Source organism: Pygocentrus nattereri, chromosome 23 (assembly GCF_015220715.1).
Source record: "Pygocentrus nattereri isolate fPygNat1 chromosome 23, fPygNat1.pri, whole genome shotgun sequence".
Classification (NCBI taxonomy): Eukaryota; Metazoa; Chordata; class Actinopteri; order Characiformes; family Serrasalmidae; genus Pygocentrus; species Pygocentrus nattereri.
The window spans coordinates 29,535,134-29,607,222 of record NC_051233.1 but is presented as its reverse complement, the minus strand read 5'-3'; the positions used below and the strand labels follow the sequence as shown (position 1 = coordinate 29,607,222).

The following is a 72,089-nucleotide window of genomic DNA, read 5'->3' as shown; positions in this document are numbered from 1 at the left end:
GTGTGTGTTTGGTGAGGCTGAACAACATCATGACTCAGAAGCCATGTTATCATTTTGCAGTCAGTGTTTATAAGGACATCTTCGCTTCTCTAAGAGGAAAATAAATACGGTTTTGGTGATGAAAATCACAGCTGTTGGGGGCTTGATGTCTGATGTCATTCTTCTTGCACGTACATTTCTCCTCTAAATATCACTGGATCTTCTGAATTATGAGGCCTTTAAGGAGTTCAATTCTTGCTTGATGCTTGTTAAACTGTTTGACATTGAACTGGTAATCTTCCCAAAGTACCTGAAACCTACAAGCAGTTTCAGTTGTGGTAGTTAAGTAGCTTTGGCAGTTTTAGGTAACAGTTTTAGCGGCTGGTGTTTTCAGAAATGGAGTTGAAGTTTGATAAAATACATTTACATGCGGTGTCATATGAGTGTACAGGAGTCTTAGTTTGCTTGCAGTGTGAATGAATCATTATTTGCATTGAAATAAACAACCCAACATAAATCTGAGGATCCAGTGACGTTTGAGGGAAAATTGTACAGAGTAATACATTTTAATTCACCACATGGTGTCACAGCAGCTGTATTCAAAAAGACCCCATGCGTGTTGGAGGGAACTGGGTTAGAGGGGATGGGGGGTGAGTCAGTGCTTGAACATAAACAGAGGTGCTTGTGCTTTATGATGTCTGAGATGTTGATGATCTGCTGCAGGTAATCAGACTTGTGCTGGTAGAAACCAGAGGTTGAACATTAATAGAGAATCAGTGCTTGTGACTCGATGATCTCATTGAAGAAGAACTTGTGCTGGTAGGAGCTTCTGGCAGGAAGAAGAGTCTGAAAAGTTCTCCTGTTGAAAGCAGAGCAGAACATTTTTATGTGTTAGAACAATAAGGCAGCATAGGCTGGAGGAGAGAAAACAGACCTGTGAGAGAATTCGCCAGGACCCAGCACAGGAGTGTCTCAGTAGAATCTGCATTGCTGGAGGGCCGATCGCAGAAACTGTAAGAGAACAAAACAAACACACACGCCTTCAACCATCCAGTGGCTCCAGTGTTGTGATGCAACCTTACTGTCCTTTTGCTCCACTTGGCAGCAAAAGCACAAAATGCTTCTAGTCCAGAAACGATGAAGATTCTTCAGTGAAAATCCAGAACAGATATTTACCTGGAAAGTGCTTGAAATTAAACATCTGTAATTAAAACATAAAAGTTTAAAGCAGTCAAAATATCCAAAGTACTTCCTTTCTGAGAGAAATCACCCAATAACAGACTCAACATCTTACATTTAAGAAGAATATTTGTTGTTTATTTAAAAAGTGCTTGGTTAACAGTGAAGTACTGTTTTCTCTGCCGAAGCGCTCAGCAATTGCCTTGCACAATGAAGCTCTTCAAATTCGTCCAGCGTCGTTTATTTGTATGCCTCTTTTTTGCCGACCAATCACAGGTTTTGTCACAGACTGTGCCACAGCATTCGTCCGTCTGACATGTGCGGGACTCGGCAAGCGAAGCCTCAGTGGGATGTTCACAATTGTTTTCTCACCAATTTCTTCATATCGTTCAGGGAAAGCCGATGAATGTCGTCTCCACAACACTACAATACTTTCAGCAGTGAGTGTCGCACGATAGATGACAGTGGGGTATGAAGACGAGTATGACCCCTTAAGCAGTGCATCCAGGCAGCCCACTAGCTGCTGTATAATGTAGATGAAGCAGCCATCATGAGAAGCCTCTGAATGGCTGGGATGAAGAGGTCATATACACAGAAACCACATGAAACAAAACATTAAGGAAACTGGTGTAAAGTAACAGCTGTATTGACCAATGCATTTACACCACAACACATCACCACCACCACACCCGCTTCCTGTCAGTGGACTTCACCTCTACAACATTCCAAATGCTTTTCCAAAATAGTACACAGCAGTGATGAGCTTCCAAGTACGCATAGCACGGTTCAAGGCCGGCTGTAGTGTCTTCAGCCAATTATAGGCTTCCCTCAGCCTCTGCAGCATTGAGGCAGGATACCTTGTCCATGCGTTGTACCCAGCTTCATCCTCAGGCATTGGTATATTCACTGTGATCAGTGTTTCAGTCCGTGACATTGTAGTGAGACGCAGAGAGCCGATGAAATGAGACGTGAGGCAGGCGGGACGGGAATTTATAGAGAGTAACAGCCAATCAGGATTCTTTACATAAGATGGGCTGATATGCTGGAGGCAGTCCTTGTGTTTTTTCACTGGAGTGAGTATCAGGATTCTTTCCTGACAAGATTGTTCTAGAAGCTTACTTTTCTTCCTGGAAAAGTTAGAATCCCTTTTAGTATTCCCAAAACATGAGAAATACATAAATATGAAATAAAATGAAATTAAATTTAAAATACCTTCATAATGATAATAAAGAAAAACATCTGTAAACTTCCCAGTCAGTTCCTGCAGTTCTGTGCTCGGAAAATATTACAAAGTACACAAGTTGAGAAAACAGACCATTTCGGGAACGTGGTGATTTTTTTGAGCCAAGTGTTTGGCGAATAAAAATCAACTGGATCTTCTTGTTGTTGGTCAAATATGAGTTATGAAGATTTGCCTGTTTGTTTTTTCATCAGTTAATAAATTACTGGATTTGCTTTTGATTATTGTTTGTTTTCTGTTTTTTGTTCATTTTAATTGTGATTTTGAATGTTTTTTCTCTGTGTATGTACGTCTCTATCTTACCATTTTAATATCAAGATAACTCTGAATGCTTTTTGATAACAGATCAATTTACTTTTCATTAATTATAGATCATCATTCAGCACCAATGTAGCATCTAAACATGTCTTAGAAGAAGGGTCCTCACTGTGGACACAGCATTTGAGTCAAATTACAGTGGTTTAAACTGATGACACAGATCATGAGTGTGTCCTCAAGCATGCAATCAGACCCTCCTCATAAAGTTTTAGTACCCCCATCCATAAATCTCTAGTTTTTCTCTTACTGAGAGTCACGACTGAAGCCATTTAGACATGTTGTGCCCAAATGTTGTGCCGGTTGTTGGTCTGTTAGGGACTTACCCGAGATCCTGTACAACCGGTTATTATGCAAATATTCCCTTCAGGGTTACTGTATGAGCACAAGACCACACTGTCAGGTAAAGTTTAGTAATGATCCAGCTGTCCGTCAAACAATGGAGTGAAAGCAGAAAAAGTCTTTAGAATTGTTTACTTTTTAAAAGATTCACACAGATGGAGAAAAACAACATAAAAGCCAATATCAGCTGATTATTCTTTATTTCAGTTTCACTGTACCTGAATATGTGCTATGAGCTAGCTGAATGTAGCAGTGCTAAGAGAGAAACGTGGACGTTTGAAGGACATTAAAGGCTGTTTTTCTGAGCTGTGCTGATGAGTTATGGTTAGTGTTATGGTAACACATGAGGAACAAAGATATTATTCTGTCATAATAAAACTGAACGTGTACTGTAGCAGCTTATTACCAAAGATGTGTTAATGAAAGTTCTCTGACCCATATTAACAAGTGGTGTTGGACAACTGACCCTGCTGACCATGACAAAGTGATTGGCAGGTAAACACAATGGTTGTCTTGTGGCTGTGGAGTAGTGTGTGACAGCTAACTACACTGGTTGTCTTGTGCCCATGGTGTGGAGCATTGGACAATACATACACCAGTTTTCTTATGCCCCTGGTGTACATACGCAAGTTGTCTTCCGATGGTGTATCAGTGGACAATACATGCCAGCTTTTTAGTGCCATTGGTGTAGCGCTGGATAAGTACATGGACCAGTTGTCTTGTGCCGATGGGGTAGCCTTGGACAAGTATATACACTAGTTGCCTTGTGCCCGTGCTCTAGCTTTGGACAAGTACAAACAAGACAAGATATTTATTGGGTGTCTCTGCAAGAGATTCTGTGCGTAAATACAACTATCAGCACTGCTGTGTCTGATCCCCTCAGACCAGCGCAAAACACACTAACACACCACCACCACGCAGTCATTCTTACTGCAGTGCTGAGAATGATCCACCACCCAAATAGTACCTGCCCTGTGAGGGTCCATGGGGGTCCTGACCACTAAAGAACAGGATAAAAGTGGGATGGGATTATCTGCAGGATCTGTTTGCCAGGGTTGGGTCTGATGCTGTATTTCTTTATGGAAATTCTTTTTAGGGTCAGCATGTACAGCAAAGGCAACACTCAAATAAAATGGAAATGAGGGGTGCTGAATGTAGGAGGTGCTTAGTGACAGCAGTGTGTGTTTGGTGAGGCTGAACAACATCATGACTCAGAAGCCATGTTATCATTTTGCAGTCAGTGTTATAAGGACATCTTCGCTTCTCTAAGAGGAAAATAAATACGGTTTTGGTGATGAAAATCACAGCTGTTGGGGGCTCTGATGTCATGTCTTCTTGCACGTACATTTCTCCTCTAAATATCACTGGATCTTCTGAATTATGAGGCCTTTAAGGAGTTCAATTCTTGCTTGATGCTTGTTAAACTGTTTGACATTGAACTGGTAATCTTCCCAAAGTACCTGAAACCTACAAGCAGTTTCAGTTGTGGTAGTTAAGTAGCTTTGGCAGTTTTAGGTAACAGTTTTAGCGGCTGGTGTTTTCAGAAATGGAGTTGAAGCTTGATAAACTACATTTACATGCGGTGTCATATGAGTGTACAGGAGTCTTAGTTTGCTTGCAGTGTGAATGAATCATTATTTGCATTGAAATAAACAACCCAACATAAATCTGAGGATCCAGTGACGTTTGAGGGAAAATTGTACAGAGTAATACATTTTAATTCACCACATGGTGTCACAGCAGCTGTATTCAAAAAGACCCCATGCGTGTTGGAGGGAACTGGGTTAGAGGGGATGGGGGGTGAGTCAGTGCTTGAACATAAACAGAGGTGCTTGTGCTTTATGATGTCTGAGATGTTGATGATCTGCTGCAGGTAATCAGACTTGTGCTGGTAGAAACCAGAGCTTGAACATTAATAGAGAATCAGTGCTTGTGACTCGATGATCTCATTGAAGAAGAACTTGTGCTGGTAGGAGCTTCTGGCAGGAAAGAGTCTGAAAAGTTCTCCTGTTGAAAGCAGAGCAGAACATTTTTATGTGTTAGAACAATAAGGCAGCATAGGCTGGAGGAGAGAAACAGACCTGTGAGAGAATTCGCCAGGACCCAGCACAGGATGTGTCTCAGTAGAATCTGCATTGCTGGAGGGCCGATCGCAGAAACTGTAAGCAAAACAAACACACACGCCTTCAACCATCCAGTGGCTCCAGTGTTGTGATGCAACCTTACTGTCCTTTTGCTCCACTTGGCAGCAAAAGCACAAAATGCTTCTAGTCCAGAAACGATGAAGATTCTTCAGTGAAAATCCAGAACAGGCATTTTACCTGGAAAGTGCTTGAAATTAAACATCTGTAATTAAAACATAAAAGTTTAACAGCAGTCAAAATATCCAAAGTACTTCCTTTCTGAGAGAAATCACCCAATAACAGACTCAACGTCTTACATTTAGAAGAATATTTGTTGTTTATTTAAAAAGTGCTTGGTTAACAGTGAAGTACTGTTTTCTCTGCCGAAGTGCTCAGCAATTGCCTTGCACAATGAAGCACTTCAAATCTCGTCCAGCGTCGTTTATTTGTATGCCTCTTTTTTTGCCGATCAATCACAGGTTTTGTCACAGACTGTGCCACAGCATTCGTCCGTCTGACATGTGCGGGACTCGGCAAGCGAAGCCTCAGTGGGATGTTCACAGTTGTTTTCTCACCAATTTCTTCATATCGTTCAGGGAAAGCCGATGAATGTCGTCTCCACAACACTACAATACTTTCAGCAGTGAGTGTCGCACGATAGATGACAGTGGGGTATGAAGACGAGTATGACCCCTTAAGCAGTGCATCCAGGCAGCCCACTAGCTGCTGTATAGTGTAGATGAAGCAGCCATTATGAGAAGCCTCTGAATGGCTGGGATGAAGAGGTCATATACACAGAAACCACATGAAACAAAACATTAAGGAAACTGGTGTAAAGTAACAGCTGTATTGACCAATGCATTACACCACAACACATCACCACCACCACACCGCTTCCTGTCAGTGGACTTCACCTCTACAACATTCCAAATGCTTTTCCAAATAGTACACAGCAGTGATGAGCTTCCAAGTACGCATAGCACGGTTCAAGGCCGGCTGTAGTGTCTTCAGCCAATTATAGGCTTCCCTCAGCCTCTGCAGCATTGAGGCAGGATACCTTGTCCATGCGTTGTACCCAGCTTCATCCTCAGGCATTGGTATATTCACTGTGATCAGTGTTCAGTCCGTGACATTGTAGTGAGACGCAGAGAGCCGATGAAATGAGACGTGAGGCAGGCGGGACGGGAATTTATAGAGAGTAACAGCCAATCAGGATTCTTTACATAAGATGGGCTGATATGCTGGAGGCAGTCCTTGTGTTTTTTCACTGGAGTGAGTATCAGGATTCTTTCCTGACAAGATTGTTCTAGAAGCTTACTTTCTTCCTGGAAAAGTTAGAATCCCTTTAGTATTCCCAAAACATGAGAAATACATAAATATGAAATAAAATGAAATTAAATTTAAAATACCTTCATAATGATAATAACGAAAAACATCTGTAAACTTCCCAGTCAGTTCCTGCAGTTCTGTGCTCGGAAAATATTACAAAGTACACAAGTTGAGAAAACAGACCATTTCGGGAACGTGGTGATTTTTTGAGCCAAGTGTTTGGCGAATAAAATCAACTGGATCTTCTTGTTGTTGGTCAAATATGAGTTATGAAGATTTGCCTGTTTGTTTTTTCATCAGTTTAATAAATTACTGGATTTGCTTTTGATTATGTTGTTTTCTGTTTTTGTTCATTTTAATTGTGATTTTGAATGTTTTTTCTCTGTGTATGTACGTCTCTATCTTACCATTTTAATATCAAGATAACTCTGAATGCTTTTTGATAACAGATCATTTACTTTTCATTAATTATAGATCATCATTCAGCACCAATGTAGCATCTAAACATGTCTTAGAAGAAGGGTCCTCACTGTGGACACAGCATTGAGGTCAAATTACAGTGGTTTTTAAACTGATGACACAGATCATGAGTGTGTCCTCAAGCATGCACTCAGACCCTCCTCATAAAGTTTTAGTACCCCCATCCATAAATCTCTAGTTTTTCTCTTACTGAGAGTCACGACTGAAGCCATTTAGACATGTTGTGCCCAAATGTTGTGCCGGTTGTTGGTCTGTTAGGGACTTACCCGAGATCCTGTACAACCGGTTATTATGCAAATATTCCTTCAGGGTTACTGTATGAGCACAAGACCACACTGTCAGGTAAAGTTTAGTAATGATCCAGCTGTCCGTCAAACAATGGAGTGAAAGCAGAAAAAGTCTTTAGAATTGTTTACTTTTTAAAAGACTCACACAGATGGAGAAAAACAACGTAAAAGCCAATATCAGCTGATTATCCTTTTTTCAGTTTCACTGTACCTGAATATGTGCTATGAGCTAGCTGAATGTAGCAGTGCTAAGAGAGAAACGTGGACGTTTGAAGGACATTAAAGGCTGTTTTTCTGAGCTGTGCTGATGAGTTATGGTTAGTGTTATGGTAACACATGAGGAACAAAGATATTATTCTGTCATAATAAAAACTGAACGTGTACTGTAGCAGCTTATTACCAAAGATGTGTTAATGAAAGTTCTCTGACCCATATTAACAAGTGGTGTTGGATAACTGACCCTGCTGACCATGACAAAGTGATTGACAGGTACACACAATGGTTGTCTTGTGCCCATGGAGTACATAAGGCAGTTGTCTTGTGCGATGTTGTAGCATTGGACAATACATGGGCCAGTTTTTAGTGCCGTTGGTGTAGCGCTGGATAAGTACATGGGCCAGTTGTCTTTTTTCCGATGGCGTAGCGTTGGACAATACATGCGGCAGTTCTCTTGTGCCCTTGGTCTAACGTTGGACAAGTTCTTGGGCCACTTGTCTTGTGCTGATGGGGTAGCCTTGGACAAGTATATACACTAGTTGTCTTGTGCCCGTGCTCTAGCTTTGGACAAGTACAAACAAGACAAGATATTTATTGGGTGTCTCTGCAAGAGATTCTGTGCGTAAATACAACTATCAGCACTGCTTTGTCTGATCCCCCTCAGACCAGCGCAAAACACACTAACACACCACCACCACGTCATTCTTACTGCAGTGCTGATAATGATCCATCACCCAAATAGTACCTGCCCTGTGAGGGTCCATGGGAGCCCTGTCCACTAAAGAACAGGATAAAAGTGGGATGGGGTTATCTGCAGGATCTGTTTGCCAGGGTTGGGTCTGATGCTGTATTTCTTTGGAAATTCTTTTTAGGGTCAGCATGTACAGCAAAGGCAACACTCAAATAAAATGGAAATGAGGGGTGCTGAATGTAGGAGGTGCTTAGTGACAGCAGTGTGTGTTTGGTGAGGCTGAACAACATCATGACTCAGAAGCCATGTTATCATTTTGCAGTCAGTGTTATAAGGACATCTTCGCTTCTCTAAGAGGAAAATAAATACGGTTTTGGTGATGAAAATCACAGCTGTTGGGGGCTCTGATGTCATGTCTTCTTGCACGTACATTTCTCCTCTAAATATCACTGGATCTTCTGAATTATGAGGCCTTTAAGGAGTTCAATTCTTGCTTGATGCTTGTTAAACTGTTTGACATTGAACTGGTAATCTTCCCAAAGTACCTGAAACCTACAAGCAGTTTCAGTTGTGGTAGTTAAGTAGCTTTGGCAGTTTTAGGTAACAGTTTTAGCGGCTGGTGTTTTCAGAAATGGAGTTGAAGCTTGATAAACTACATTTACATGCGGTGTCATATGAGTGTACAGGAGTCTTAGTTGCTTGCAGTGTGAATGAATCATTATTTGCATTGAAATAAACAACCCAACATAAATCTGAGGATCCAGTGACGTTTGAGGGAAAATTGTACAGAGTAATACATTTTAATTCACCACATGGTGTCACAGCAGCTGTATTCAAAAAGACCCCATGCGTGTTGGAGGGAACTGGGTTAGAGGGGATGGGGGGTGAGTCAGTGCTTGAACATAAACAGAGGTGCTTGTGCTTTATGATGTCTGAGATGTTGATGATCTGCTGCAGGTAATCAGACTTGTGCTGGTAGAAACCAGAGCTTGAACATTAATAGAGAATCAGTGCTTGTGACTCGATGATCTCATTGAAGAAGAACTTGTGCTGGTAGGAGCTTCTGGCAGGAAGAAGAGTCTGAAAAGTTCTCCTGTTGAAAGCAGAGCAGAACATTTTTATGTGTTAGAACAATAAGGCAGCATAGGCTGGAGGAGAGAAACAGACCTGTGAGAGAATTCGCCAGGACCCAGCACAGGATGTGTCTCAGTAGAATCTGCATTGCTGGAGGGCCGATCGCAGAAACTGTAAGAGAACAAAACAAACACACACGCCTTCAACCATCCAGTGGCTCCAGTGTTGTGATGCAACCTTACTGTCCTTTTGCTCCACTTGGCAGCAAAAGCACAAAATGCTTCTAGTCCAGAAACGATGAAGATTCTTCAGTGAAAATCCAGAACAGATATTTTACCTGGAAGTGCTTGAAATTAAACATCTGTAATTAAAACATAAAAGTTTAACAGCAGTCAAAATATCCAAAGTACTTCCTTTCTGAGAGAAATCACCCAAATAACAGACTCAACATCTTACATTAAGGAAGAATATTGTTGTTTATTTAAAAAGTGCTTGGTTAACAGTGAAGTACTGTTTTCTCTGCCGAAGCGCTCAGCAATTGCCTTGCACAATGAAGCTCTTCAAATTCGTCCAGCGTCGTTTATTTGTATGCCTCTTTTTGCCGACCAATCACAGGTTTTGTCACAGACTGTGCCACAGCATTCGTCCGTCTGACATGTGCGGGACTCGGCAAGCGAAGCCTCAGTGGGATGTTCACAATTGTTTTCTCACCAATTTCTTCATATCGTTCAGGGAAAGCCGATGAATGTCGTCTCCACAACACTACAATACTTTCAGCAGTGAGTGTCGCACGATAGATGACAGTGGGGTATGAAGACGAGTATGACCCCTTAAGCAGTGCATCCAGGCAGCCCACTAGCTGCTGTATAATGTAGATGAAGCAGCCATCATGAGAAGCCTCTGAATGGCTGGGATGAAGAGGTCATATACACAGAAACCACATGAAACAAAACATTAAGGAAACTGGTGTAAAGTAACAGCTGTATTGACCAATGCATTTACACCACAACACATCACCACCACCACACCGCTTCCTGTCAGTGGACTTCACCTCTACAACATTCCAAATGCTTTTCCAAAATAGTACACAGCAGTGATGAGCTTCCAAGTACGCATAGCACGGTTCAAGGCCGGCTGTAGTGTCTTCAGCCAATTATAGGCTTCCCTCAGCCTCTGCAGCATTGAGGCAGGATACCTTGTCCATGCGTTGTACCCAGCTTCATCCTCAGGCATTGGTATATTCACTGTGATCAGTGTTTCAGTCCGTGACATTGTAGTGAGACGCAGAGAGCCGATGAAATGAGACGTGAGGCAGGCGGGACGGAATTTATAGAGAGTAACAGCCAATCAGGATTCTTTACATAAGATGGGCTGATATGCTGGAGGCAGTCCTTGTGTTTTTTCACTGGAGTGAGTATCAGGATTCTTTCCTGACAAGATTGTTCTAGAAGCTTACTTTTCTTCCTGGAAAAGTTAGAATCCCTTTTAGTATTCCCAAAACATGAGAAATACATAAATATGAAATAAAATGAAATTAAATTTAAAATACCTTCATAATGATAATAAAGAAAAACATCTGTAAACTTCCCAGTCAGTTCCTGCAGTTCTGTGCTCGGAAAATATTACAAAGTACACAAGTTGAGAAAACAGACCATTTCGGGAACGTGGTGATTTTTTTGAGCCAAGTGTTTGGCGAATAAAAATCAACTGGATCTTCTTGTTGTTGGTCAAATATGAGTTATGAAGATTTGCCTGTTTGTTTTTTCATCAGTTAATAAATTACTGGATTTGCTTTTGATTATTGTTTGTTTTCTGTTTTTTGTTCATTTTAATTGTGATTTTGAATGTTTTTTCTCTGTGTATGTACGTCTCTATCTTACCATTTTAATATCAAGATAACTCTGAATGCTTTTGATAACAGATCAATTTACTTTTCATTAATTATAGATCATCATTCAGCACCAATGTAGCATCTAAACATGTCTTAGAAGAAGGGTCCTCACTGTGGACACAGCATTTGAGTCAAATTACAGTGGTTTAAACTGATGACACAGATCATGAGTGTGTCCTCAAGCATGCACTCAGACCCTCCTCATAAAGTTTTAGTACCCCCATCCATAAATCTCTAGTTTTTCTCTTACTGAGAGTCACGACTGAAGCCATTTAGACATGTTGTGCCCAAATGTTGTGCCGGTTGTTGGTCTGTTAGGGACTTACCCGAGATCCTGTACAACCGGTTATTATGCAAATATTCCCTCAGGGTTACTGTATGAGCACAAGACCACACTGTCAGGTAAAGTTTAGTAATGATCCAGCTGTCCGTCAAACAATGGAGTGAAAGCAGAAAAAGTCTTAGAATTGTTTACTTTTTAAAAGACTCACACAGATGGAGAAAAACAACGTAAAAGCCAATATCAGCTGATTATTCTTTATTTCAGTTTCACTGTACCTGAATATGTGCTATGAGCTAGCTGAATGTAGCAGTGCTAAGAGAGAAATGTGGACGTTTGAAGGACATTAAAGGCTGTTTTTCTGAGCTGTGCTGATGAGTTATGGTTAGTGTTATGGTAACACATGAGGAACAAAGATATTATTCTGTCATAATAAAAACTGAACGTGTACTGTAGCAGCTTATTACCAAAGATGTGTTAATGAAAGTTCTCTGACCCATATTAACAAGTGGTGTTGGATAACTGACCCTGCTGACCATGACAAAGTGATTGACAGGTACACACAATGGTTGTCTTGTGCCCATGGAGTACATAAGGCAGTTGTCTTGTGCCGATGTTGTAGCATTGGACAATACATGGGCCAGTTTTTAGTGCCGTTGGTGTAGCGCTGGATAAGTACATGGGCCAGTTGTCTTTTTTCCGATGGCGTAGCGTTGGACAATACATGCGGCAGTTCTCTTGTGCCCTTGGTCTAACGTTGGACAAGTTCTTGGGCCACTTGTCTTGTGCTGATGGGGTAGCCTTGGACAAGTATATACACTAGTTGTCTTGTGCCCGTGCTCTAGCTTTGGACAAGTACAAACAAGACAAGATATTTATTGGGTGTCTCTGCAAGAGATTCTGTGCGTAAATACAACTATCAGCACTGCTTTGTCTGATCCCCTCAGACCAGCGCAAAACACACTAACACACCACCACCACGTCATTCTTACTGCAGTGCTGATAATGATCCATCACCCAAATAGTACCTGCCCTGTGAGGGTCCATGGGAGCCCTGTCCACTAAAGAACAGGATAAAAGTGGGATGGGGTTATCTGCAGGATCTGTTTGCCAGGGTTGGGTCTGATGCTGTATTTCTTTGGAAATTCTTTTTAGGGTCAGCATGTACAGCAAAGGCAACACTCAAATAAAATGGAAATGAGGGGTGCTGAATGTAGGAGGTGCTTAGTGACAGCAGTGTGTGTTTGGTGAGGCTGAACAACATCATGACTCAGAAGCCATGTTATCATTTTGCAGTCAGTGTTATAAGGACATCTTCGCTTCTCTAAGAGGAAAATAAATACGGTTTTGGTGATGAAAATCACAGCTGTTGGGGGCTCTGATGTCATGTCTTCTTGCACGTACATTTCTCCTCTAAATATCACTGGATCTTCTGAATTATGAGGCCTTTAAGGAGTTCAATTCTTGCTTGATGCTTGTTAAACTGTTTGACATTGAACTGGTAATCTTCCCAAAGTACCTGAAACCTACAAGCAGTTTCAGTTGTGGTAGTTAAGTAGCTTTGGCAGTTTTAGGTAACAGTTTTAGCGGCTGGTGTTTTCAGAAATGGAGTTGAAGTTTGATAAAATACATTTACATGCGGTGTCATATGAGTGTACAGGAGTCTTAGTTTGCTTGCAGTGTGAATGAATCATTATTTGCATTGAAATAAACAACCCAACATAAATCTGAGGATCCAGTGACGTTTGAGGGAAAATTGTACAGAGTAATACATTTTAATTCACCACATGGTGTCACAGCAGCTGTATTCAAAAGACCCCATGCGTGTTGGAGGGAACTGGGTTAGAGGGGATGGGGGGTGAGTCAGTGCTTGAACATAAACAGAGGTGCTTGTGCTTTATGATGTCTGAGATGTTGATGATCTGCTGCAGGTAATCAGACTTGTGCTGGTAGAAACCAGAGGTTGAACATTAATAGAGAATCAGTGCTTGTGACTCGATGATCTCATTGAAGAAGAACTTGTGCTGGTAGGAGCTTCTGGCAGGAAGAAGAGTCTGAAAAGTTCTCCTGTTGAAAGCAGAGCAGAACATTTTTATGTGTTAGAACAATAAGGCAGCATAGGCTGGAGGAGAGAAACAGACCTGTGAGAGAATTCGCCAGGACCCAGCACAGGATGTGTCTCAGTAGAATCTGCATTGCTGGAGGGCCGATCGCAGAAACTGTAAGAGAACAAAACAAACACACACGCCTTCAACCATCCAGTGGCTCCAGTGTTGTGATGCAACCTTACTGTCCTTTTGCTCCACTTGGCAGCAAAAGCACAAAATGCTTCTAGTCCAGAAACGATGAAGATTCTTCAGTGAAAATCCAGAACAGATATTTTACCTGGAAAGTGCTTGAAATTAAACATCTGTAATTAAAACATAAAAGTTTAACAGCAGTCAAAATATCCAAAGTACTTCCTTTCTGAGAGAAATCACCCAATAACAGACTCAACATCTTACATTTAAGAAGAATATTTGTTGTTTATTTAAAAAGTGCTTGGTTAACAGTGAAGTACTGTTTTCTCTGCCGAAGCGCTCAGCAATTGCCTTGCACAATGAAGCTCTTCAAATTCGTCCAGCGTCGTTTATTTGTATGCCTCTTTTTTGCCGACCAATCACAGGTTTTGTCACAGACTGTGCCACAGCATTCGTCCGTCTGACATGTGCGGGACTCGGCAAGCGAAGCCTCAGTGGGATGTTCACAATTGTTTTCTCACCAATTTCTTCATATCGTTCAGGGAAAGCCGATGAATGTCGTCTCCACAACACTACAATACTTTCAGCAGTGAGTGTCGCACGATAGATGACAGTGGGGTATGAAGACGAGTATGACCCCTTAAGCAGTGCATCCAGGCAGCCCACTAGCTGCTGTATAATGTAGATGAAGCAGCCATCATGAGAAGCCTCTGAATGGCTGGGATGAAGAGGTCATATACACAGAAACCACATGAAACAAAACATTAAGGAAACTGGTGTAAAGTAACAGCTGTATTGACCAATGCATTTACACCACAACACATCACCACCACCACACCGCTTCCTGTCAGTGGACTTCACCTCTACAACATTCCAAATGCTTTTCCAAAATAGTACACAGCAGTGATGAGCTTCCAAGTACGCATAGCACGGTTCAAGGCCGGCTGTAGTGTCTTCAGCCAATTATAGGCTTCCCTCAGCCTCTGCAGCATTGAGGCAGGATACCTTGTCCATGCGTTGTACCCAGCTTCATCCTCAGGCATTGGTATATTCACTGTGATCAGTGTTTCAGTCCGTGACATTGTAGTGAGACGCAGAGAGCCGATGAAATGAGACGTGAGGCAGGCGGGACGGGAATTTATAGAGAGTAACAGCCAATCAGGATTCTTTACATAAGATGGGCTGATATGCTGGAGGCAGTCCTTGTGTTTTTTCACTGGAGTGAGTATCAGGATTCTTTCCTGACAAGATTGTTCTAGAAGCTTACTTTTCTTCCTGGAAAAGTTAGAATCCCTTTTAGTATTCCCAAAACATGAGAAATACATAAATATGAAATAAAATGAAATTAAATTTAAAATACCTTCATAATGATAATAAAGAAAAACATCTGTAAACTTCCCAGTCAGTTCCTGCAGTTCTGTGCTCGGAAAATATTACAAAGTACACAAGTTGAGAAAACAGACCATTTCGGGAACGTGGTGATTTTTTTGAGCCAAGTGTTTGGCGAATAAAAATCAACTGGATCTTCTTGTTGTTGGTCAAATATGAGTTATGAAGATTTGCCTGTTTGTTTTTTCATCAGTTAATAAATTACTGGATTTGCTTTTGATTATTGTTTGTTTTCTGTTTTTGTTCATTTTAATTGTGATTTTGAATGTTTTTTCTCTGTGTATGTACGTCTCTATCTTACCATTTTAATATCAAGATAACTCTGAATGCTTTTTGATAACAGATCAATTTACTTTTCATTAATTATAGATCATCATTCAGCACCAATGTAGCATCTAAACATGTCTTAGAAGAAGGGTCCTCACTGTGGACACAGCATTTGAGTCAAATTACAGTGGTTTAAACTGATGACACAGATCATGAGTGTGTCCTCAAGCATGCAATCAGACCCTCCTCATAAAGTTTTAGTACCCCCATCCATAAATCTCTAGTTTTTCTCTTACTGAGAGTCACGACTGAAGCCATTTAGACATGTTGTGCCCAAATGTTGTGCCGGTTGTTGGTCTGTTAGGGACTTACCCGAGATCCTGTACAACCGGTTATTATGCAAATATTCCCTTCAGGGTTACTGTATGAGCACAAGACCACACTGTCAGGTAAAGTTTAGTAATGATCCAGCTGTCCGTCAAACAATGGAGTGAAAGCAGAAAAAGTCTTTAGAATTGTTTACTTTTTAAAAGATTCACACAGATGGAGAAAAACAACATAAAAGCCAATATCAGCTGATTATTCTTTATTTCAGTTTCACTGTACCTGAATATGTGCTATGAGCTAGCTGAATGTAGCAGTGCTAAGAGAGAAACGTGGACGTTTGAAGGACATTAAAGGCTGTTTTTCTGAGCTGTGCTGATGAGTTATGGTTAGTGTTATGGTAACACATGAGGAACAAAGATATTATTCTGTCATAATAAAAACTGAACGTGTACTGTAGCAGCTTATTACCAAAGATGTGTTAATGAAAGTTCTCTGACCCATATTAACAAGTGGTGTTGGACAACTGACCCTGCTGACCATGACAAAGTGATTGGCAGGTAAACACAATGGTTGTCTTGTGGCTGTGGAGTAGTGTGTGACAGCTAACTACACTGGTTGTCTTGTGCCCATGGTGGTGGAGCATTGGACAAATACATACACCAGTTTTCTTATGCCCCTGGTGTACATACGCAAGTTGTCTTGAGCCGATGGTGTATCAGTGGACAATACATGGGCCAGCTTTTTAGTGCCATTGGTGTAGCGCTGGATAAGTACATGGACCAGTTGTCTTGTGCCGATGGGGTAGCCTTGGACAAGTATATACACTAGTTGCCTTGTGCCCGTGCTCTAGCTTTGGACAAGTACAAACAAGACAAGATATTTATTGGGTGTCTCTGCAAGAGATTCTGTGCGTAAATACAACTATCAGCACTGCTGTGTCTGATCCCCTCAGACCAGCGCAAAACACACTAACACACCACCACCACGTCAGTCTTACTGCAGTGCTGAGAATGATCCACCACCCAAATAGTACCTGCCCTGTGAGGGTCCATGGGGGTCCTGACCACTAAAGAACAGGATAAAAGTGGGATGGGATTATCTGCAGGATCTGTTTGCCAGGGTTGGGTCTGATGCTGTATTTCTTTATGGAAATTCTTTTTAGGGTCAGCATGTACAGCAAAGGCAACACTCAAATAAAATGGAAATGAGGGGTGCTGAATGTAGGAGGTGCTTAGTGACAGCAGTGTGTGTTTGGTGAGGCTGAACAACATCATGACTCAGAAGCCATGTTATCATTTTGCAGTCAGTGTTATAAGGACATCTTCGCTTCTCTAAGAGGAAAATAAATACGGTTTTGGTGATGAAAATCACAGCTGTTGGGGGCTCTGATGTCATGTCTTCTTGCACGTACATTTCTCCTCTAAATATCACTGGATCTTCTGAATTATGAGGCCTTTAAGGAGTTCAATTCTTGCTTGATGCTTGTTAAACTGTTTGACATTGAACTGGTAATCTTCCCAAAGTACCTGAAACCTACAAGCAGTTTCAGTTGTGGTAGTTAAGTAGCTTTGGCAGTTTTAGGTAACAGTTTTAGCGGCTGGTGTTTTCAGAAATGGAGTTGAAGCTTGATAAACTACATTTACATGCGGTGTCATATGAGTGTACAGGAGTCTTAGTTTGCTTGCAGTGTGAATGAATCATTATTTGCATTGAAATAAACAACCCAACATAAATCTGAGGATCCAGTGACGTTTGAGGGAAAATTGTACAGAGTAATACATTTTAATTCACCACATGGTGTCACAGCAGCTGTATTCAAAAAGACCCCATGCGTGTTGGAGGGAACTGGGTTAGAGGGGATGGGGGGTGAGTCAGTGCTTGAACATAAACAGAGGTGCTTGTGCTTTATGATGTCTGAGATGTTGATGATCTGCTGCAGGTAATCAGACTTGTGCTGGTAGAAACCAGAGCTTGAACATTAATAGAGAATCAGTGCTTGTGACTCGATGATCTCATTGAAGAAGAACTTGTGCTGGTAGGAGCTTCTGGCAGGAAGAAGAGTCTGAAAAGTTCTCCTGTTGAAAGCAGAGCAGAACATTTTTATGTGTTAGAACAATAAGGCAGCATAGGCTGGAGGAGAGAAACAGACCTGTGAGAGAATTCGCCAGGACCCAGCACAGGATGTGTCTCAGTAGAATCTGCATTGCTGGAGGGCCGATCGCAGAAACTGTAAGAGAACAAAACAAACACACACGCCTTCAACCATCCAGTGGCTCCAGTGTTGTGATGCAACCTTACTGTCCTTTTGCTCCACTTGGCAGCAAAAGCACAAAATGCTTCTAGTCCAGAAACGATGAAGATTCTTCAGTGAAAATCCAGAACAGATATTTTACCTGGAAAGTACTTGAAATTAAACATCTGTAATTAAAACATAAAAGTTTAACAGCAGTCAAAATATCCAAAGTACTTCCTTTCTGAGAGAAATCACCCAATAACAGACTCAACATCTTACATTTAGGAAGAATATTTGTTGTTTATTTAAAAAGTGCTTGGTTAACAGTGAAGTACTGTTTTCTCTGCCGAAGCGCTCAGCAATTGCCTTGCACAATGAAGCTCTTCAAATTCGTCCAGCGTCGTTTATTTGTATGCCTCTTTTTTGCCGACCAATCACAGGTTTTGTCACAGACTGTGCCACAGCATTCGTCCGTCTGACATGTGCGGGACTCGGCAAGCGAAGCCTCAGTGGGATGTTCACAATTGTTTTCTCACCAATTTCTTCATATCGTTCAGGGAAAGCCGATGAATGTCGTCTCCACAACACTACAATACTTTCAGCAGTGAGTGTCGCACGATAGATGACAGTGGGGTATGAAGACGAGTATGACCCCTTAAGCAGTGCATCCAGGCAGCCCACTAGCTGCTGTATAATGTAGATGAAGCAGCCATCATGAGAAGCCTCTGAATGGCTGGGATGAAGAGGTCATATACACAGAAACCACATGAAACAAAACATTAAGGAAACTGGTGTAAAGTAACAGCTGTATTGACCAATGCATTTACACCACAACACATCACCACCACCACACCGCTTCCTGTCAGTGGACTTCACCTCTACAACATTCCAAATGCTTTTCCAAAATAGTACACAGCAGTGATGAGCTTCCAAGTACGCATAGCACGGTTCAAGGCCGGCTGTAGTGTCTTCAGCCAATTATAGGCTTCCCTCAGCCTCTGCAGCATTGAGGCAGGATACCTTGTCCATGCGTTGTACCCAGCTTCATCCTCAGGCATTGGTATATTCACTGTGATCAGTGTTTCAGTCCGTGACATTGTAGTGAGACGCAGAGAGCCGATGAAATGAGACGTGAGGCAGGCGGGACGGGAATTTATAGAGAGTAACAGCCAATCAGGATTCTTTACATAAGATGGGCTGATATGCTGGAGGCAGTCCTTGTGTTTTTTCACTGGAGTGAGTATCAGGATTCTTTCCTGACAAGATTGTTCTAGAAGCTTACTTTTCTTCCTGGAAAAGTTAGAATCCCTTTTAGTATTCCCAAAACATGAGAAATACATAAATATGAAATAAAATGAAATTAAATTTAAAATACCTTCATAATGATAATAAAGAAAAACATCTGTAAACTTCCCAGTCAGTTCCTGCAGTTCTGTGCTCGGAAAATATTACAAAGTACACAAGTTGAGAAAACAGACCATTTCGGGAACGTGGTGATTTTTTTGAGCCAAGTGTTTGGCGAATAAAAATCAACTGGATCTTCTTGTTGTTGGTCAAATATGAGTTATGAAGATTTGCCTGTTTGTTTTTTCATCAGTTAATAAATTACTGGATTTGCTTTTGATTATTGTTTGTTTTCTGTTTTTTGTTCATTTTAATTGTGATTTTGAATGTTTTTTCTCTGTGTATGTACGTCTCTATCTTACCATTTTAATATCAAGATAACTCTGAATGCTTTTTGATAACAGATCAATTTACTTTTCATTAATTATAGATCATCATTCAGCACCAATGTAGCATCTAAACATGTCTTAGAAGAAGGGTCCTCACTGTGGACACAGCATTTGAGTCAAATTACAGTGGTTTAAACTGATGACACAGATCATGAGTGTGTCCTCAAGCATGCACTCAGACCCTCCTCATAAAGTTTTAGTACCCCCATCCATAAATCTCTAGTTTTTCTCTTACTGAGAGTCACGACTGAAGCCATTTAGACATGTTGTGCCCAAATGTTGTGCCGGTTGTTGGTCTGTTAGGGACTTACCCGAGATCCTGTACAACCGGTTATTATGCAAATATTCCCTTCAGGGTTACTGTATGAGCACAAGACCACACTGTCAGGTAAAGTTTAGTAATGATCCAGCTGTCCGTCAAACAATGGAGTGAAAGCAGAAAAAGTCTTTAGAATTGTTTACTTTTTAAAAGACTCACACAGACGGAGAAAAACAACGTAAAAGCCAATATCAGCTGATTATTCTTTATTTCAGTTTCACTGTACCTGAATATGTGCTATGAGCTAGCTGAATGTAGCAGTGCTAAGAGAGAAACGTGGACGTTTGAAGGACATTAAAGGCTGTTTTTCTGAGCTGTGCTGATGAGTTATGGTTAGTGTTATGGTAACACATGAGGAACAAAGATATTATTCTGTCATAATAAAAACTGAACGTGTACTGTAGCAGCTTATTACCAAAGATGTGTTAATGAAAGTTCTCTGACCCATATTAACAAGTGGTGTTGGATAACTGACCCTGCTGACCATGACAAAGTGATTGACAGGTACACACAATGGTTGTCTTGTGCCCATGGAGTACATAAGGCAGTTGTCTTGTGCCGATGTTGTAGCATTGGACAATACATGGGCCAGTTTTTAGTGCCGTTGGTGTAGCGCTGGATAAGTACATGGGCCAGTTGTCTTTTTTCCGATGGCGTAGCGTTGGACAATACATGCGGCAGTTCTCTTGTGCCCTTGGTCTAACGTTGGACAAGTTCTTGGGCCACTTGTCTTGTGCTGATGGGGTAGCCTTGGACAAGTATATACACTAGTTGTCTTGTGCCCGTGCTCTAGCTTTGGACAAGTACAAACAAGACAAGATATTTATTGGGTGTCTCTGCAAGAGATTCTGTGCGTAAATACAACTATCAGCACTGCTTTGTCTGATCCCCTCAGACCAGCGCAAAACACACTAACACACCACCACCACGTCAGTCTTACTGCAGTGCTGATAATGATCCACCACCCAAATAGTACCTGCCCTGTGAGGGTCCATGGAGGTCCTGACCACTAAAGAACAGGATAAAAGTGGGATGGGATTATCTGCAGGATCTGTTTGTCAGGGTTGGGTCTGATGCTGTATTTCTTTATGGAAATTCTTTTTAGGGTCAGCATGTACAGCAAAGGCAACACTCAAATAAAATGGAAATGAGGGGTGCTGAATGTAGGAGGTGCTTAGTGACAGCAGTGTGTGTTTGGTGAGGCTGAACAACATCATGACTCAGAAGCCATGTTATCATTTTGCAGTCAGTGTTATAAGGACATCTTCGCTTCTCTAAGAGGAAAATAAATACGGTTTTGGTGATGAAAATCACAGCTGTTGGGGGCTCTGATGTCATGTCTTCTTGCACGTACATTTCTCCTCTAAATATCACTGGATCTTCTGAATTATGAGGCCTTTAAGGAGTTCAATTCTTGCTTGATGCTTGTTAAACTGTTTGACATTGAACTGGTAATCTTCCCAAAGTACCTGAAACCTACAAGCAGTTTCAGTTGTGGTAGTTAAGTAGCTTTGGCAGTTTTAGGTAACAGTTTTAGCGGCTGGTGTTTTCAGAAATGGAGTTGAAGCTTGATAAACTACATTTACATGCGGTGTCATATGAGTGTACAGGAGTCTTAGTTTGCTTGCAGTGTGAATGAATCATTATTTGCATTGAAATAAACAACCCAACATAAATCTGAGGATCCAGTGACGTTTGAGGGAAAATTGTACAGAGTAATACATTTTAATTCACCACATGGTGTCACAGCAGCTGTATTCAAAAAGACCCCATGCGTGTTGGAGGGAACTGGGTTAGAGGGGATGGGGGGTGAGTCAGTGCTTGAACATAAACAGAGGTGCTTGTGCTTTATGATGTCTGAGATGTTGATGATCTGCTGCAGGTAATCAGACTTGTGCTGGTAGAAACCAGAGCTTGAACATTAATAGAGAATCAGTGCTTGTGACTCGATGATCTCATTGAAGAAGAACTTGTGCTGGTAGGAGCTTCTGGCAGGAAGAAGAGTCTGAAAAGTTCTCCTGTTGAAAGCAGAGCAGAACATTTTTATGTGTTAGAACAATAAGGCAGCATAGGCTGGAGGAGAGAAACAGACCTGTGAGAGAATTCGCCAGGACCCAGCACAGGATGTGTCTCAGTAGAATCTGCATTGCTGGAGGGCCGATCGCAGAAACTGTAAGAGAACAAAACAAACACACACGCCTTCAACCATCCAGTGGCTCCAGTGTTGTGATGCAACCTTACTGTCCTTTTGCTCCACTTGGCAGCAAAAGCACAAAATGCTTCTAGTCCAGAAACGATGAAGATTCTTCAGTGAAAATCCAGAACAGATATTTTACCTGGAAAGTGCTTGAAATTAAACATCTGTAATTAAAACATAAAAGTTTAACAGCAGTCAAAATATCCAAAGTACTTCCTTTCTGAGAGAAATCACCCAATAACAGACTCAACATCTTACATTAAGGAAGAATATTTGTTGTTTATTTAAAAAGTGCTTGGTTAACAGTGAAGTACTGTTTTCTCTGCCGAAGCGCTCAGCAATTGCCTTGCACAATGAAGCTCTTCAAATTCGTCCAGCGTCGTTTATTTGTATGCCTCTTTTTTGCCGACCAATCACAGGTTTTGTCACAGACTGTGCCACAGCATTCGTCCGTCTGACATGTGCGGGACTCGGCAAGCGAAGCCTCAGTGGGATGTTCACAATTGTTTTCTCACCAATTTCTTCATATCGTTCAGGGAAAGCCGATGAATGTCGTCTCCACAACACTACAATACTTTCAGCAGTGAGTGTCGCACGATAGATGACAGTGGGGTATGAAGACGAGTATGACCCCTTAAGCAGTGCATCCAGGCAGCCCACTAGCTGCTGTATAATGTAGATGAAGCAGCCATCATGAGAAGCCTCTGAATGGCTGGGATGAAGAGGTCATATACACAGAAACCACATGAAACAAAACATTAAGGAAACTGGTGTAAAGTAACAGCTGTATTGACCAATGCATTTACACCACAACACATCACCACCACCACACCGCTTCCTGTCAGTGGACTTCACCTCTACAACATTCCAAATGCTTTTCCAAAATAGTACACAGCAGTGATGAGCTTCCAAGTACGCATAGCACGGTTCAAGGCCGGCTGTAGTGTCTTCAGCCAATTATAGGCTTCCCTCAGCCTCTGCAGCATTGAGGCAGGATACCTTGTCCATGCGTTGTACCCAGCTTCATCCTCAGGCATTGGTATATTCACTGTGATCAGTGTTTCAGTCCGTGACATTGTAGTGAGACGCAGAGAGCCGATGAAATGAGACGTGAGGCAGGCGGGACGGGAATTTATAGAGAGTAACAGCCAATCAGGATTCTTTACATAAGATGGGCTGATATGCTGGAGGCAGTCCTTGTGTTTTTTCACTGGAGTGAGTATCAGGATTCTTTCCTGACAAGATTGTTCTAGAAGCTTACTTTTCTTCCTGGAAAAGTTAGAATCCATTTTAGTATTCCCAAAACATGAGAAATACATAAATATGAAATAAAATGAAATTAAATTTAAAATACCTTCATAATGATAATAAAGAAAAACATCTGTAAACTTCCCAGTCAGTTCCTGCAGTTCTGTGCTCGGAAAATATTACAAAGTACACAAGTTGAGAAAACAGACCATTTCGGGAACGTGGTGATTTTTTTGAGCCAAGTGTTTGGCGAATAAAAATCAACTGGATCTTCTTGTTGTTGGTCAAATATGAGTTATGAAGATTTGCCTGTTTGTTTTTTCATCAGTTAATAAATTACTGGATTTGCTTTTGATTATTGTTTGTTTTCTGTTTTTTGTTCATTTTAATTGTGATTTTGAATGTTTTTTCTCTGTGTATGTACGTCTCTATCTTACCATTTTAATATCAAGATAACTCTGAATGCTTTTTGATAACAGATCAATTTACTTTTCATTAATTATAGATCATCATTCAGCACCAATGTAGCATCTAAACATGTCTTAGAAGAAGGGTCCTCACTGTGGACACAGCATTTGAGTCAAATTACAGTGGTTTAAACTGATGACACAGATCATGAGTGTGTCCTCAAGCATGCACTCAGACCCTCCTCATAAAGTTTTAGTACCCCCATCCATAAATCTCTAGTTTTTCTCTTACTGAGAGTCACGACTGAAGCCATTTAGACATGTTGTGCCCAAATGTTGTGCCGGTTGTTGGTCTGTTAGGGACTTACCCGAGATCCTGTACAACCGGTTATTATGCAAATATTCCCTTCAGGGTTACTGTATGAGCACAAGACCACACTGTCAGGTAAAGTTTAGTAATGATCCAGCTGTCCGTCAAACAATGGAGTGAAAGCAGAAAAAGTCTTTAGAATTGTTTACTTTTTAAAAGACTCACACAGATGGAGAAAAACAACGTAAAAGCCAATATCAGCTGATTATTCTTTATTTCAGTTTCACTGTACCTGAATATGTGCTATGAGCTAGCTGAATGTAGCAGTGCTAAGAGAGAAACGTGGACGTTTGAAGGACATTAAAGGCTGTTTTTCTGAGCTGTGCTGATGAGTTATGGTTAGTGTTATGGTAACACATGAGGAACAAAGATATTATTCTGTCATAATAAAAACTGAACGTGTACTGTAGCAGCTTATTACCAAAGATGTGTTAATGAAAGTTCTCTGACCCATATTAACAAGTGGTGTTGGATAACTGACCCTGCTGACCATGACAAAGTGATTGACAGGTACACACAATGGTTGTCTTGTGCCCATGGAGTACATAAGGCAGTTGTCTTGTGCCGATGTTGTAGCATTGGACAATACATGGGCCAGTTTTTAGTGCCGTTGGTGTAGCGCTGGATAAGTACATGGGCCAGTTGTCTTTTTTCCGATGGCGTAGCGTTGGACAATACATGCGGCAGTTCTCTTGTGCCCTTGGTCTAACGTTGGACAAGTTCTTGGGCCACTTGTCTTGTGCTGATGGGGTAGCCTTGGACAAGTATATACACTAGTTGTCTTGTGCCCGTGCTCTAGCTTTGGACAAGTACAAACAAGACAAGATATTTATTGGGTGTCTCTGCAAGAGATTCTGTGCGTAAATACAACTATCAGCACTGCTTTGTCTGATCCCCTCAGACCAGCGCAAAACACACTAACACACCACCACCACGTCATTCTTACTGCAGTGCTGATAATGATCCATCACCCAAATAGTACCTGCCCTGTGAGGGTCCATGGGAGCCCTGTCCACTAAAGAACAGGATAAAAGTGGGATGGGGTTATCTGCAGGATCTGTTTGCCAGGGTTGGGTCTGATGCTGTATTTCTTTGGAAATTCTTTTTAGGGTCAGCATGTACAGCAAAGGCAACACTCAAATAAAATGGAAATGAGGGGTGCTGAATGTAGGAGGTGCTTAGTTACAGCAGTGTGTGTTTGGTGAGGCTGAACAACATCATGACTCAGAAGCCATGTTATCATTTTGTAGTCAGTGTTATAAGGACATCTTCGCATCTCTAAGAGGAAAATAAATACGGTTTTGGTGATGAAAATCACAGCTGTTGGGGGCTCTGATGTCATGTCTTCTTGCACGTACATTTCTCCTCTAAATATCACTGGATCTTCTGAATTATGAGGCCTTTAAGGAGTTCAATTCTTGCTTGATGCTTGTTAAACTGTTTGACATTGAACTGGTAATCTTCCCAAAGTACCTGAAACCTACAAGCAGTTTCAGTTGTGGTAGTTAAGTAGCTTTGGCAGTTTTAGGTAACAGTTTTAGCGGCTGGTGTTTTCAGAAATGGAGTTGAAGCTTGATAAACTACATTTACATGCGGTGTCATATGAGTGTACAGGAGTCTTAGTTTGCTTGCAGTGTGAATGAATCATTATTTGCATTGAAATAAACAACCCAACATAAATCTGAGGATCCAGTGACGTTTGAGGGAAAATTGTACAGAGTAATACATTTTAATTCACCACATGGTGTCACAGCAGCTGTATTCAAAAAGACCCCATGCGTGTTGGAGGGAACTGGGTTAGAGGGGATGGGGGTGAGTCAGTGCTTGAACATAAACAGAGGTGCTTGTGCTTTATGATGTCTGAGATGTTGATGATCTGCTGCAGGTAATCAGACTTGTGCTGGTAGAAACCAGAGCTTGAACATTAATAGAGAATCAGTGCTTGTGACTCGATGATCTCATTGAAGAAGAACTTGTGCTGGTAGGAGCTTCTGGCAGGAAGAAGAGTCTGAAAAGTTCTCCTGTTGAAAGCAGAGCAGAACATTTTTATGTGTTAGAACAATAAGGCAGCATAGGCTGGAGGAGAGAAACAGACCTGTGAGAGAATTCGCCAGGACCCAGCACAGGATGTGTCTCAGTAGAATCTGCATTGCTGGAGGGCCGATCGCAGAAACTGTAAGAGAACAAAACAAACACACACGCCTTCAACCATCCAGTGGCTCCAGTGTTGTGATGCAACCTTACTGTCCTTTTGCTCCACTTGGCAGCAAAAGCACAAAATGCTTCTAGTCCAGAAACGATGAAGATTCTTCAGTGAAAATCCAGAACAGATATTTTACCTGGAAAGTGCTTGAAATTAAACATCTGTAATTAAAACATAAAAGTTTAACAGCAGTCAAAATATCCAAAGTACTTCCTTTCTGAGAGAAATCACCCAATAACAGACTCAACATCTTACATTTAGGAAGAATATTTGTTGTTTATTTAAAAAGTGCTTGGTTAACAGTGAAGTACTGTTTTCTCTGCCGAAGCGCTCAGCAATTGCCTTGCACAATGAAGCTCTTCAAATTCGTCCAGCGTCGTTTATTTGTATGCCTCTTTTTTGCCGACCAATCACAGGTTTTGTCACAGACTGTGCCACAGCATTCGTCCGTCTGACATGTGCGGGACTCGGCAAGCGAAGCCTCAGTGGGATGTTCACAATTGTTTTCTCACCAATTTCTTCATATCGTTCAGGGAAAGCCGATGAATGTCGTCTCCACAACACTACAATACTTTCAGCAGTGAGTGTCGCACGATAGATGACAGTGGGGTATGAAGACGAGTATGACCCCTTAAGCAGTGCATCCAGGCAGCCCACTAGCTGCTGTATAATGTAGATGAAGCAGCCATCATGAGAAGCCTCTGAATGGCTGGGATGAAGAGGTCATATACACAGAAACCACATGAAACAAAACATTAAGGAAACTGGTGTAAAGTAACAGCTGTATTGACCAATGCATTTACACCACAACACATCACCACCACCACACCGCTTCCTGTCAGTGGACTTCACCTCTACAACATTCCAAATGCTTTTCCAAAATAGTACACAGCAGTGATGAGCTTCCAAGTACGCATAGCACGGTTCAAGGCCGGCTGTAGTGTCTTCAGCCAATTATAGGCTTCCCTCAGCCTCTGCAGCATTGAGGCAGGATACCTTGTCCATGCGTTGTACCCAGCTTCATCCTCAGGCATTGGTATATTCACTGTGATCAGTGTTTCAGTCCGTGACATTGTAGTGAGACGCAGAGAGCCGATGAAATGAGACGTGAGGCAGGCGGGACGGGAATTTATAGAGAGTAACAGCCAATCAGGATTCTTTACATAAGATGGGCTGATATGCTGGAGGCAGTCCTTGTGTTTTTTCACTGGAGTGAGTATCAGGATTCTTTCCTGACAAGATTGTTCTAGAAGCTTACTTTTCTTCCTGGAAAAGTTAGAATCCCTTTTAGTATTCCCAAAACATGAGAAATACATAAATATGAAATAAAATGAAATTAAATTTAAAATACCTTCATAATGATAATAAAGAAAAACATCTGTAAACTTCCCAGTCAGTTCCTGCAGTTCTGTGCTCGGAAAATATTACAAAGTACACAAGTTGAGAAAACAGACCATTTCGGGAACGTGGTGATTTTTTTGAGCCAAGTGTTTGGCGAATAAAAATCAACTGGATCTTCTTGTTGTTGGTCAAATATGAGTTATGAAGATTTGCCTGTTTGTTTTTTCATCAGTTAATAAATTACTGGATTTGCTTTTGATTATTGTTTGTTTTCTGTTTTTTGTTCATTTTAATTGTGATTTTGAATGTTTTTTCTCTGTGTATGTACGTCTCTATCTTACCATTTTAATATCAAGATAACTCTGAATGCTTTTTGATAACAGATCAATTTACTTTTCATTAATTATAGATCATCATTCAGCACCAATGTAGCATCTAAACATGTCTTAGAAGAAGGGTCCTCACTGTGGACACAGCATTTGAGTCAAATTACAGTGGTTTAAACTGATGACACAGATCATGAGTGTGTCCTCAAGCATGCACTCAGACCCTCCTCATAAAGTTTTAGTACCCCCATCCATAAATCTCTAGTTTTTCTCTTACTGAGAGTCACGACTGAAGCCATTTAGACATGTTGTGCCCAAATGTTGTGCCGGTTGTTGGTCTGTTAGGGACTTACCCGAGATCCTGTACAACCGGTTATTATGCAAATATTCCCTTCAGGGTTACTGTATGAGCACAAGACCACACTGTCAGGTAAAGTTTAGTAATGATCCAGCTGTCCGTCAAACAATGGAGTGAAAGCAGAAAAAGTCTTTAGAATTGTTTACTTTTTAAAAGACTCACACAGATGGAGAAAAACAACGTAAAAGCCAATATCAGCTGATTATCCTTTTTTCAGTTTCACTGTACCTGAATATGTGCTATGAGCTAGCTGAATGTAGCAGTGCTAAGAGAGAAACGTGGACGTTTGAAGGACATTAAAGGCTGTTTTTCTGAGCTGTGCTGATGAGTTATGGTTAGTGTTATGGTAACACATGAGGAACAAAGATATTATTCTGTCATAATAAAAACTGAACGTGTACTGTAGCAGCTTATTACCAAAGATGTGTTAATGAAAGTTCTCTGACCCATATTAACAAGTGGTGTTGGATAACTGACCCTGCTGACCATGACAAAGTGATTGACAGGTACACACAATGGTTGTCTTGTGCCCATGGAGTACATAAGGCAGTTGTCTTGTGCCGATGTTGTACCATTGGACAATACATGGGCCAGTTTTTAGTGCCGTTGGTGTAGCGCTGGATAAGTACATGGGCCAGTTGTCTTTTTTCCGATGGCGTAGCGTTGGACAATACATGCGGCAGTTCTCTTGTGCCCTTGGTCTAACGTTGGACAAGTTCTTGGGCCACTTGTCTTGTGCTGATGGGGTAGCCTTGGACAAGTATATACACTAGTTGTCTTGTGCCTGTGCTCTAGCTTTGGACAAGTACAAACAAGACAAGATATTTATTGGGTGTCTCTGCAAGAGATTCTGTGCGTAAATACAACTATCAGCACTGCTTTGTCTGATCCCCTCAGACCAGCGCAAAACACACTAACACACCACCACCACGTCATTCTTACTGCAGTGCTGATAATGATCCATCACCCAAATAGTACCTGCCCTGTGAGGGTCCATGGGAGCCCTGTCCACTAAAGAACAGGATAAAAGTGGGATGGGGTTATCTGCAGGATCTGTTTGCCAGGGTTGGGTCTGATGCTGTATTTCTTTGGAAATTCTTTTTAGGGTCAGCATGTACAGCAAAGGCAACACTCAAATAAAATGGAAATGAGGGGTGCTGAATGTAGGAGGTGCTTAGTTACAGCAGTGTGTGTTTGGTGAGGTTGAACAACACGACTCAGAAGCCATGTTATCATTTTGCAGTCAGTGTTATAAGGACATCTTTACTTCTCTAAGAGAAAAATAAATACGGTTTTGGTGTTGAAAATCACAGCTGTTGGGGGCTCTGATGTCATGTCTTCTTGCACGTACATTTCTCCTCTAAATATCACTGGATCTTCTGAATTATGAGGCCTTTAAGGAGTTCAATTCTTGCTTGATGCTCATTAAAGTGTTTGACATTGAACTGGTAATCTTCCCAAAATACCTGAAACCTACAAGCAGTTTCAGTTGTGGTAGTTAAGTAGCTTTGGCAGTTTTAGGCAACAGTTTTAGCGGCTGGTGTTTTCAGAAATAGAGTTGAAGTTTGATAAAATACATTTACATGCAGTGTCATATGAGTGTACAGGAGTCTTAGTTTACTTGCAGTGTGAATGAATCATTATTTGCATTAAAATAAACAACCCAACATAAATCTGAGGATCCAGTGACATTTGAGGGAAAATTGTACAGAGTAATACATTTTAATTCACCACATGGTGTCACAGCAGCTGTATTCAAAAAGACCCCATGCGTGTTGGAGGGAACTGGGTTAGAGGGGATGGGGGTGAGTCAGTGCTTGAACATAAACAGAGGTGCTTGTGCTCTATGATGTCTGAGATGTTGATGATCTGCTGCAGGTAATCAGACTTGTGCTGGTAGAAACCAGAGCTTGAACATTAATAGAGAATCAGTGCTTGTGACTCGATGATCTCATTGAAGAAGAACTTGTGCTGGTAGGAGCTTCTGGCAGGAAGAAGAGTCTGAAAAGTTCTCCTGTTGAAAGCAGAGCAGAACATTTTTATGTGTTAGAACAATAAGGCAGCATAGGCTGGAGGAGAGAAACAGACCTGTGAGAGAATTCGCCAGGACCCAGCACAGGATGTGTCTCAGTAGAATCTGCATTGCTGGAGGGCCGATCGCAGAAACTGTAAGAGAACAAAACAAACACACACGCCTTCAACCATCCAGTGGCTCCAGTGTTGTGATGCAACCTTACTGTCCTTTTTCTCCACTTGGCAGCAAAAGCACAAAATGCTTCTAGTCCAGAAACGATGAAGATTCTTCAGTGAAAATCCAGAACAGGCATTTTACCTGGAAAGTGCTTGAAATTAAACATCTGTAATTAAAACATAAAAGTTTAACAGCAGTCAAAATATCCAAAGTACTTCCTTTCTGAGAGAAATCACCCAATAACAGACTCAACATCTTACATTTAAGAAGAATATTTGTTGTTTATTTAAAAAGTGCTTGGTTAACAGTGAAGTACTGTTTTCTCTGCCGAAGTGCTCAGCAATTGCCTTGCACAATGAAGCTCTTCAAATTCGTCCAGCGTCGTTTATTTGTATGCCTCTTTTTTGCCGACCAATCACAGGTTTTGTCACAGACTGTGCCACAGCATTCGTCCGTCTGACATGTGCGGGACTCGGCAAGCGAAGCCTCAGTGGGATGTTCACAATTGTTTTCTCACCAATTTCTTCATATCGTTCAGGGAAAGCCGATGAATGTCGTCTCCACAACACTACAATACTTTCAGCAGTGAGTGTCACACGATAGATGACAGTGGGGTATGAAGACGAGTATGACCCCTTAAGCAGTGCATCCAGGCAGCCCACTAGCTGCTGTATAATGTAGATGAAGCAGCCATCATGAGAAGCCTCTGAATGGCTGGGATGAAGAGGTCATATACACAGAAACCACATGAAACAAAACATTAAGGAAACTGGTGTAAAGTAACAGCTGTATTGACCAATGCATTTACACCACAACACATCACCACCACCACACCGCTTCCTGTCAGTGGACTTCACCTCTACAACATTCCAAATGCTTTTCCAAAATAGTACACAGCAGTGATGAGCTTCCAAGTACGCATAGCACGGTTCAAGGCCGGCTGTAGTGTCTTCAGCCAATTATAGGCTTCCCTCAGCCTCTGCAGCATTGAGGCAGGATACCTTGTCCATGCGTTGTACCCAGCTTCATCCTCAGGCATTGGTATATTCACTGTGATCAGTGTTTCAGTCCGTGACATTTTAGTGAGACGCAGAGAGCCGATGAAATGAGACGTGAGGCAGGCGGGACGGGAATTTATAGAGAGTAACAGCCAATCAGGATTCTTTACATAAGATGGGCTGATATGCTGGAGGCAGTCCTTGTGTTTTTTCACTGGAGTGAGTATCAGGATTCTTTCCTGACAAGATTGTTCTAGAAGCTTACTTTTCTTCCTGGAAAAGTTAGAATCCCTTTTAGTATTCCCAAAACATGAGAAATACATAAATATGAAATAAAATGAAATTAAATTTAAAATACCTTCATAATGATAATAAAGAAAAACATCTGTAAACTTCCCAGTCAGTTCCTGCAGTTCTGTGCTCGGAAAATATTACAAAGTACACAAGTTGAGAAAACAGACCATTTCGGGAACGTGGTGATTTTTTTGAGCCAAGTGTTTGGTGAATAAAAATCAAGTGGATCTTCTTGTTGTTGGTCAAATATGAGTTATGAAGATTTGCCTGTTTGTTTTTTCATCAGTTAATAAATTACTGGATTTGCTTTTGATTATTGTTTGTTTTCTGTTTTTTGTTCATTTTAATTGTGATTTTGAATGTTTTTTCTCTGTGTATGTACGTCTCTATCTTACCATTTTAATATCAAGATAACTCTGAATGCTTTTTGATAACAGATCAATTTACTTTTCATTAATTATAGATCATCATTCAGCACCAATGTAGCATCTAAACATGTCTTAGAAGAAGGGTCCTCACTGTGGACACAGCATTTGAGTCAAATTACAGTGGTTTAAACTGATGACACAGATCATGAGTGTGTCCTCAAGCATGCACTCAGACCCTCCTCATAAAGTTTTAGTACCCCCATCCATAAATCTCTAGTTTTTCTCTTACTGAGAGTCACGACTGAAGCCATTTAGACATGTTGTGCCCAAATGTTGTGCCGGTTGTTGGTCTGTTAGGGACTTACCCGAGATCCTGTACAACCGGTTATTATGCAAATATTCCCTTCAGGGTTACTGTATGAGCACAAGACCACACTGTCAGGTAAAGTTTAGTAATGATCCAGCTGTCCGTCAAACAATGGAGTGAAAGCAGAAAAAGTCTTTAGAATTGTTTACTTTTTAAAAGATTCACACAGATGGAGAAAAACAACGTAAAAGCCAATATCAGCTGATTATTCTTTATTTCAGTTTCACTGTACCTGAATATGTGCTATGAGCTAGCTGAATGTAGCAGTGCTAAGAGAGAAACGTGGACGTTTGAAGGACATTAAAGGCTGTTTTTCTGAGCTGTGCTGATGAGTTATGGTTAGTGTTATGGTAACACATGAGGAACAAAGATATTATTCTGTCATAATAAAAACTGAACGTGTACTGTAGCAGCTTATTACCAAAGATGTGTTAATGAAAGTTCTCTGACCCATATTAACAAGTGGTGTTGGACAACTGACCCTGCTGACCATGACAAAGTGATTGGCAGGTAAACACAATGGTTGTCTTGTGGCTGTGGAGTAGTGTGTGACAGCTAACTACACTGGTTGTCTTGTGCCCATGGTGGTGGAGCATTGGACAAATACATACACCAGTTTTCTTATGCCCCTGGTGTACATACGCAAGTTGTCTTGAGCCGATGGTGTATCAGTGGACAATACATGGGCCAGCTTTTTAGTGCCATTGGTGTAGCGCTGGATAAGTACATGGACCAGTTGTCTTGTGCCGATGGGGTAGCCTTGGACAAGTATATACACTAGTTGCCTTGTGCCCGTGCTCTAGCTTTGGACAAGTACAAACAAGACAAGATATTTATTGGGTGTCTCTGCAAGAGATTCTGTGCGTAAATACAACTATCAGCACTGCTGTGTCTGATCCCCTCAGACCAGCGCAAAACACACTAACACACCACCACCACGTCAGTCTTACTGCAGTGCTGAGAATGATCCACCACCCAAATAGTACCTGCCCTGTGAGGGTCCATGGGGGTCCTGACCACTAAAGAACAGGATAAAAGTGGGATGGGATTATCTGCAGGATCTCTTGTCAGGGTTGGGTCTGATGCTGTATTTCTTTATGGAAATTCTTTTTAGGGTCAGCATGTACAGCAAAGGCAACACTCAAATAAAATGGAAATGAGGGGTGCTGAATGTAGGAGGTGCTTAGTGACAGCAGTGTGTGTTTGGTGAGGCTGAACAACATCATGACTCAGAAGCCATGTTATCATTTTGCAGTCAGTGTTATAAGGACATCTTCGCTTCTCTAAGAGGAAAATAAATACGGTTTTGGTGATGAAAATCACAGCTGTTGGGGGCTCTGATGTCATGTCTTCTTGCATGTACATTTCTCCTCTAAATATCACTGGATCTTCTGAATTATGAGGCCTTTAAGGAGTTCAGTTCTTGCTTGTTAAACTGTTTGACATTGAACTGGTAATCTTCCCAAAGTACCTGAAACCTACTAGCAGTTTCAGTTGTGGTAGTTAAGTAGCTTTGGCAGTTTTAGGCAACAGTTTTAGCGGCTGGTGTTTTCAGAAATAGAGTTGAAGTTTGATAAACTACATTTACATGCAGTGTCATATGAGTGTACAGGAGTCTTAGTTTGCTTGCAGTGTGAATGAATCATTATTTGCATTAAAATAAACAACCCAACATAAATCTGGGGATCCAGTGACATTTGAGGGAAAATTGTACAGAGTAATACATTTTAATTCCAGGCTCGTCCCAATTTGTACACAGCGATGGCAACGTCGTACACACATTTCATGAGGTTAAACACCGGCTGTTGTGCCCTCAGCCACATAAACGCTTCCCTCAGAAAACAATCAGCATACCTTCTCCATGGACTGTACCCATCGTGATCCTCAGGCACTGTTATGCTCACTGTGTCAGGTGTTGGTTGCGTGCCGGAGTAATGAGACGCAGAGAACTGATGAACTCAGAGGTGAAGTATGCGGGACATGGAATTTATACAGAGGAAATAGCCAATCACAACGTTCACAAGTAGCTTCACTTATACGACACGTCCCGAGTGACACGTTGCTGGAACGTGGCTGTCCTTATACGACACGTCCAGAGTGACACGTTGCTGGAACGTGGCTGTCCTTATACGACACGTCCAGAGTGACACGTTGCTGGGACGTCCATTCTGCACAGCATGCCAACATTTTTGGAAACGGGGTTGTATGTTGTAGCATCTGGCCATAAGTGCACAGAGCACCACAGGTATTGTCACAGCAGCAGTGAAAGTGGCTGGGACTGATAGCTTACATTTTCTAAAGCGCTTATCCTTCTGGGTCATGGTATGGATGTATATCCATTACATGAATTAAAATCAAAATTAAGATGAAAACGTATTATGGAAAATGGTAATGGAATCCCAAGTTTGATTTTCTACATTTGAACGGAATTTTTTTTCTTTAAATTTAAATTTTCCACGCAAGCTTGGACCCAAAATGAAAATACAAATTCCATCATTCCATTTATATTTGCCATTTGGTACACTAGTACTGGCATTTACACAGAGATTAAGATGCTTTGAGTAGCTTTATTTAAAGTTCAGAACAGCATATTTATGCATTATGTAACTATGCAATAATGGTGTTAAAGTGATGATTAAAATATAACTTAACTCATTTAACATACATTTGCAAACTGGAAATAATAAAAAATTGCTTCATCAAAGTGAACACTTATAAATCTAAATAAATATAAATGGGAAACAGCAGCTCTTTGCTCTTCTGTGGCAAAATGCCAGAAAAGAATTAGAATTTTTAATTTTTTTTATTTTAAATATCAGAAATGAAAAGAAATAAACAAAAAAAAATAAAAACCTTAAAACATTTCACATAATGTGAAGGTCCCATAGCAAATAATGACCAAGGCTATGATGTCAGGTATATGCTTTGGATGATCCTGTGACTTCCACCACTAGAGGGAGCTGTCAAACCACTAAATAATAATAGATTTTGTCCGATGATTAAATCTTACATCTCCCTGAGGGTCTGTCTGAATCTGCTGTGGATTTCTGTGGTCTCTATATGTGTTTCTCTTGATAAAGATTCATACCGTGATGCAGAAAAGTGGAATGCATGGAATGTCCATTATGGATGGACTTTATTTAATATTATTCAATTTAATTTAATGTTATTAAACCAAACCAGGTACAGAATGAGACTCACTAATACTGGGTTTTCTCAAGGAGCTGTATTGAAATTATTAAGTGAAATATTAAGTGACATATAAATACATCACTACTTATTTTATTAGGACTTATATTTGTTCCAATATTAGTGATTTTCTGATCAAACAAATGCAAAACAGAACAAAATAAACAACATTATAATGTTCTCAGTTGCCTGTGGACAGTGTTGTGTATGTTAAGTCATGTACTTTTTTTTTTATGTACTTTAATTGTGCTTTATATGTAAATAGTATTTGCTTTTCATGCACATACATCTTTATCTCCATATTTCAACTGAGTAGGACTTTCTAACAGTACTTCTATATACAGTTCTATCCAGGTTGATCCAGGTTTACCATCAACACCAGATGTGAGGAACTGAGGGTAAGAGTCCAGCGTAGCTTGCTGATTTCTCTACTCTAGCCCACTGACCAAGCCTAGGAAATAACTAAAGACTTAAGCAGAAAAATCACTGAGCTGTGCAGGAATCTGGCCTTCCTGGACTGGAGATTCCCACCCCTGATCTGAATCTCTTTCCAGAGCTTGAACATTAATAGAGAATCAGTGCTTGTGACTCGATGATCTCATTGAAGAAGAACTTGTGCTGGTAGGAGCTTCTGGCAGGAAGAAGAGTCTGAAAAGTTCTCCTGTTGAAAGCAGAGCAGAACATTTTTATGTGTTAGAACAATAAGGCAGCACAGGCTGGAGGAGAGAGACAGACCTGTGAGAGAATTCACCAGGACCCAGCACAGGATGTGTCTCAGTAGAATCTGCATTGCAGGAGGGCCGATCGCAGAAACTGTAAGAGAACAAAACAAACACACACGCCTTCAAACATGTCTCAACTGTTTAGGCCTGAAAACCTGTCAGACTGAAGATCCAGTTTCTCAACCTCTAATAAAAATCCCTCCCACCCCATAAGAACATCAACAGACTGGTCTGTTATACTGAAATCGAGCTTACGTGCAGTTATATGATGCAACCTTACTGTCCTTTTGCACCACTCAGGCGCAAGAGCACAAACGGCTTCTAGTTCAGAACAAATGAAGATTCTTCAGTGAAAATCCAGGTTTCCAAGGTTTTACCAGAAAAGTGGTTCAAATTAAACTTCTGTAATTAAAAACAGTCGAGAGATATAATCCCTCCAACGTGTCCTGGGTCTTCCCCGGGATCTCTTCCCTATCGGATATTTCTGGAACACCTCCCTAGGGAGTCATCCAGAAGCCATCCTTACCAGATGGCCAAATCACCTCAACTGGCTTCTCTCAACGTGGAGGAGCAGCGGCTCCACTCTGAGCCGCTCACCCTACCCCTAAGGGGGAGCCCGGCGACCCTGTGGAGGAGCTCATTTCGGCCGCTTGTATCCGCGATCTCGTTTTTTTGGTCACTACTCAAAGCTGGTGACCAGAGGTGAGAGTCGGAACGCAGACTGACTGGTAAATTGACAGCTTCACCTTCTGGCTCAGCTCTCTTCACCACGATGGACCGGTAGAGGGTCCGCATCACTGCAGACGCCGATATAGATATTTAAACTCCTCCACTTGGGGCAAGAATTCCCTGACGACCTGAACAGAGCATTCCACCCTTTTCCGACTGAGGACCATGGTCTCGGATTTAGAGGTGCTGATTTTCATCCCAGCCACTTCACACTTGGCTGCAAAGAGGTCCCATGTGCATTCCATTATGCCTTAAAAGTTCATGAAGTCACTGCAAAAAGGGAAAATCATGTGATCATCTGTGGCATTGTTGGGCAAAGCTAGCAAACAAATATATGTGCACATGTAACCCCTTTTTAGCCCACTAATGAACTACAGCAGCAACAACCTCACCTCCAGAAGCACAGCTGGTTACCCTGAGACCCAAAACTGCAGATTAGTTGGATTATTAACGTTTAGGATTTCTGGTTACTTTGGTATGAAGCTTAACCTGAATTATTTCTCTAATTTAGTTTGCTATGGTTTAGTTTGCTATGGTTTAGAGAAACCCTTCACCCTAATAACTTAAATAACTCAGTCAACAAAAAAAAAAAGAAATGTAATTAAATAACAAACATCCATCCATTTTCAAAGCCGCTTCTCCCTCAGGGTCAGGGTGGGGGCCGGTGCTGGAGTCTATCCCAGCAGTCATCAGGCGGAAGGCAGGATACAACCTGGACAGGTTGCCAGTCCATCGCAGGGCAGACAGACACTCGCACCCAGGGGCAATTTAGCACGTCCAATTGGCAACAACTCGCTGGGTGGGATAAAGCCGAACTCTCTGGTTGAATTGGTTGCTACTGGCACACTGGCATCAAATGTGGATTACATAATATAACCTGGTTCTCTTGGTGGGTTCCTTACACTGACGCCCAGCGCTGTTTGGTGATTGATCTGCTGTAGCACTGCAATCAAACCTGCTAACTAACTGAGGAGGTGGATCAGGTGAGCTGGAGCAGGAAAATCACCAAACTGTGCCGGAATCCGGGCCTCCTGGACTAAATCCTGCTGTAGAGGGCCGGGGGGCTTTACTTCAGTGCTTAATGAGGCATTAAAACAGTTTATTACCGTTACGCTGCCAGATTAGCTCAGCTAACTACAGGCTACTGAATTAGCATGTGTGCTAACAGGTTCAGACCATTAATAACATCTTATTTTCATTCTTTCTAGAGCCGTAATTAAGATTTTCACACATAACTCTGGATTTATTTTAAAAGTCACTTCAACAGTAAATTCAGACGAGTTTTTATACACAAGTGAGTTTTTACAGCGAATCTGTTCGGCTGAGGGTAAATTATTAGCATTGAATAGTCCTAGAAATATCAACCAATAACTGTTTAATAATTCATTAATATAATGATGAAAAGCGTCCGGCTGTTGTTTGGTACTGAATAAGATGTTATATGATATGAAACCCAAAAGCATTCAAGCTAAACTGACTGTAGGTTTTCAGACGCTGATCAGCTCCTGATCCCGATCAGCTTCAGAGCGCTGTAAACATCTCCACCATTAGAGGGAGCTGTCAAGCCACTAACCAGCATATATGAGACTTTTCCAGGGAAGGTCTGTCTGCAGAGCCGCAGGACTGCACTCCCTGACCTGGACATGATGTCACACAGAGGTTGTAGGTTCTAGATATGCTTTCTGAGACAGTATGGTTCCACAAAAAGCCCATTAGTGACAATGGAAGACTGAGCTGAGGTTCATTAGATCATACAAATTCAGCGTTTCTCTAAACGTTTTACTCCTTTTTGGACTTCTCTGGAGTTGTTGACCCTGTTGAGCAAAAGTCTCTCCAATATTTATTATTATTATTATTATTATTATTATTATATTTTATGTTTATTTTTAGTTATAGGCTGGTTTATTTACATTATTGGCAGGTTTTGTGTGGGAATCAATACTTGTGTGATTGTTAATTGTAGAACTTTTCACTGATTGTCATAAATTGAGGAGTCAGACAAGGTCGACCATTTTCACCCTTATTATTTATTTCAGTTACTGTCATTAATTATAACACATGAAAATATTCTGGAAGGAATTTCAGTTTTTGATCTGCTTTTTTTATCTTTGACCTGATCATCATTCAGACCATGGTGTTTTTACAGTGTGCGGTCACTTAATCCACACACACACACACACACACATTTGCTAAGCCACTCATCCCTCTGGGTCATGGGAGGAGCTGGAGCCTCTCCCAGCGGTCAATGGAAGCGGAAGGCAGGAAACACCTGCCAACTAATTTCATTTGATCTGAACACGGATATAAACAAAACATTCTGTCTATCAATGTGTTACTAAAAAACATGATTTATTAATAAAACAGTCTGAGAAATGTTCTAAATCTATAAGGCATCAATAATTCAGATAAATCATTATTTATCACATAATCTCACAGATGATACAACACCATAAACGCAGAACCCGGCGTAGAGCGGCTGAGTGAACGTGGTGTGGACTGTGTGTAGGAGGGTCATTGTGTCAGAGACGCTGTAGAAGGACAGAGTTCCTGCACTGTGATCCACATACACTCCTATTCTGGAGGATGATGCTCCTGAGATCTTAGTCTGAATGTTGTGCCAGAAAGTGAGAGAGGAAGAAACCAGCAGACTCCAGGACTGACTGTTGTGTCCAAACCCACAATCATTACCCTGTCCTTTCCTGCTGATCCCTTTATATGAGACTGATATGTACACAAACCCTCCACTGCTCCTCTCAACCTCCCAGTAACAGCGTCCACTCACGCTCTCCTTACACAACACCTGAGAGTAGCAGTCAAATCTCTCTGGATGGTCAGAGTATGACTGGACTTTTTTCCTGCACGTCACCACTCTGTTCTTCTCAGACAGAATGAGGTGAGGATTTGCTGTGTTAGGATCCAGAGTCAGCTGACAGAAATCTAAAAAGAGAAAATTAGATTTTATTTAAATGATTTATTTGATAAAAATTCTGTGTCAGTGTTTTTCATCTTTAAACATTTCCATGTAAATAATTTAGACTCATAATTAAGTAATAATAATAACGAGTAATGAGAAATAATTAGACTCATGAATAAAGTTCACCAAAAACAACAGATCAATCACATTTAAAAAGGACAGACATACCAACTATATCTGTGTGTGTGTGGGTGAGTGTGTGGGTGAGTGTGTGTGTGTGTGTGCGCGTGTGTATGTGTGAGGGTGTGCGTGGGTGTGTTTGTTATTCTTACACTGCAGAAAATCTTCTCTGGTTTTTGGTTCTGAGGATAAAATCTGAACTACTGCAGCTGTGGAGACACAACAGACCAACACAGTCAATAGAATAGAATAGAATAGAATAGAATAGAATAGAATAGAATAGAATAGAATAGAGGGACTGAGTGAGACGTCATGCAGATGAAAATAAACAAATGATCATGTTAAAACTGGAAAGTGTCATTTTGTGTGTCGTCTTTTAGTAGAACACAAAAAATAAACTGGATTTTATTCCCAAACAATTATTCCAGGATAAAATCTATTTCTCTCCTGTTTATTCAGATCTTTCCCATTTCAGTAGTGAATATTAAAGGGTGTCTAATGTCGACTGTCACTGTAAAACTGAACAGGTTGTTGAGTCACTGTGTTTCTGTAAAAACGCCACATTTATGTTTAAACATGCTGACAAAACAAAAAGCACTTAATATTCATCACAGTATTATTTCATGTTTATAACAGATACATAAACATGAGAGTTCTTAGTTGATGAACACAGATCAGTCACTATTACATTCCCTCTTTCCTTCTTCCTTTTTTCTTTCTCTCCATCTAATGAGAGGAATAAAAGCAGATTAGATCATTTCTACTGTGTTTGGGAAACTTCCTCTTTACTCTCTGTTCAAGTACAGATTTCCATCCTTATGCTCCACAGCAGGACAGCTCCTCTTACCATGAGGAGGGATTTTACTGAACTCCTCTCTGCAGAGCTCCTCTAGTCGCTCCTTCAGCTCAGAGAGAGATCTCCTCACTCCATCAAATGAGAGGTGCTGATGGACAGTGATGCTGGGTGAGTCCTCAGATCCAGAAGAGACACAGAGAGACTGGAAACTCTACAGAGAGAACAAACGCAGTGGAGGAAGATAAAGGAGTACAGGAGAAATGAAGGAGTTCCAGTTAGACTAAAGACAGACTTGTGATCACAGACAGGTAGATTTACTGCTGCCTTAATGAACTTTAGCTGAGAGGAGCTTTAGAAGCTGGATGAGGAGCAGGTTCCTCTGCAGATCAGTGATTGTTACCTGGAGGAAATGGATGTGATCCTCTGTGTGTGAAAGCTGCTCCAGCTCAGTGCGTCTCCTCTGTAGATCAGCGATCTCCTGCTCCAGTTTCTCCAGGAGTTCTTCAGCTCCACTCAGTTCAGCCTCCTCCTGAGCTCTGATCAGCTTTGTTACCTCAGAGCGCTTTTTCTCAATGGAGCGGATCAGTTCAGTAAAGATCCTCTCACTGTCCTCCACTGCTGACTGAGCACAGCGCTGTGAGGACAAGAACACACCAGATCTCTGTAAGATTATTACAGTTGGATAAGAGCGTCTGTCAAAATGCTGCTGGATAAAACAGCACAGCCCAGCAGGCCTGGACAGCAGCAGAACTGGCATACGTTCTGTTTTGGACGCTTGTATGCTGGTCAGCCAGGATGACCATGCTGAGTGACCAGCTAAGGTAGGAAACTATAACTCAGCCCAGTCTGATAAGGTTTCAGAAATGAACAATATGCTGCAGTGATATGTGGCTCCTGCTAAACGAGATCCCTGATATCCAAGAGTTTAGAGGGGGATACAGTTTTTACCCATTTCCTAAACTAAAGACACTAGAAGAGCTGTAGGATCTGGATTAAACAGTGTGGGAGACTTTAATTAATGAAACCAATTAAAAGCTAAACCAATCTGGCTGAGTTAGCAAGTGCAGCTACCTAACCAAGCCGGATTGAATGAATCGCATGGTTTGAGAACTCAATGTGAGCCCAAAGTATCAGGGTCTCTCGTGGGTCCTTGAGGGCACATTGGCTACTTACAGCTGTTTTAACTAACCTTGTAGTTCATCACTAAACAATGAATATTAATAGAAAACTAAGTAAAACTACTTAACGTGGGACACATGAAATAGATTTAGGATGAAATGTGAAGTAAAATTACGTTATAAATGTTCCATTAATGTGTGACACGTCTTTACACAGCTGGCTAACATTCAGCGTTTAATTCATGTTGCTGCTACAAGCTGGATGTGTGCTAGCTTGGCTAGTTTTACTAACAACGTCTCACAGAACACACACTATTTCACTAAACTACACCACTGCTCTGTGTTCAGGCTTTTCACTCCGTCTTTATCCTTTCAGCGCTTTTTAGGTGGCAGAGAGACGTTTTGTATGTAGCTTTAAAAGCACAGCGTATTATTTGTCCTGCATGCTGCTTCAAATGTTATCACTTCCCACAAATAACCTCACATCACGTTTTATAGTGAGTTTTTATAGAGAACAGATTGTCGTACTGTGTCTGAAACCATGTAAAACTCGTCTATTTGAGATTGTTTAGCAATGTGAGGCAAATATGTGCCGGTTTAGACGTCCAGTTAGCACAAATGCTAACAGGCAGAGCAGAAGGTTTCTCCCATTATTTGTCAGCTACATTAGGGACGAACTTAAATCTGATCTTACACTAAAACCGTTCTTTTAAACTGGGAAATCATTTCTTCTCTAACTGAGCCTCTGGAGGACGTATTGTCTACATTACGGTGGTGTAGAATCCCAAAGACTGAACTCCTCACTGTCTGACTGGAGGAGAGACTGACTGAGCTCTGAAACACCAAATCTCTGCTCAGTTCTCACCTTAAGAGTCTTCACAGCCTGTTTCAGCTCCTGCTGCTCCTTCTGTTTCTCCTGGATTCTCTGCTGGAATTTAGTCTGAATCTCCTTCAGCTGATTCTATGAACAAAGACATTTGATGAGTTTGTGTAAATTAAGACCTGCAAAGTTAAAGATGTGAAATAGGTTTATACAGATATAACACACTATCCTGTGATCACTGTAAGGCTGGAAGACGGCTGTTGGCTGGTCACATGATCACTGACTGGTCTGACCGTTTGCTGAAAACTACCTCACGCAGTTTCTCTGAAAACTCACAGCTTGAATTCAAGACCTGAAAGATCAGTTTATACTGTTTACCTGATTAATGAAGCTCATTCTAGACTACAAACCCAATTAGCCTGAACTGAACCCAAATGATTTCTAGTTCTCACCTGTTTCTCGGTTCTCTCTGTTGCAACTGGGACTGTATCGTGACCTTTGTGCTCTGCCATCGTACATAAATAGCAGATGCAGCTTCGGTCAGTACGACAGTAGATTGTGATCACTTCATCATGCTGAGAGCAGATCTTCTCCTGTAGCTGTGAGGAGGCTTTGACCAGCTTGTGCTTTTTCAGTCCAGGAACTTCATAGTGAGGTTTAAGATGAGTTTCACAAAAGGAAACCAGACACATCAGACTTGATGGCTTTGAGTTTTCTCCCAGTGCAGAAATCACACTGCACATCTCCAGGCCCACCGTAACAGGGAGCAGGAGGAGCAGCTCGGAGTTCTGTCTTCTTCAGTTTCTCCACCACTTCAGCCAGCATGTTGTTTCTGCGTAGAACAGGCCTTGGAGTGAAAGTCTCTCTGCACTGGAGGCAGCTGTAGACCCCCCTCTGATCCTCCTGATCCCAGCAGCCATTAATACACACCTTACAGAAACTGTGTCCACAAGGAAGAGACACTGGATCCTTCAGCAGATCCAGACAGACTGGACAGCTGAACTGGTCGTGATCTACTGAAATACTGGCCATTGTCCTGCACGTCTAGACGGAGAGAGAGCAGCTCTTTGAGATCAGTTTCGTTTACTCTGAATTGAGGAGGAGGGACTTCCTGGTTTTCTGTTAGTCAATGTGTCACAGAGAGGTGGGGAGAGAGAGGAGGAGGGGAAAGAAACAGAGGAAGAAGGAGCGACAGTAAGTGGATCAAATAAATTCCAATTTGTAAGATTTGAAGCTAAAACCACATTCCAAACAATTTTAGAAGCTCAATGGCAAAAACTAGGTCAGGGTTATCAAACATTACATATGCAGTCCAGTGCATTATATCTGTTCACTGTGCATCTATAAATAAGAACAAAGAGGAATGTTTCCTGAACATCAACAAGTATTTAAACAGAACTGATGTGGAATACACACACACACACACACACAGAGACTACATGGCCAAAAGTATGTGGACAATTGACAATCACAACTATATGAACTGGCTGGACATCCCATTTGAAATCCATCCATCCATCCATCCATCCATCTATCTATCCATCCATCCATCCATCCATCTTCCACTTCTCCAGGGTTCGGGTCACGGGGGCAGCATCCTAAGCAATGAGGCACAGACCTCCATTTCCCTAGCCACTTCCACTAGCTCCCTGGGTGGGATTCCGAGGCGTTCCCAGGCCAGCTGGGCGATATAGTCACGCCAGCGTGTGCTGGGTATTCCCCGGGGTCTCCTCCCGGGTGGACTTGCCTGTGACACCTCCCAAGGGAGGCGTCCAGGAGGCATCCTAACAAGATGCCCGAACCACCTCAGCTGGCTCCTCTCGACGTGGAGAAGCAGCGGCTCTACTCCGAGTCCCTCCCGGATGACAGAACTTCTCACCCTATCTCTAAGGGAGAGTCCAGACACCCTGCGGAGGAAACTCATTTCAGCCGCTTGTATTCGCAATCTCGTTCTTTCAGTCATTACCCAAAGCTCATGACCATAGGTGAGGGTGGGAACGTAGATCGACCAGTAAATTGAGAGCCTTGCCTTATGGCTCAGCTCTTTCTTTACCACAACAGACCGGTAAAGAGCCCGCATCACTGCTGACCCAGCACCAATCTGCCTGTCAATCTGCCGCTCCCTTGTACCATCACTTGTGAACAAGACCCAAGATACTTAAACTCCTCCCCTTGAGGCAAGAGCTCATCCCTGACCCAGAGAGGGCTCTCCACCCTTTCCTGCCTGAGAACCATGGCCTCGGATTTGGAGGTCCTGATCCTCATCCTGGCCGCTTCACACTTGGCTGCAAACGGATCCAGCGAAAGCTGAAGTTCAAGGCCTGATGTCCCCAATAGGACCACATCATCTGCAAACAGCAGCGATGTGACCTTGAGGTCACCAAACCGCACACCCCCATCCCCTGACTGCACCTAGAAATTCTATCCAAAAAAATTATGAATAGAATCGGTGACAAAGGGCAGCCCTGTCGGAGTCCAACTCTCACTGGGAACGAGTCTGACTTACTGCCGGCCATGCGAACCAAACTCCTGCTTTGTTTGTACAGGGCCTGAATGGCTCGTAGCAAATACCCTGTACCCTATACTCCCAAAGCACCTCCCACAGAATACCCCGGGGAACACAGTCGAATGCCTTCTGCAAATCTACAAAGCACATGTGGACTGGTTGGGCAAACTCCCATGAACCCTCCAGAATCCTGAGGGTGAAGAGTTGGTCCAGTGTTCCACGACCAGGGCGGAACCCGCACTGCTCCTCCTGGATCTGAGGTTCGACTATAAGCCGGACTCTCTTCTCCAGTACCCCTGCATAGACCTTACCAGGGAGGCTGAGGAGTGTGATTCCCCTGTAGTTGGAACACACCCTCCGGTCCTCTTTTTTAAAAAGAGGCACCACCACCCCAGTCTGCCAATCCAGTGGCACCGTCCCCAATGTCCACGCAATGTTGAAAAGGTGTGTCAGCCAAGACAGCCCCACAACATCCAGAGCCTTGAGGAATCCAGGGCGGATCTCATCCACCCCTGGAGCCCTGCCGCCAAGGAGCTTTTTAACTACCTTAGTGACTTCGGCCTCAGTAATGGACAAGCCTATTCCCGTGTCCTCTCTCTGCCTCCTCACTGGAGAACGTGTCGGTGGGATTGAGAAGGTCCTCAAAGTATTCCTTCCACCGCCCAATGGCATCTACCAAACTCTTCCCACACCCGGGTTTTTGCCTTGGCAACGACTGAAGCCACAGATCACTTGGCCTCTCGATACCTGCCAGCTGCCTCTGGTGTCCTACAGGCCAACCATGCCCGGTAGGACTCCTTCTTCAGCTTGATGGCATCTCTCACCAGGGTGTCCTCTACCGGGTTCAAGGATTACCGCCCCGACAGGCACCAACTACATTGCGAACACAGCTACAGTCAGCCGCTTCAACAATGGAGGAGCGGAACATGACCCATTCTGAGGAGGTGTGATCAGTGTGACAGCTCAGCTCCTCTCTTTACCCGAGTGTCCAAAGCACATGGCCGCAAGTCCGATGACATGACTACAAAGCCAATCATTGAACTGTGGCCTAGGGTGTCCTGGTGCCATGTGCACTTATGAACATCCTTGTGTTCAAACATGGTGTTCGTTATGGACAAACTGTGGTTTGCCCAGAAGTCCAAAAACTGAACACCACTCGGGTTCAGATCAGAGAGGCCATTCCTCCCAATCACACCCCTCCAGGTCTCACTGTCGTTGCCCACGTGAGCATTGAGGTCCCCCAGTAGGACAATAGAGTCTCCAGGGTGAGCACTTTCAAGCACCCTTCCCAAGGACTCTAGGAAGGCTGGGTACTCTGAACTGCTGTTCGGTGCATAAGCACAGACAACAGTCAGGACCCATTCCCCAAAGCAAAGGCATAGGGAAGCTACCCTCTCGTCCACCGGAGAAAACCCCAACATACAGGCGCCGATTCAAGGGGCTATGAGAAAGCCCACACCTGCACGCCGCCTCTCACCATGGGTAACTCCAGAAAATAATAAAGTCCAGCCCCTCTCAAGGAGATTGGACCCATTTGAAATCCATGGGCATTAATTTGTAGCTGCAATGTCCACCTTTTGCAGCTATAACATACTCCAATCCTCTGGGGAGGCTTTTCATAAGATGTTGGACTGCATCCAATGGAATTTTTGCCCATTCAGTCAAAAAAGTATTTGCAAGGTCAGGAACTGTTGATGAATGAGAAGGTCTGGCTTGCACTTGATGTTCCAATTAATTCAGTGGGGTCAGGATTTTGCTCAGACCACTGCAGCTCCTCCACAGCAAACCACATCCTTATGGAGCTGGTTTTGTTTACAGAGGCACAGTTATACTGGCACAGGAAGAGGGTCCTCCCCAAACTGTTCCCACAAAGTTGGAAGAATATAATGTTCTTGTATGATGTAGCATCAACAATAGCCTTCATTGGAACTAAGCCTGAACCCTGAAAAACAGCCCCAGAACATCATCCCTCCTCTACCAAAGTTTATTGCTGGCACTACACATTCTGGTAGGTCAGGGCTCAGTTGAAGTTTTTCTAAAATCATTCCAGAACCGTTGTCAATGCCAACATTGCAAAGTAATTCCCAAAGAGAAAGTTAATGGAGATCTGGCAGTAGAAATGAAAAGAAATCCAAGTTAAAAGCTGATTGAAAACATTTTTGGATTATGCATTTACATCCTGCATGGATGACTGGCACATTCATTTTATGACTATGTCCTAAAAGACATTAAGGGTTTAGTTTTTGCACACAAGCTAATCACTCTTGAAGTGATTTAAGCATCATCCTGTGTGCCATTTTTATGGAACAAGATAGCATTATTCTGGAGCCCTGTGCTAGGTAGCGCGCTGTTGGCATCCTCCAAACCCCAATTCGTCCATCAGACTGCCAGATGAACGTAAAACGTGAGTAAATGTGGTTCATCACTCCATGAGTTCTGTAATGCGTGATAAGAGTTGAATGTGGAACCACAACTAATCATCCCTGAACAAGTGCGAGGAGGTAATAAAGAGGAAAGTCAAATCGAAGCTGACAGTTATTTGACCTGAAAGCAGAAGGAACCACATGTGTGAAGCATGCAGGTGGGAGCATCATGACATGGATCTCCTCCTCTGCAGACAGTACTGTGGCATTGCACATCACCGAAGGAAAACTGAATGGAGTGACGTATTAGAGGAGAATTTCATCTCGTTGGCCTGAACGTGAATCAGTGGAGAAGAAATTCAACAAGGCAACAACCCACATGTGACACTCGTAACCAGAGTGCATAATATCCCCTGGTATTTGGGGGGTCCAGTGTTGGCTGGATGCTGCAGCACTGGCTGGCTGCTAACTCACTTGCCATAGCGGCACTGATGCTAGCCTCAGTCCCAAAAACATGTTTGGTTTCTTCTTCTGCAAATGCTTTTTTCTAGTTTGGTACTGGGTCTTACACACATTCACTCAGATTTTACTTATTACCTTTGCCTTTTGGAGGGTCATGTAGCCCTAACACTCCACCCTATCCTTCTATCCCAGCAAAAATTGGGACACAGGACCCCTAGACGGAAACACACAAAACAGAGGGCTAAGGGCTAAGTGGTAGGGGTGATGGGTGAAATGGGATTGGGCCTTACTGTGGAGATGTGAGCAGCTAAAGTTCAGAGCTGGTTTATGCAGAGCCTGGCCTCTTCCTAGTTCCCCCATTATATCAAATACGTGTTAATATATGGGGGTACATGGCGCTCGATGGATAAAAACAAAAAGTTAAAAGTGTTTCTAATCACTTACCAAGAACTTTCCATTTATTTTAGAAGGGAGAAGGATGTATTTCACTAAAAAAGCAGAGAAAACAGACCTGGTTGTTTCCTTTGTTCTACAGCAAACAGGTTTTGGGCAGCAGGGCGCTAACATTACTGCTACTGACCGCTGATTGGTTGGCAAGCGGAGCAGCTCATTGGCGGTTTGTGCTCACTGACGTCATGAATGCACATGAGGCGTCTTTTAATCTCCTATAACTCGAGTTTAAAGCTCTTAAAAATATAACAGCGCTGTTAAATGTTTTTTTGCTGTTCTGTTTTCAGGAAATTAATTTATTCTTTTATATTAAAATGTTTCAGCATCTATAAACTGTCCTTCTGCTCAAACGCTCCATCTTAACCCATTCATTATGGACTTGCCCTCCTCTCTCTCTCTCTCCCTGTATATATATATATTTGGGAGACAGGGAGAGAGAGAGAGAGGAGGGCAAGTCCATAATGAATGGGTTAAGATGGAGCGTTTGAGCAGAAGGACAGTATATATATATATTTATAATATATAATATATATAATATATTATTATATTATATATATATAATATTTATAATATATATATATTTAAATAATAAATAGTGATTTTCTGGATGTTAGTGTGTTTGTTTAACCATTTTCAAGCCTCTCCTCGAGGAAGCCCAGTATTATATGTAGTTAAAAAGCAGCTCCTGGTTTGACCAATCAGTGCTTCAGTAAATTGAGCTCATGATGTAATTGATGACATTAACAAGTCTCTGTGGCGGCTGTAAAGGTTTCGAGGAAAAATATGGACCCAAGAAATTCTTGGTACTTTTTATTGTTTTTATGTTTATTTGAATTATGACTTTATTCTAATGTATATTGTGATAAACTCACTGCTGAGGTCAACTGATTAAAAATCTGCTTTGATGCCTAAAACTTTTGCACAGTACTGTATGAAGTATAACATGGTTTGAAACACAGTGAGTAGTTTTGATGAAGAAAGCAGTGAATATAATGTTCGTGCTGGTCGTGAGTCTTTATGAGCAGCACCATCAGACCTTCTGCTCTCCTGACGCCAAACTGCATAATAATTATGAACTAGCAGCTCAGCTTTAGGAGCAGCAAAACAGCAGGAGGAGAAATTTTGGCCCGAATATGTGCCTGAAAATAAACTAACAGTCCTGTAGAAATTAAATAAATCATATTAAAACAAAAAGAATAAAGTAAATAAAGACACTTCGTGGGTTACAATATGATCAAAACTAAGTGTCTGATTGTTCCACTTGGATATAAAGACTCAAACTGGTTCAGGTTCAGGAACAATCCAGAAGGTTTTCCTGGAAGTTGCTTGATTTTGGACTAAAACCATCTTACAAGTTTAACGTCAATCAAAACATATAAAGTGTTTCCACTTTGACAGAAATAAAGAGAATCAAAAGCTCCACCTGCTGAATAAGTCCTGAGATAAATGCGTCTCTATCCATCACAGGCTTTCCAGCTACTGCAGGTGATTTACAGTGATGGAAAAAGCAGTTCATTCATCAAACGTGAAGAAACGTGGGAACATAGAAAAGCTCAAATCTGGTTCAGTTTATGGCAGAAATGTACAGGATTTTCAGCTCATCTCCGAATTGGAGCTGAAGGTGAAAAAGATCAATCCGTCTGTCTGATATTCATCTTTACTGTTCAGATGTAGAGGCTGTGAGATCTGAGCTGAATGGAGTCAGAGCTCAATAATGTGACTGCACTTCATCTAAAACTGGGTTCTTTGTTCTGCATTAAAATGAAACAAATTCCATTCAAATGTTTTATTTTCTGAAAGATAATTATGAAAAGAATGAGATCACCATTACAGCCTCTGGACCGTCACTGACTTTGAATGAAGAGGGAACAAGTTTATTACACGATTCCTGATCTAAAAGAAATTTGTGTGAAAACCAACACAAACACACAGGAACCTCTAAAAGAGGCAGTCAGTCCGTTAAAGAGTCAAATTGATGGAAATGATATTCTATTTAAATGTTTATCAAGGGCGCTGCCTCATACCCTTCCTGGATCAGGGCCTTGTCGTGGCGGAAGGTGGCTTGTGTGGTCTAGGGATGTTCAGAGCTAAGTCGTCGAGAGCAATATGCCCCTGTTAGGGTCTCCCAGGGCGAACCGTTCTGGAGTGAAGACCCAGACTAACACGATCCAAAAACCCCACCATGAAAAACGGGCACAGAACATTGTGTACCTTGCCCGGGATAGGGTCACCGGGACCTACCCCTGGATCCAGGCCTGGGGGTAGTGTCCCCCGCGAGTGCCTGGTGGCCGGGCAGCCCACATAACCCGGTCGGGCTCAGCCTGACGAGGCAACGTGGGGGGACCATGTGGGCCCACCACCCGCAAGGTCCAGCATGGGGGAGCGGTGCAGTGCTGCACAGGCAGTGAGAGATTGCGCAGGGGGGCCCTTGGCAGCCTAGGCCCTTGCAGCAGAAACTGGCTCTTGGCACGTGGAATGTAACCTCACTGGGGGGAAGGAGCCGGAGCTTGTACGGGAGGTTGAGAGGTACCAACTAGATATAGTTGGGCTCACCTCCACCGGCAGTGTCGCTTTGGAACCAAACTCCTTGATAGGAGTTGGTCCCTCTCCTACTCAGGGGTTGCACAAGGTGAGAGGCGCCGTGCGGGAACACAAGGATGTTCCTAAGTGTACATGGTACCAAAGCTCCTTGGGTCAGAGGTCAATGATCGGATGAGAATCGCCCAGAGATGCTTAAGGCTCTGGATATTGTGGGGCTGTCGTTTTTTTTAAAAAAGGGGACCAGAGGGTGTGTGCCAACTATCGGGGTATCACACTGCTCAGCCTCCCTGGGAAAGTCTATGCCAAGATGCTGAAAAGGAGACTCCAACCAATAGTTGAACCTCAGATTGAGGAGGAACAATGCGGATTCCATCCCGGCCATAGAACAATGGACCAGCTTTTCACCCTCTCGCGGATTGTTGAGGGGGCATGGGAGTTTGCCAACCCAGTCTACATGTGTTTTGTGGATTTGGCGAAGGCTTACACCCGGGTTCCCCGAGATATCTTGTGGGAGGTCCTCCGGGAGTATGGGGTACCAGGGCTACTACTCCGGGGCATTCGATCTCTCTACTCCCAGAGTGAGAGCTGTGTTCATATACTCAGCATTAAGTCGGACCCTTTCAGTAATAGCGTTGTGCCTGTCTCCACTCCTGTTCATGATATTCATGGAGGGTGACGTCTCTGCTGTTTGCAGACAATGTTCTTTTGGCTGAATCACATGGTTGCCTCCAGCGCTTCCTGGAGCGGTTTGCAGCTGAGTGTGAAGTGATTGATATACAGATCAGCACCTCTAAATCTGAGGCCATGGTCTTAGCCCGGAAACGATGGCATGCCCACTCCAGGTAAGGGGAAAGGACTAGCCCCAGGTGGAGGTCTTGTTCACGAGTGATGGGAATAGGGATCGTGAGATCGGCCGCAGGCTGGGACAGGCAGCAACAGTAATGCGGTCACTGGAACAGACTATAGTGGTAAAGAGGGAGCTGAGCCATAAGACAAAGCTCTCTGTTTACCGGTCCATCTACATCCCGACCCTCACCTATGGTCATGAGCTGTGGGTAATGACCGAAAGAATGAGATGGTGAATACAAGCGGCAGAAATGAGCTTTCTTCGCAGGGTGGCGGGCTACACCCTACTTGATAGGGTGAGGAGCTTGGCCATCCGGGAGGAGCTCAGAATAGAGCCGCTACACCTCCGCATTGAGAGGAGCCAGCTGAGGTGGTTCAGGCATCTGATACGGATGCCCCCAGGACGCCTCCCGGTGGGGGTATACCAGGCACGGCCTACCAGGATGAGGCCCCGGGGTCGTCCTAGGAGCCACTAGAGGGATTACATCTCCAAGTTGGCCTAGGAGCAGCTTGGGGTCCCTGGGAATGAGCTGGAGGAAGTTGCAGGGGACAGGGTCATCTGGGATTCTCTGCTCTCCCAACTGCTCCATGACCCTATCTGGATGAAGCGGTCAGTGACGATGATGATGATGATGATGATGCCTTGTACTCAGTGATCAGCTGCCTCTAAAGCAGGAGGTGCTTCCTCAAAGACAGCAGCTCTAATGTGGAGATTTATGGGGTTTGTCATCCACACGAGCCTGAGAACCTCCTGAAGAAGCAGCCACAACTTTTCTTTATCTGTACATTTAAATATAAACACAAATAAACATGAAAGCCTGTTTATCTGCAGTAAACATGTCCACCACTAGAGGGGTGCTAAACCAGTTACACATATGAGTCTTCCTGTAAAAAATCATGTTTAAAAAGAGACGATCACAATGTTCTCAGGTCTGTTTGTGGACAGAAACACAGTAAATGAACATTTAATTTACAGAAATATTACAAACACTACTCAATAATTCTGGTGTTAAACTCTGTAAATGATCAGAAGTTTAAACTCTTGAAGTGTTTGTAGAATTAAAGATGAACAGATCACAGACCCTCAAACACACTTTGACCTGGTCAATAAAACAGTGTGAGAAATATTCTAAATCTATAAGGCATCAATAATTCAGATAAACCATTATTTATAACATAATCTCACAGATGATCCAAAACCATAAACATCAAACCCAGCGTAGAGCGGCTGAGTGAAAGTGGTGTGGACTGTGTGTAGGAGGGTCATTGTGTCAGATACACTGTAGAAGGACAGAGTTCCTGCACTGTGATCCACATACACTCCTATTCTGGAGGATGATGGTCCTGAGATCTGAATTGGAATGTTGTTGTGCAGGAAAGTGAGAGAGGAAGAACAACACAAATTCCAGGACTGACTGTTGTGTCCAAACCCACAATCAGTACCCAAACCTTTCCTGCTGATCCCTTTATATGAGACTGATATGTACACAAACCCTCCTCCATCGTTCCACTCAACCTCCCAGTAACAGCGTCCACTCACACTCTCCTTACACAACACCTGAGTCCAGTTGGTAAATCTCTCTGGATGGTCAGAGTAAAACTGGACTTTATTACTGTACGTCACCACTCTGTTGTTCTCAGACAGAATAAGGTAAGGACTTGCTGTGTTGGGATCCAGAGTCAGCTGACAGAAATCTAAAAACACACAGAAAGAAAATGAGCAGGTTTTTAGCTTTTTATTTGAAGAAAAATAAAGTGTCAGTTTTTCTTCCTTAAACTTCTCTACACTGAATATTTTAGACGCTGCATAAAGTTCACCAAAAACAAAACATCAGTCACATTTAAACAACAGAGAAACATAAATAATAGCTGTGTGTGTGTGTGTGTGTGTGTGTGTGTGTGTGTGTGTGTGTGTGTGTGTGTGTGTTTGTTATTCTTACACTGCAGAAAATCTTCTCTGGTTTTTGGTTCTGAGGAAAAAATCTGAACTGCTGCAGCTGTGGAGACACAACAGACCAACACAGTCAATAGAATAGAATAGAATAGAATAGAATAGAATAGAATAGAGGGACTGAGTGAGACGTCATGCAGATGAAAATAAACAAATGATCATGTTAAAACTGGAAAGTGTCATTTTGTGTGTCGTCTTTTAGTAGAACACAAAAAATAAACTGGATTTTATTCCCAAACAATTATTCCAGGATAAAATCTATTTCTCTCCTGTTTATTCAGATCTTTCCCATTTCAGTAGTGAATATTAAAGGGTGTCTAATGTCGACTGTCACTGTAAAACTGAACAGGTTGTTGAGTCACTGTGTTTCTGTAAAAACACCACATTTATGTTTAAACATGCTGACAAAACAAAAAGCACTTAATATTCATCACAGTATTATTTCATGTTTATAACAGATACATAAACATGAGAGTTCTTAGTTGATGAACACAGATCAGTCACTATTACATTCCCTCTTTCCTTCTTCCTTTTTTCTTTCTCTCCATCTAATGAGATGAATAAAAGCAGATTAGATCATTTCTACTGTGTTTGGGAAACTTCCTCTTTACTCTCTGTTCAAGTACAGATTTCCATCCTTATGCTCCACAGCAGGACAGCTCCTCTTACCATGAGGAGGGATTTTACTGAACTCCTCTCTGCAGAGCTCCTCTAGTCGCTCCTTCAGCTCAGAGAGAGATCTCCTCACTCCATCAAATGAGAGGTGCTGATGGACAGTGATGCTGGGTGAGTCCTCAGATCCAGAAGAGACACAGAGAGACTGGAAACTCTACAGAGAGAACAAACGCAGTGGAGGAAGATAAAGGAGTACAGGAGAAATGAAGGAGCTCCAATTAGACTAAAGACAGACTTGTGATCACAGACAGGTAGATTTACTGCTGCCTTAATGAACTTTAGCTGAGAGGAGCGTTAGAAGCTGGATGAGGAGCAGGTTCCTCTGTAGATCAGTGATTGTTACCTGGAGGAAATGGATGTGATCCTCTGTGTGTGAAAGCTGCTCCAGCTCAGTGCGTCTCCTATGTAGATCAGCGATCTCCTGCTCCAGTTTCTCCAGGAGTTCTTCAGCTCCACTCAGTTCAGCCTCCTCCTGAGCTCTGATCAGCTCCGTTACCTCAGAGCGCTTTTTCTCAATGGAGCGGATCAGTTCAGTAAAGATCCTCTCACTGTCCTCCACTGCTGACTGAGCACAGCGCTGTGAGGACAAGAACAACCACATCTCTGTAAGATTATTACAGTTGGATAAGAGCGTCTGTCAAAATGCTGCTGGATAAAACAGCACAGCCCAGCACACCTGGACACCAGCAGAACTGGCATACGTTCTGTTTTGGACGCTTGTATGCTGGTCAGCCAGGATGACCATGCTGAGTGACCAGCTAAGGTAGGAAACTATAACTCAGCCCAGTCTGATAAGGTTTCAGAAATGAACAATATGCTGCAGTGATATGTGGCTCCTGCTAAACGAGATCCCTGATATCCAAGAGTTTAGAGGGGGATACAGTTTTTACCCATTTCCTAAACTAAAGACACTAGAAGAGCTGTAGGATCTGGATTAAACAGTGTGGGAGACTTTAATTAATTAAACCAATTAAAAGCTAAACCAATCTGGCTGAGTTAGCAAGTGCAGCTACCTAACCAAGCCGGTCTTTCATTGTTATAGTTAATTCAGTGGATTGAATGAATCGCATGGTTTGAGAACTCAATGTGAGCCCAAAATATCAGGGCCTCTCGTGGGTCCTTGAGGGAACGTTAGCTACTTACAGCTGCTTTAACTAACCTTGTAGTTCATCACTAAACAATGAATATTAATAGAAAACTAAGTAAAACCACTTAAAGTGGGACACATGAAATAGATATTATATTTTAGATATTTTTGTGGGTGTTGCTGTGATTTCATCTGGTGCATCACACACCCTCTCTTCAGTCTGGTCAGGGCACTGCTGGAGGGGGGTTGGTGTAGCTTCAGCTCTGAGCTATAAAGTGGTCTTCAAATGTTTAATATAGTGTAAAAAGTTATAATAATGATCTAAGATGAGGCGAAATATCACTAGGGATCTTTATTTGGATGTTTTATAGATAGAGTTTGAATATTGTCCAATGTATTACCGAGTAAAAGAGTGAAGTATTAGCATGCTATAGCTGCCTGTAATATGAGAAGCTAACCCCTCCCCACCTTGTCTGGGATTTTCTGGGAGTGCAGAGAGGCTAATGCAAGCAGACATGAGGCTGGGAGCCAATTCTCACTATTTTTCTGTCTTACACCTCCAGGTATGATCTTAGTTGCTTCGGCTGTTAAACAGCTTACATTTCATTAGTTTGTTCTGATTTTTGGAGACAAATTGTATGAAAAATATACATAAAATGCTGGAAACAACAGGGATCTCAGAATGGTGTCTTTGGATAAGTTATTTGGCCAGTTAGTAATATTAAAAGTTCATGTGTCCTTCTACTATATTCCAAGCATGTAGCCAGTTGATATGTACATGTTTCTGTGTGTGTGTGTGTGTGTGTGTGTGTGTGTGTGTGTGTATATATATATATCTACAAACACACACATATATGCATATGCGTGTATATGTACATGCTTACTATCTTCATATATATATATATATATATATATATATATATATATATATAAAAATGTATCATAGTGGCAACATTATGTGTATAATGTTGAAAATACCATACCTATTGCAATTATTGGTCTGGTATTTTTCTTTTTTTTTGTCTTTCCTTCTTATCCTGTCTTCCTTTTTTAGTGCTGGAATTTTTCTTCACATAACGCAATGCAGAGAGGACCGGCTACACTAGCTTGGCTAGTTTTACTAACAACGTCTCACAGAACACACACTATTTCACTAAACTACACCACTGCTCTGTGTTCAGGCTTTTCACTCTGTCTTTATCCTTTCAGCGCTTTTTAGGTGGCAGAGAGACGTTTTGTATGTAGCTTTAAAAGCACAGCGTATTATTTGTCCTGCATGCTGCTTCAAATGTTATCACTTCCCACAAATAACCTCACATCACGTTTTATAGTGAGTTTTTATAGAGAACAGATTGTCGTACTGTGTCTGAAACCATGTAAAACTCGTCTATTTGAGATTGTTTAGCAATGTGAGGCAAATATGTGCCGGTTTAGACGTCCAGTTAGCACAAATGCTAACAGGCAGAGCAGAAGGTTTCTCCCGTTATTTGTCAGCTACATTAGGGACAAACTTAAATCTGATCTTACACTAAAACCGTTCTTTTAAACTGGGAAATCATTTCTTCTCTAACTGAGACTCTGGAGGACGTATTGTCTACATTACGGTGGTGTAGAATCCCAAAGACTGAACTCCTCACTGTCTGACTGGAGGAGAGACTGACTGAGCTCTGAAACACCAAATCTCTGCTCAGTTCTCACCTTAAGAGTCTTCACAGCCTGTTTCAGCTCCTGCTGCTCCTTCTGTTTCTCCTGGATTCTCTGCTGGAATTTACTCTGAATCTCCTTCAGCTGATTCTATGAACAAAGACATTTTGTGATGTTTGAGTTTTTGTGAATTAAGACCTAAAAACATCTTGTTCTGTACAGTTTGCTGTCTGTCATGTGATCACTGTAAGGCTGGAAGACGGGTGTTGGCTGGTCACATGATCACTGACTGGTCTGACCGTTTCCTGAAAACTACCTCGCGCACAGTTTCTCTGAAAACTCACTGCTTGAATTCAAGAACTGAAAGATCAGTTTAAACTGTTTACCTGATTAATGAAGCTCATTCTAGACTACAAACCCAATTAGCCTGAACTGAACCCAAATGATTTCTAGTTCTCACCTGTTTCTCGGTTCTCTCTATTGCAGCTGAGACTGTATCGTGACCTTTGTGTTCCTCCATCGTACATAAATAGCAGATGCAGCTTCGGTCAGTACGACAGTAGATCTCGATCAGTTTGTCGTGCTGAGAGCAGATCTTCTCCTGTAGCTGTGAGGAGGCTTTGACCAGCTTGTGCTTTTTCAATCCAGGAACTTCACTGTGAGGTTTAAGATGAGTTTCACAAAAGGAGGTCAGACACGTCAGACAGGACTTGATGGCTTTGAGTTTTCTCCCAGTGCAGAAATCACACTCCACATCTCCAGGTCCAGTGTCACGGGGAGCAGGAGGAGCAGCTCGGAGTTCTGTCTTCTTCAGTTTCTCCACCACTTCAGCCAGCATGTTGTTTCTGCGTAGAACAGGCCTTGGAGTGAAAGTCTCTCTGCACTGGGGGCAGCTGTAGACCCCCCTCTGATCATCCTGATCCCAGTAGCCATTAATACACACCTTACAGAAACTGTGTCCACAAGGAAGAGACACTGGATCCTTCAGCAGATCCAGACAGACTGGACAGCTGAACTCGTCGTGATCTACTGAAATACTGGCCATTGTCCTGCACGTCTAGACGGAGAGGGAGCAGCTCTCTGAGATCAGTTTCGTTTTCTCTGAACTGAGGAGGAGGGACTTCCTGGTTTTCTGCTGGTTAATGTGTCACAGAGAGAGGGTGGAGAAAGAGAGGAGGGGGGAAATAATCAAACTTGTAGGGTCATTCAGATCAGCCTTTGGATTAAAATGACTCCAAAAGTTCTAAGTTCTGAAACATTAGCTAGTTATTATGCCAACTATTATGTAAAGTATTACCTAACTTGGTAGCTACCTAGCCTGTTGATATTTCTAGCTTTATCTCACTCCACCTGGTTAACTCAGCTAATGAATTCACTAGGCTAAACCTTTTTGTTTGAGAATGGACACCATCCATTTTCACCTCCAGTACAACAGCATTTCATAGCTTGAAGCTTGTTATTGCTGAAACCCTCATCTATAAAGTGCAACCAAATGAAGAACTGCAAGTTGAACATCAGTGGGTTATGTTATCAAGACTTCTTTAACCACGATACTTTACATTGACTGTGTTCTGCCTTCACTAGATGAGGCTAGCAGGTAGCTAACAGGCTAACAAGCTGCTTCAACAATACTGGGACCTTTAAAGATGGATTGAAGGCAAAATTGTGCATTGAATAAAGAATGTCTCTTAAGTGGCTGATACGAGCTCCACATGCTCATGTTTAAGCTACCGTTGGCATCAAATATGATTAGACGACCCGCTAGCTTGGTGCTACAAATTTCCATAGGGGTGCTAAAGGAAATGAATGCTGGTTAGTGAGTCACAGAGAGGAGGTGGAGAAAGAGAGGAAGAAAATGAGAGACTACAGTTATTTTCCTGAACAGTTGGTGGAATTTCAAAAAAGAAGAAGTTGTGCAGCTCAGAAATGAAAGTAACAGGAAACGGACTCTGGATTGTGAGAGAGCTGCAGTCTCTGTGAGGGTCTTCACTTCTCTGCTTCATTACTGCAGCTGAGAAACGAAACCAGCACCATCTCAGTCCTTCTGCTGTGAACTCCACTGACCTCAGAACTGACCCAGACTGTCCATTCAAAGCAGTAATGAAATCTACAGCAGGTCTTATATGTTTTCAGAATAAGCGCATCACTGATAACAGAAAGTGTTCATGTAGTAAAACCTTCATAGAAAAGGAAACTATTTCCATCTTTTAGCTTTTAAAGTCCACAGAAATGTCATCCGGTCAAAACTTGCTATCATCACATTCTTTACTTCATACCTTCAATATGTTATATGATAAATAAAAGATGGTGTCGTATGAAAGCTGCAGCTCTCCTTTCTACTCCTGTAATGATGGCTGAGCTAATGAAGGCTTTTGTGACGGCAGATTCCAGACTTTATTCATGTTAATCCAAATTATAGATTCTAATTGCATTTTTAATGTGACAGCTTTACTAAAGACGTCATTCAAACGCAGAATGTGTGTCTGCAAGTTAACATGGAAAAGCAAAGTCAGTTAGACGTTTTATATTTATTGTCTTGATGATCCGACTTGGACAACGAAGAAGAAAAAAACAATCACCTTGTTTCCATTGTAAACCAGCCATTAGGGGTGTGTGTGTGTACTTGTGTACTTCTGGTGCTGGTCCTAAGCCCGAATAAATGGTGAGGGTTGTGTCAGGAAGGGCATCCGGCGTAAAACTTGTGTCAAAACTATCATGCGGATCACAAATATGATTGCCATACCGGATCGGTCGAGGTCCGGGCTAACAACGAACACCTCCGGTGCTGTTGACCAGCAGGGTGCCGGTGGAAATTGGACTACTGTAGGTCGAAGACCATCAAAGAGGAGAGGAGGAAAGCGGGTTAGAAGGCAGCGTGAGAGAAGGAAAGGCAGGAGTGTGGAGGTTAGAGTAGGGACTCTGAACATAGCCATAATGTCTGGTAAAGGCAGAGAGCTTGCAGATATGATGGAGAGAAGGAAGGTAGATATTCTGTGTGTCCAGGAGACCAGATGGAAAGGAAGCAAGGCTAGGACCATTGGAGGTGGATTCCAACTGTTCTATCATGGTATAGAGAGCAAGAGAAATGGAGTAGGGATAATCCTAAAGGAACAGCTTGTGAAAAGTGTTCTGGATGTAAAGAGAGTGTCAGACAGGATCATGAGCCTGAAGTTTTAGGTTGATGGTGTAATTTTGAATGTGGTCAGTTCATATGCACCACAGGTTGGTTGTTAGTTAGAGGAGAAAGAGGAATTTTGGAGTAAGATGGATGAAGTGATAGATAGTGTCCCTAGAGAAGAGAGATTAGTGATTGGTGCAGACTTCAATGGACATGTTGGTGAAGGGAACAGAGGGGATGAAGAGGTGCTGGGTATGTATGGTGTGAAAGACAGAAATGCGGATGGTCAGATGGTTGTAGATTTTGCAAAGAGAATGAAAATGGCTGTGGTGAACACGTATTTTCAGAAGATGCAAGAACACAGGGTGACATACAAGAGTGGAGGGAGGTGCACACAGGTGGATTATATCCTTAGCAGGAGATGCCACCTAAAGGAGATTGTAAAGTGGTGCAAGGGGAAAGTGTAGCAAGGCAGCATAGGGTGGTTGTCTGTAGAATGAGATTAGAAACAAAGAAGAGGAAGAGAGTGAAGACAGAGCCAAAGATTAGATGGTGGAAGCTGAAGGAGGAGGATGGTTGCAGGCAGTTCAGTGAAAAATTGCAACAGGTTCTTGGGGGCAGTGAGGAGCTACCTGAGGACTGGGAAACTACAGCTAAGGTGGTGAGAGAAACTGGCAAAAATGTGTTGGGTGTTTCGTCTGGTCAGAGGAAAGAAGACAAGGAAAGTTGGTGGTGGAATGAGGAAGTCCAGGAGAGTATTCAGAAGAAGAAGGCAGCTAAGAAAAAGTGGGATAAATAGAGAGATGAAGGAAGTAGGCAGGAGTACTGTGAGGCTAGTTGCATAGCGAAAAGAATGGTGGCAAAGGCAAAGGCTCAGGCCTATGATGAGCTGTATGAGAGGCTGGACAGTAAAGAAGGAGTAAAGGACTTGTATCGCTTGGCTAAACAGAGAGATAGAACTGGAAAGGATGTACAGCAGGTTAGGCTGATAAAGGATAGAGAGGGAAATGTACTAGTGAGTGAACAGAGAGTGTTGAGTAGATGGAAGGAGTACTTTGCAGAACTAATGAATGAGGAAAACGAGAGAGAGAGGAGGACAACGGGGGGAGAGATAGTGGATCAGGAAGTGCAGAGAATTAGTAAGGTGGAAGTGAGGGCAGCTTTTAAAAGGATGAAGAATGGAAAGGCAGTTGGTCCAGATGACATACCTGTGGAGGTATGGAGATGTTTAGGAGGCAGTGGACTTTTTAACCAGGTTGTTTAACAAAATCCTGAAGAGTGAGAGGATGCCTCATGAGTGGAGAAGCAATGTACTGGTCCCCATTTTTAAGAACAAGGGTGATGTGCAGAGCTGCAGTAACTACAGAGGTATAAAGTTGATTAGCCACACCATGAAGGTATGGGAAAGAATTGTTGAAGCAAGGCGAGAGGTTCAGATCAGTGAGCAGCAGTTTGGTTTCATGCCCAGAAAGAGTACCACAGATGCAATTTTTGCATTGAGAGTGTTGGTAGAGAAGTACAGAGAAGGTCAGAAGGAGCTACATTGTGTCTTTGTGGATCTAGAGAAGGCATATGATAGGGTGCCAAGAGAGGAACTGTGGTACTGTATGAGGAAGTAAGGTGTAACTGAAAAGTATGTTAGGATGGTGCAGGACATGTATGAGGATAGTGAGACAGTGGTGAGGTGTGCAGTTGGTGTGACAAATGGTTTCAAGGTGAAGGTAGGGTTACATCAGGGATCAGCTTTGAGCCCCTTCTTGTTTGCAATGGTGATGGAAAGGTTGACAGATGAGGTCAGGCAGGAGGCTCCATGGACCATGATGTTTGCAGATGACATTGTAATCTGTGGTAAGAGTAGAGAGCAGGTGGAAGAGAATCTGGAGAGGTGGAGGTTTGCACCGGAGAGGAGAGGAATGAAGGTCAGTAGAGACAAGACGGAATACATGTGTGTGAATGAGAGGGAGGCAGGTGGAAAGGTTAAGATGCAAGGAGTAGAGGTCGTAAAGGTGGATGACTTCAAATATCTTGGGTCAACCATCCAGAGCAACGGACAGTGTAGAAAAGAGGTGAAGAAGAGGGTGCAGGCAGGATGGAGTGGGTGGAGACGGGTGTCAGGGCTGATGTGTGACAGAAGGATAGCAGCAAGAGTGAAAGGGAAGGTTTACGAGACAGTAGTGTGTCCTGCTATGATGTATGGTTTGGAGACTGTGGCTCTGTCTAAAAGACAGGAGGCTGAGCTGGAGGTGGTGGAGATGAAAATGCTGAGATTTGGGAGTGACAAGGATGGACAAGATTAGAAATGAGCAGATCAGAGGGACAGTGAATGTGGAGCAGTTCGGAGATAAAGCCAGAGAGGCCAGGTTGAGATGGTTTGGACATGTGTTGAGGAGGAATAGTGGATATATTGGTCAAAGAATGTTGGAGATGGAGCTGCCAGGCAGAAGGAGAAGAGGTAGACCTCAGAGAAGGTTTATGGATGTAGTGAAGGTGGACATGGAGATGGTTGGTGTAAAAGTAGAGGAGGCAGTGGTTAGGGCAAGATGGAGGCAGAAGATCCGCTGTGGCGACCCCTAAAGGGAGCAGCCGAAAGAAGAAGAAGAAGAAGACCTTGTTTGCATTGTGGCGCTTCAGCTCGGCCAAAATGAACATGCAGTTGTAATTTTCTCTGCAATTGCATTTCCATTTGCATTATCATAGTCATCAAGCTACTCATGTCTATCAAAAGCTGTGGGTGGGACAAAGAGAGGGGCATTTTAGTGTGGGGCGTATTTTAATAGGAAATCTAAACTTTGGCAGTACTGGAGCAGAGCTAGCAGCAGCAAACACTGACATGTTAACGCTCCCTAACCAGGCCGAGGAGAATTCTGTCCAAAGTGATTTTAGTGTGGAAGTCAATCTTGACTGACTAGGAGAGCTTGTGGCTGCACAAGAACCAGAGTTACTGACATGGTGACCGGTGTTCTGACTCACGCTACTTTTTGAAGTGTCCCATCACAGATGAAGGAAATTTCTTAGTCTAATTTTCCTGTTCCACCTTAAATGGTGGGTGAGTCCTGGTCCTGGAGGAACTTAACAGCGAGATGAATTTGGAAAACCAGGCTGCTCAGCTCGAACTGTTAGTAATGCGTGTGTTAAAGCAGTGAAAGCACTAAAATGTGCAGGGCAGTGTTTCTCTGACAGCCCTGCAAGCCTCCGGTCACAGTGCAAGAATCACTTCCACACAAAATCCACTTGACAGAATTGTCCTCGGCCTGGATAGCGAGTGTTAAAACGTCACAGCAGCTGTTTCTGTTGGCAGCTCTGTGTTGTATTAAACAAGCATCTAGCACTGCTGCAGATCCACCAACGTCTAGACCTTCATCACTTCATCCTAAAACCCTCCGTGCTCTAAAGAGTCTGGAATATGCTGTCATAGGCTTTGCTTCATATAAGCCACATGTTTAACTATAGCTAATAAATATGAATTATTATTATGAATAGTCATATTCTGGAAAAATATTAGTGGGAGATGTTTTTCCATTTTTTCAATAATCTTTTAGACTTTTTCTCACCTTTTCATTAGAGCACAGAACTTGTCTAGAAATCTGCTGTCGCGCATCCCTCCGGCTCTGAGACCTCCATGGACTCCATCTCCCAGAATCCTCCGGAAGATCATGTGACTCCTGCCCCTCCACCGCGCTCCAATCAGCGTTCAGCCTCTCCTGAATACTAATCAGCTGCCCCTGTGTCCAGTTAGAGTCCGTATGAAGCCGGGCTGTCAGTTCGGCTCTTTTGGAGGTGTTGAGTCTTTCCAGAGCTGCTCAGTGTTTCTTTGGTGTTGTTATTTCTGGCTGACTGCTTTTCTTGGTTTTTGGACTTTGACTCTTCTGCCTTTGCCCTTTGGACTCTGTCTGCCTCTGTTGTGTTGGTTTGTTTGTACTTCGTCTGTTTTGATTTGACCCATGTCGGTTATTTGACTGTGATTCTGGCTTCAGATTCAACCAGTAAAGCTTTAAAGCTGAAGGTGAGGTGAAGCGTCTCGGTTGGCTGTGCTGTAAATGCAGCATGAGGTTTAAATGGATTTGAAGCAGCAGCTTCGCTCATTAGCGCTGACTACACTCAGCCTGGAGTTACTGTCTTTCCTCTCCACAGTCCTTTCACAAAACTCCCGAAACTCCGCGTTTAACACCAATAAAGATCATTCTGAACATGTTCAGACACATTTTAACCCAAAAGCGCGTAATATTTACCTCAGTTACAAGGCTTATAAGCTCAGTGTGAAACGGCTAACCATTAGCATAAGGGAACAGGGATTTCCCTTTAGGCTGTTAGCATTAAGGCTAACTATGGAGTTAGCATAAATCACAGCTCCTTCACTTTCCAGAACAGCAGAGTCTGAGCTTCAGTATCATCACCACCTCAGGCGACACGAGGTCTTCAGCTAAATCACAAATTCTTCTAAATGCTCATACTTTACATGGAAAACTTGGTTCTCATCAGTGAGAATGAAACATCTCTCTCTCTCTCTCTCTCTCTCGGACCATTGCTGGAATCATGAACGCTGTTGGGCCGAGTCCTTGCAACCTTGGTATTACACAACCCAAAATCTATAGGACTTCTGTGACTCCTCACTACAGTCACTGACCAACACACATAATCTGAACCTGTTCTGCTTGAGATTTAAGTTCTGTTCTTCCAGGTCTCAACATTTTTATCCTCACCGCCATTGATATAAATCTTGGATATACCGTGGCAGAGATTCAGGAGCCCGGGGTTCACAGAAATTATGATTTATTTGAAGAGCGCTGCCATCTCTGCTAATCTTCACCCAGTCAGAACAGAAGCTCAGACACATACTGTTTTAGCTTTGCCATTGACCCTCACCCCCAGGACCCTTGGTACCATCTTAAAAAAGTCAGTGTTCTGGGAGCCTTAGATCCTGTCAGGGTCAGCTTTCTCAGGGACCCAGATCCTATTGTAAATACCTTCTGTCCCACTTCTGCCCCAGGAATGCTAAATCCTCCTAAGGGGGTGTACTAAAGACCATTTACTGTTATTGTTTGAATCATGAGAACCGAACACAGTTCACTTCTAAAAACAGCTCTTCAGCATTAACATGCTTACTAAAGTAAAACAATGACATAATATGACATAAATGATCACAGTAACTCTAATATTGTCATATTGTCCACCTTATCAGCAAACACAGGAACATAGAGGATCCCAGAGTGAAGCTCAGAGTGGTGAAGTAGTTCTCACTGTTTCCACCTGCTGTTCCTCATCCACTGCGTACTCTGTGTATTATAGCTGTGCTTCATAAGCACTAGTTTACACTTTACACTGAATTGCTTGCAGCCTCCAGATTATTCACTAAAATGGCTGAAATTGCATCAGAAAAGCAAAACCTGATATATATACCTAATAAGAGGCTCCAACAGAGTTTTCTGAAAGACTTTTATTGGTTTTAGAGGTTTAAAGGTGTTGTTCTGCTGGTTTCTCTCTGGTGGGATAGCTGTTTAAGAGATAGATTTGATTGATTGATAGATTCTCAGATTTTTCTCTGAGACAGTCCCCGTTCTTTCTGCTGTCTCACTGTGGAGCATGTAGAGTCGTGTGAAGATGTTCTCCTTCCCAGTGTTGCGTCTCTCTCCTCTGTCCTCCTTTCTCTGTTCCCTCCTCTGCTGATGAGGATCGGTTTCAGGTGCTCTTTCACAGGTTCTGGAGTTCTCCAGCTGTGTTCTTCTCTTTCCATGTGCTTTTCCTCTGTTCTTTCTGCACTCTTTCTGTGGAGGACTCTTTTCCTCAGGAGGGGTTTAGTGATGTTTCTGCAGATGTCCTGCTTTTCAATAGCATATTTCTCCCCTATCCTCCTTTCTCCATGTTGTCCTTTAGGATCAGTTTCAGGCGCTCTTTCACAGGTTCCTGACTTCTCTGACTGTGTTCTTCTCTGTACAAATCCTTGTTGATGTTTCCACTGACTTACTTCTCTGGCTGCTCTACAGGTTTTCTTCAGTGGTCAGTATGAAGCATCAGTTCTTCTTCCACCCTTCCACGGCCTATTTCTATTTCTCCATTTCTTCTTCTGGTGTCTTCTCCAGTCTTTCTTTCATCAGGCTCTACAGAGCGGTCATCATGCTTCCACCAGTGTGGTGTTCTCACGGTCCGTTAATTTCTCTCAGTGTGTGCAGGAGCACACTGAGTGGGATACCCTCTCTGTCCTCTTTCACTCACACGTCCTCCTTTGTGTGAAGGAGTTTGTGGAGCGTCACTCCTTTGAAATCTGGACTCTCTTTGCCGGCACTGGGCAGCTCCTCTCCAGCCATAATCATCAATTCTGTGTCCAGCTGAATTGTTTCCTCTGTCTTTCTGTTTGTCCATTGGTCTATGATGGGTCTTCTGCCCGATTTCAGTTGTTCTTGCTTTGGGACACTCTCTGTTCTTTCTGCAGTCTTTCTGTGGAGCACTCTTTTCTTCAGGAGGTGTTCTGGTGTTGTTCTCCTGTTCTTCTCCTTCATTATTCCTCTCTTCTTGGTCCCTTTTTATAGTTGATCTTCATTTGGGGTTTGTTATATATTATTAATCTCTATTTCTCACCCAGCGATTCGGCCTCAATCTTATCAATGAACAGGAGCATCAGCTGTTTAACGGCTTCCACCTCAGCTTCAGTGAGTGTCGCCTCAAACATCTCGTCTCCTGCTTTAACATGAATAAATATCAACAAATACAGAAATAAACAACCATGTAAACAGCTTTATTATAGCAAAATAAACAGATATCTTGTAGTATATCACTATAATTGAATATTTTTAAAGTGATATCTTTGTGATTGTGAGCTTGTAATGGTTCAGTTCTTACCCAGATTTTTGGTCTCTGTTTCCTGAAGCTCAAGGTGCACTAGATCTTTAATGACCTGTGCTTGATCTTCTGTGTCCATCACCTCCAGCATCTCCTATTCTGCTTTAACATGAATTAAATATCAACAATTACAGATCAAGAGCAGAGCGTTTCCCCAATAATCTCACCTGGAGCTCACAATTTCCACATTCAGAGAGTTCAGTGTTTCTGCTATAGTGCTGGTCCTCAGTCATGATCTGTGTGTCTTTGATCTGACTCTCAGTGGTTCAGCACTCGGGACTTTAAAGTTTCTTATGTGTGTTGGATGTTTAGTACCATCAGTCAGAGGTTCAACATCCACCCTCGTCTCATATTTTCTTGGTTTAACATGAAATAGTTTCGGCATTTGCACTTACGAAAAAGAGAACAATGCCATTTTCACATTTTAAGAGTTTAACTGTGATTTTCTTCTTGAGATCTAGTGTTAATTTGTACTACTCACCCAGAGGACAGTCATTAGGTGTTTCCACTTCCTCCATATACATCATGTTGAGTGTCAGGGCTTCAGGCTCAGTGTCTGTAACATTCATCCCTTCATCTCCTAATTCACAGAAAAAGTGAGACAGTTTTCTATGAAATCTTTATTAGCCATCATCAAAAGCTGTTATTACTTCTCAATAGTGATGTTAAAGTGAAGGAATCTGTCAATGAGCAATTCTATAATAGGTGTGAAGAGTTTTATTAAGTATTTATTATTCAGTTTACTTTCATAAATCAATATTTAAAAAGAATTGGTCATTTTGGGTTTATCGTATTTTATTAATCTCTATTTCTCACCCAGCGATTCAGCCTCGATCTTATCAATGAACAGGAGCATCAGCTGTATAACGGCTTCCACCTCAGCTTCAGTGAGTGTCGCCTCAAACATCTCGTCTCCTGCTTTAACATGAATAAATATCAACAATGACAGTAATAAACAACCATGTAAACAGCTTTATTTTACAACAATGAACTGATATCCTGTAATATATCACTATAATTGAATATGTTTAAAGTGATATCTCTGTGATTGTGAGCTTCTTATGGTTTTTGTTGTATATTAACAGAATATCAGCAGTTCTGTTATTGTTATACCATCAGCTAAGTTGCGGTACATACCCAGATGTTGCTCCATGCTGTCCTCGGTCTGATCCAGGTAAATGTTCATGAGCTGCTTCATCCTCTGCTTCAGCAGTCGTCATCTTCAGCTCCACTTTCCCATTCAAGAGCTGCTTTATGAGAGATGTTGGGTAGTTGTGGAACTTTTTTATTCATATTTATAATTGAATGTTCATGTGGACGTTTGGTGGTCAGTGCTGGATTAATTCATCCTAGTATTATTATCAGTAGATTTTATTCCTGTTTTTTTATTATCTTAGCAGATATTAACTTCCATTTCTTACCCAGAGGTTGGTTGTTTGCCTCCTGCTCTTCTGGATCAGTGTACATTAGTGTTGTAATGGCTTCAGCCTCCGCTTCAGCCTCAATCTGATCCAGTGAAGTATCCCTTAGATCACTGCTGGCTTCAGGAACATCTTCACTGGTTTGGACGTCCTCATGTAGAGGAGTTCCCGTCTTCTCCAGTATCACAACATAAATGTTCTCCAAGCTGCCAGACACAAGATCTGCTGGGACGAGTGGAGCTTTGCTCTCCTCCTCTCCTGCTGCTGGCTGTTGGCTCACTTGGCTGTTTTCTGCTTTTCCTGCATCCATTGTCTTTTCTTTTTTGTGTTGTTCCTGACTTTTTATTCTTCTTGATTTTGCCTACATTCTTCAGTTCTTCGTTATTTGCTTTATTCTCGGTGTCTGAGTCAGACTGCTGGCCTCTACAACACCAAAACCAGAGGCAGCTCATTGTGCTGCTGGTCTGCTCTCTCGCTCGCCTCAATACAGAACGATCTGAGATTGTAGTGCGTGTGGAGTTTATCTGTGTCAGAGCCATTATGACATCACTTGGTAAGTGGGTCATTTCCCAGTCACAGCTCTGTACAGAAACTGTTTACTGTGGCAGTCAATGTGCTTTGCCTGTACAGCACTTTATTACACTGGAATAAATACAAATAAGCATAAATACAATAAAAAGTGACAAGAATTGTTTTCAAAACAGGTCCTTACGTCTTGCTGCGTGATTTCACCGTGTATAATGTAGAGGAAAGAACCCTAAATAAAAATATAAAGATATGAAGAAGATCACTGAACTAGTGGAGTGAATGTGTTTGAAGTGCTTCATGTAGCTGTCAAGTCACAAAGAAATGATGTTGCCTGTAACTTACAGTCTGTCACTGTCGAAGCTGTCAAGCTGGATGCATTTTCACATCAAAATGCGCTGGAATGATTTGTCCTTCTACGCAATAAGCTGGTGATGCCTGTGAGTTCAGCTGTCTGGATATTATCAGTGCTTAAAGAACAATGAACAGCTGCATTTTTCACTCCAGACAGCATAATCAGTCCCGTTTAACGGGATTTAGTTCAGTCTAGTATGTGAAATGTGTGAATAAAATTCCTGGAATTAATAGTTTAGATGTTTTATATGTCGCACTGATGGGGCTTTTTTCTGTCCCAGCTTATCAAATCCAAAAATAACAAAATACTGTGATATTTATTATGTAATGTGAAAATGTATTGAAGAATCCTGATGATGTTTCCGCCATTGTACCCACTCCTAGTAGATGCTGCTATTAGAAATGATATTTATTGTTGTAAGACACTCATTTGTCAGTCAGAGAGCATCTAAAACTCAGGAGAGATTGCGTCGGCCAAATTTATCTATCTTCCAGTAGTCCAGTAGTAGTGGTACTGCTATCATAGTGAATAAAAATCCTCTTTATTACTGAAAAAGAAGAGAAGGACCCAGAAGGTAGATATAATTTGGTCAAAGGTTTATCTTTGGTCAGCACCTTACTATCTTTAACATATATGTTCTAAATGAAGACTGTCCCAAGTCTCGAATGGCTTAGCTATTCAGTCAGTGTTGTGAAGGTGTTGGGCTTTTAGCAGGTGATTTTAACTGCATACTGAAGGCTAGTCTGACACCTCACTGCAGGCACAATTACAGGCACAGAAAGGAAAGATCTTGATTATGTGGATCTTCGTTTAGAAAAATGACATAAATGTGCTCCATCGCACGCGCTTTTGACCCATGCCTGCTTTGTGACTACGAGCCTGTTTGACGTTTCCCTCAAAAAGGCCTCTCTTGATCATTTTACCGCGAGCGTCTGAGTCATTCTGTCTTTACATTGGGACCTCATAACACCAGTAGTGTCATAAGAATTAGATTTGTTGTACAAGGATAGAATTCAGCATATGTGTGTGTTTGTGGGTGTGGTAGTAAAGGCGGGAGAGTTTATGATTGTATAGAGTAGTTTAGGACTGAGACCTCATAACTATTTTATTGGGAGCTAAACCCAAGGCCAGGGAGGTGTGCTGCTCCACGCCGCGCAAGACTGAGCCATGGTCCGTTGTAGGTGGGGGTTTGCGTGGTGGTAGGTGTAGTATTAGGTTAATGGCAAAGGCAGGAACCATTGTTCACTTAACGGTGGACCGGGGGAAACCTAATAAAAGGGGAGTCAGAGTTCTAAACTGAAGCCTGTGTCTGGAGTGGTCTGTTGTTGTCTCTCAGTCTTCATAAGGTTTAATACTGAACCTAGACGACAGAACAGTAGGCGCTCCGCCCACCACCCCATTCCACGAAAGGTTCAACTGAGCAACAGGTTCTCTGTGACAAGCAGTCATCAGTACACAACATCTGAGTAAGCTCTCCAGCCATGAACATCACTCCTGCTCCATCTGGAAACCCCACTATGCAGCGGGCCCACCATTCCACCTCTCAGCTGGAATCGGCTGGACAGCCAAACCGTTGCCTACCTACCCAGGCCATCTCCACCTCCACACGGCCACCCTGCTGACCTCCTTCACACTACACTAATAGACGGGACGCCAATCCCCGCACCAGAACTCTGCCACGCTGACCCCTTGTTTCCCGACACCGCAGGTTACCAAGGAACGAAACCATTGTCCATCCCCGCCTCAGCCTTAACTGACTCGCTGCAGTCTTCCATCCACACTCATAGTAGGTGCCACAATCATTAGGCACGTTAAGCACCGCACAGCCGTAGTTCGCTCTGTCTCTGGTGCAAAAGTCTCTGACATTACACAGCAGCTCCCCAGTCTTCTGAAGAAATACGACTCAGTGAAGAAGATAGTAATATGTGTGGGAAGTAACGACATCAAAAATCAGAACACAGAACTGCTTAAAAACGACTTCACAAGCCTGCTGTCTTCTGTACAAGACTGTGGAAAATCTGTTTTTATCTCTGGACCAATTCCGTCACTGGGAAGAGGTTCAGGACATTTTAGCCGCATTTTAAATCTTCACACCTGGCTCCAAAAAAGCTGCCTCTGCAAAAACATGACTTTTATTGACAATTTTAACCTTTTCTGGGACCGCCCTTCTTTTTACAGAGTTGCTGGGATTCATGCCAACAGGCTGGGTTCACAGATTTTAGGCCGCAACATATTCTA

The 72,089-nt window shown here is 42.4% G+C and overlaps 1 protein-coding gene, 1 long non-coding RNA gene and 1 pseudogene across 2 annotated transcripts; all 3 read right to left on the bottom strand.

Annotated features, from left to right (window-relative positions):
• Nucleotides 1-35,149: 35,149 nt before the first annotated feature.
• LOC108444034 lies at nt 35,150-37,019 on the bottom strand. Its single transcript, XR_001859208.2, has 2 exons — nt 36,527-37,019; nt 35,150-36,452 (listed from the first exon to the last, which is right to left on the bottom strand). It is a non-coding gene; the product is annotated as an uncharacterized LOC108444034 (long non-coding RNA).
• A 2,229-nt stretch (nt 37,020-39,248) lies between these two features.
• Nucleotides 39,249-44,638, bottom strand: LOC108444030 (annotated as a pseudogene).
• Nucleotides 44,639-53,159: 8,521 nt separating this feature from the next.
• LOC108416705 (tripartite motif-containing protein 16-like) lies at nt 53,160-58,734 on the bottom strand. Its single transcript, XM_037533569.1, has 6 exons — nt 58,059-58,734; nt 57,653-57,748; nt 55,211-55,444; nt 54,862-55,021; nt 54,182-54,238; nt 53,160-53,936 (listed from the first exon to the last, which is right to left on the bottom strand). The coding sequence occupies exons 1-6, from the start codon at nt 58,641-58,643 to the stop codon at nt 53,407-53,409; spliced, it is 1,662 nt and encodes a 553-aa protein (XP_037389466.1). The 5' UTR covers nt 58,644-58,734; the 3' UTR covers nt 53,160-53,406.
• Between the last annotated feature and the right edge of the window lie 13,355 nt (nt 58,735-72,089).

Bases quoted from the DNA above. Each gene is read 5' to 3' on its own strand.
- LOC108416705 (XM_037533569.1), bottom strand. From the start codon at position 58,643: ATGGCCAGTATTTCAGTAGATCACGACGAGTTCAGCTGTCCAGTCTGT. The intron at 55,445-57,652 runs GTGAGAACTGAG...TTGTCCTCACAG, and splicing joins AGGCTGTGAAGACTCTTAAG to CGCTGTGCTCAGTCAGCAGT. The intron at 55,022-55,210 runs GTAACAATCACT...TTCTCTCTGTAG, and splicing joins ATCACATCCATTTCCTCCAG to AGTTTCCAGTCTCTCTGTGT.